The following is a 61,483-nucleotide window of genomic DNA, read 5'->3' on the forward strand; positions in this document are numbered from 1 at the left end:
CTGAAAACCGACAAAGGAGCATAACGCCCAAGGTAAACCAATCTTACTAGTTTATCTAGACCTTTGTTTGACTCAAAGGTGATTTTTAGAAATCAGTTTCTTCAAGGCTCAAGGTTCAAAAGGACACCTTCAGGGCAATGACTTGGGTGGGTCACCCCAACTCCATGGACCCTAGAAATCTGGATTCCAGGAGAATTAAAAACTATTCCTCAGGCTTCAGATAAAGAATTGCAGACCTGTAAGATTAAACTGCAGTTATCAATAAGTTATTCAGCCTGTCAAACTGCAGGTATAGCACCCCTATAAACTGGAGGGAGCCCTGGCAGCACAGTGGTTAAGAGCTCAGCTGCTAACCAAAAGGTCTGCAGTTCGAATCTACCAGCTGCTCCTTGGAAACCCTATGGGACAGCTCCACTCTGTCCTGTATGGTCACTATGAGTCAGAATTGACTCGATGGCAATGGTAAGTAGCAGTATAAACTGGAGAGTCTCTGCTTTCCCTGCTCAAACATACTTCTAACCCTATTGCATACTATATCAGCCTTGTAGAAATTTTTGCAAAACCATTATAAATCCACTGCCGTTGAGTCGATTCCGACTCATAGCGACCCTATATGACAGGGAGCACATGGCAGATTTGAACTGCTGACCTCTTGGTTGGCAGCTGTAGCACTAAACCACTATGCCACCAGGGTTTCCATCACACCCTAAAATTCTTACACCAAGAAATTTTACAGGCTCTGTCTATATTTACAGGGAGCCTTGGTAGCACAGTGGTTAAAGCACTCAAACCCACCAGCCACTCTGTGGGAGAAAGATGTGGCAGTCTGCTTCAGTAAAGATTTACAGCTTTGGAAACCCTATGGGGGAGTTCTACTCTGTCTTTTAAGATTCAAACTGCCGACCTTTTGATTAGCAGCCCAGCTCTTAACCACTATGTCACTATGAGTGGGAATCGGCTCCTAGGCAGTGGGTTGGGTTTATATTTACAAGGGCCGCCCTTCCTTACATGCAAAACAACTCCATTCCCTCTTACTGCTTTTTGTATCAATGAGAAAACAAGCATTTACCTAGGGCAAATATACTCAAGTTTCTCTGCTTGTTTCCAGGAAAGGAAATTAGAAGAGTAACTTAAAGAACACCTTCAATTTCTTTTGTGTATCACCTGATTTCCTTTAGGTGACCGCGGGGTGAGGCTTCGTTGCAGTATGGTATTAGAACAGTAAATTAATCTTTCAAATATACAGATAAGTCAGAAATTACGATTTGGATCTTTCACTGAACAGGCAGGACAAAGAATGCAGGACAGGTGTGAAGTTCTCATGGATGACAAAATTATTAGATTGGATAAACAGATTAATACATGAAGGTATTTCTGTTGACTGGATAGAGGAGATACAGGCATTTTCTGTTGCCCTGCGTACCCAGAAAAATGGAACGCACTCAGTAGCATCTGACTAATTATTCCCCTCACAGGCAAAACATACTTGCCCCGATAGGCTAAAGGGCATTCCAAAGGAAACTCATGACTCCTTGCTTATATCTGACGGGAGAAAGCTCTGGAACTCTCAAAAGAAACTCAGTAGGTTCACAGCATCATACGTTCGTGTTCACTACCACCACGTGCTCTTGATACAGAAGGATCCCAGGACAAATAGGAAAATATCCTTGTTAAAAATCATATGAAGCCAGTAATAGAAATTGATTGAAGTTTATTTAATATACAATTTGCAAATCGTGGTCACATTTCGATGAGGGTGTTAAGAATGTTCCAAAGAGGAAAGCCAGACAGAACCCCCACAGTGCTGTATCCTTTACCTGGCTTCCTCCCCTACAGGGTTATACTGCAAAATCATTTCCTTTGCTTCCCCCGCCCCCAGTTTTGCATGTGAATCCTGCTTTTGCTTGGAGGTTATATGTAAACCCTATTGCGCCTGGGTAGTATGATTAAGAATGTTGCTGCTGTAACTGGTATGAACTGCTTACATATAAACCCCTTTAAAATTAACCTGCCTGCCCGCCCTTGGCGAGCAGTCTTGGCAGCAATAAGTCCAACTGCTCCATTTCATTGGACAATGAAATAAAGGTGCCTTCTTGTTCTCCCACCTTGGCCTCTTGTTTTTTTGGCCAATACGCAAGTCATGCTGAGTAAGAGCCTGGGGTTTCTACCTGGTAACAAAAGAACTTCCAAAGATTCTTATACCCCATCTTATCGACATTGCCCTAGAAAGGGGCCAGAACATTGTTTAACAACAATTTACCCTACAACACAGCTTCTAGGCAGACCCTGTCCTGGTGGCACAGTGGTTAAGAGCTTGGCTGTTAACCAAAACGTTGGGAGTTCGAATTCACCAGGCGCTCTGTGGAAACACTATGGGGCAGTTCTACTGCGTCCTATGGGGTTGCTATGAATCTGAATCGACTCAAGGCAACCGGTTTGGTTTTGTGTTTGGTTAGACCTTGGAGTTTCCATTTCCTGAAACTGACTGAATTCTTCAAAAGAGCACAATACCCAAGCAAAACAGTCTTTAGTAATTAGCAAGACCATTGTTTGACTTACAGGAGACCAGTCGGCTCCAGGCTCTAGGTTTAAAAGATCACCTTTAGGGCAAAGGCCTGGGTGGGTCACCCCAACTCCATGGGCCCCAGAAACCTGGATTCCAGGAGAATTGAAGCTGTTTCTTGCCCTCCCTGTTCTTGTGCCTGGCACTTAATCATTCATCTCTTCATGGATCTGGGCCAGCCTCTCCTGCTAAATGAATTCCTTCTTGTAGGAAAGTGAATTCCCCAGTCTGTTCTCCCTTGTGCTCTGGGGTAGGGTTTCAGATACCTCACCTTATTGTACCACCCTTCACCCAAGTGTTAGAAATAGTCTTATCTGTGTCCAGGGCCTGGAACTCTCTTCCCTAAGCTATGCTTTCTTTCACTTCATTCAGGCTTCTGCTCAAGTGCCACCTATTATGGGCTGAATTGTGCATCCCAAAAAGATGTTTTGAAGTCCTAACCCCCAGTAGATGTGAATGTGACCTCATTTAGAAATAGGATCTTGGCAGATGTGATGAAGTTAAGATGAGGCCACACTAGAGTAGGGTGGCCCCTAATCCAATATGACTGGCGTCTTTATAAAAAGAGGAAAAGAGACACAGAGCACACAGGGAGAATGCCATGTGAAGACAGAGGCAGAGATTGAAGTGATAACGTCTACAAGTCAAGGAATGCCAACCATCAGAAGCTAGGAGGAGACAAGGAAAGAGCCTCCCTAGAGCCTTCAGAGAGAGCATGGCCCTGCTAACACCTTGATTTCAGAGCTCTAGACTCCAGAACCGTGAGATAGTAAATTTCTGGTGTTTTTAGCCACCCGGTTTATGGTACTTTATTACGGCAGCCCTAGGAAACTAATACTCTCCCATGTCAGAGAGGCCTTCTTCAACCGTTGTCATTGTTAGTTGTTGTTGGTCACCTTCAACTCATGGCAACCCCATGTGTTATAGAGTAGAACTGCTCTATAGGGTTTGTTGGTTTGTTTGTTTTTTAAAATATTTTATTGTGTTTTCGGTGAAGGTTTGCACAGTAGTTTAGGCTCCCGTTCAACAATTTCTACACAAGTTGTTCAGTGACATTGGTTACATCCTTCACAATGAGTGAAGATTCTCATTATTTCTGTTCTGATTGTCCCATTTCTATTCAGTTTTCTTGGGTATAATCTTTACAGAAACAGATTGACAGGGCTTTCTTCCATAGAGACACTGCGTGGATTTGAACAGCCGACCTTTAGCTTAGCAGCTGATCACAAACAGCTTGCACCACCCAGGCTCCATCTTCAACTACCATATCCAAAAGAGCTCAACCCAGCAGGGTCCATCCCTCTCACTTGCTTCATTTTTGTTTTTTTAGTAGCTCTTATCAAAAAAAAAAAAAAAATTTTTTTTTTTTAATCAACACCTGACACTGTAGATTTATATTTCTATTGTCTACATTTCTCCCAGTGGAAACTGAGCTCTGTGAGAACAGGAGTTTTGTTTTGTTCTCTCCTATATTTGTGATGTCTTGAACAGTCCCTGACACATTGTGTTGTTGTTGTTGTTAGGTGCCGTCGAATCAGTTCCAACTCATAGCAACCCCAGGTACTACAGAACGAAATGCTGCCCGGTTCTGTGTCATGCTCACAATCTTTGTTATGCGTGAGCTCACTGTTGCAGCCACTGTGTCAATCCATCTCGTTGAGGGTCTTCCTTCTTTTCGCTGACCCTCTACTTACCAAGCATGCCGTCTTTCTCCAGGAACTGATCCCTCCTGATAACGTGTCCAAAGTATGTAAGACGCAGTCTCACCATCCTTGCTTCTAAAGGAGTGTTCTGGTTGTACTTCTTCCAAGACAGATTTGCTCATTCTTTTGGCAGTTCACGGTATATTGAATATTCTCTGCCAACACCCCAATTCAAAGGTGTCAATTCTTCTTCAGTCTTCCTTATCCATTGTCTAGCTTTTGATTGCATACGATGAGATTGAATATACCATGGCTTGGGTCAGACACACCTTAGTCTTCAAGGTGACATCTTTGCTTTTCAGTACTTTAAAGAGGTCTTTCACAGCAGATTTGCCCATCCCAGTGCGTCTTTTGCTTTCTCGACTGCTGCTTCCATGGGTATTGATTGTGGATCCAAGTAAAATGAAATGTTTGGCAACTTCAATCTTTTCTCCGTTCATCATGATGTTGCTTACTGGTCCAGTTGTGAGGATTTTTGTTTTCTTTATGTTGAGGTGCAATCCATACTGAAGGCTGTGGTCTTTGATCTTTATTAGTAAGTTCTTCAAGTCCTCTTCACTTTCAGCAAGCAATGTTGTGTCATCTACATAACGCAGGTTGTTAAGAGTCTTTCTCCAATCCTGATGCCCCAGCTTCTTGGAATAGTTTCTCAGCATACAGATTGGATAGGTGTGGTAAAACGATACAACCCTGATGTACACCTTTCTTGACTTTAATCCGTGCAGTATCCCCTTATTCTTTTCAAACAACTGCCTCTTGATGTGTGTACAGGTTTCTCATGAGCACAATTAATTATTCTGGAATTCCCATTCTTTGAAATGTTATCCATAATTTGTTATGATCCACATAGTCGAATGCCTTTGCATAGTCAATAAAACACAAGTAAACATCGTTCTGATATCTTCTGCTTTCAGCCAGAATCTATCTGACATCAGCAATTATATCTCTGGTTCCTTTTCCTCTTCTGAATCTGGCCTGAATTTCTGGCAGTACCCTGTAGACATATTGTTGCAGCCACTTTTGAATGATCTTCAGCAAAACTTTAGTTGTGTTCGATATTAATGATATTGTTTGATAATTTCCACATTCGTTTGGATCACCTTTCTTAGGAATAGGCATAAACATGGATCTCTTCCTGTCAGTTGGCCAGTTAACTGTTTTCCAAATTTCTTGACATAGACGAGTGAACACTTTCAGCACTACATCCGTTTGTTGAAACATCTAAATTGATATTCTGTCAATTCCTGGAGCCTTGTTTTTTGGCAATGCCTTCAGTGCAGCTTGGACTTCTTCCTTCAGTACCATTGGTTCTTGATCATATGCTATCTCTTGAAATGGTTGAACGTTGACAAATTCTTTTTGGTATAATGACTCTGTGTATTTGTTCCATCTTCTTTTGATGCTTCCTGCATCATTTAATATGTTCCCCATGGGATCCTTCATTATTGCAACTTGAGGCTTGAATTTTTTCTTCAGCTCTTTCAGCTTGAGAAATGCTGAGTGTGTTCTTCTGTTTTGGTTTTCTATCTCTAGCTCTTTGCACATGTCATAATACTTTGTCTTCTAGCGTCGCCCTTTGAAATCTTTTGGTCAGTTGTTTTACTTCATCATTTCTTCCTTTTGCTTTAGCTACTTGATGTTCAAGAGCAAGTTTCAGAGTCTCTTCTGACAATCATTTTGGTCTTTTCTTTCTTGTCTTTTTAATGATCTCTTGCTTTCTTCATGTATGATGTCCTTGATGCCATTCCACAATTGTTCTGGTCGTTGGTCATCGCTGTTCAACGTGTCAAATCTATTCTTGAGATGGTCTCTAAATTCAGGTGGGATACACTCAAGGTTGTACTTTGGCTCTCATCAACTTGTTCTAATTTTCTTCAGTTTCAGTATGAACTTGCATATGAGCAATTGATGGTCTGTTCCACTGTCGGCACCTGGCCTTGTTCTGATGATTTTGAGCTTTTCCATTGTCTCTTTCCACAGATACAGTCAATTTGATTCCTATGTAATCCATCTGGTGAGGTCTACGTGCATAGTTGCCGTTTATGTCAGTAAAAAAAGGTATTTGCAATGAAGAAGTTGTTGGTCTTGCAAAATTCTATCATGCAATCTCCGCTATCATTTCTATCACCAAGGCCATATTTTCCAACTACTGATCCTTCTACTTGGTTTCCTACTTTCACATTCCAAACACCAGTAATTATCAATGCATCCTGATTACATGTTCGATCAATTTCAGACTTCAGAAGTTGGTAAAAATCTTCAATTTCTTCATCTTTGGCCTTAGTTGTTGGTATGTAAATTTGAATAATAGTTGTATTAGCTGGTCTTCCTTGTAGGCATATGAATATTATCCTATCACTAATGGTGTTGTACTTCAGGATAGATCTTGAAATGTTCTTTTTGATGATGAATGCAACACCATTCCTCTTCAAGGTGTCACTCTTGGCATAGTAGATCATATGATTGTCCTATTCAAAATGGACAACACAAGTCCATTTCAGCTCACTAACGCCTAGGATATCAATGTTTATGCATTCCACTTCATTTTTGATGATTTCCAATTTTCCTAGATTCATACTTCGTACATTCAATGTTCTGATTACTAATGGACGTTTGCAGCTGTTTCTTTTCATTTTGAGTTGTGCCACACCAGCAAATGAAGGTCCCGAAAGCTTTACTCCATCTACGTCATTAAGGTCAACTCTACTATGAGGAGGCAGCTCTTCCCCAGTTGTCTTTTGAGTGCCTTCCAACCTGGGGGACTCATTTTCAGGACTATGTCAGGCAATGTTCCACTGCTATTCATAAGGTTTTCACTAGCTAATTCTTTTCAGAAGTAGACTGCCGGGTCCTTCTTCCTAGTCTGTCTTAGTCTGGAAGCTCAGCTGAAACCTGTCTGCCATGGGTGACCGTGATGGTATCTGAATACCTGTGGCATAGCTTCCAGCATCATAGCAATATGCAGGCCCCCACAATTTGACAAAATGACAGACACGTGGGGGTGACACAAAGTTTCAGACTTAGCTGGCCTGCTTGCTTTCATTTATTCTTTCAGAAAATCTTGTAGATACCCCTAAAGATTTTCTGAATGAATAAATGAAAGCAAGCAAGCCAGCTAGGTCTGAAACTAGCATTCTCACTTCTAGTTTCCTTCCCTGGAATCCAATCCAAGGAGCCCTGAAGGCACAGCGGTTAAGCACTTGGCTGTTAACTAAAAGGTTGGCAGTTGGAACCCACCCAGCAGCTCCGCCGGAAAAATACTTGGAAATCTGCTCCCATAGAGATTACAGCCTAGAAAACCCTATGGGGCATTTGTATTCTGTCAATAGGGTTGCTGTGAGTCAGAATTGACTCGACAACACACAACAACGATCCAATTCATTTTCCATGTTGACCCAGATTTAGCTGGGTTATCTTTTAAAAACATAGATCTGATCTTATTATTCCTCAACTCAAAAATTCTCCATGGTCAGAAGAAAAACAAACATTGTTTTTAAAAAGAGAAGAAGAAATAATAAACACTAGCAATAGAATGTTACACACAGTCAACTCCGAGAAACAGCATCCTAATTTCTCTGCATGCCAAAGTCTTGCATAATATTTAGTAAAGATATTAACCAAATCAATATCATGAATAATAACAATGATGAAACTCCCCTAAACCAACAGTGACTTCTTACTAACTGTGGTAAAAAAAAAAAAAAAAAAAAACTGTGGTAGAAGGTCCAAATTCAATAGATGGCACAATATCTTCATTTCTTTGAATGTAAGAGTTTCATACAATAGTTAACAAATAAAGCTTTGTACTTTATAAGCATTTCTCCTCCCCTCTCCAGATCACTTCATGAAGCTTCAAGGATATAGGAGCTTAATCCAACTCCTTATCTTCCAAATCATGGCCTCTACAATCTAGCCCCTACCTATCTTCCCCATCCCATCTTCTACCCATTCTCTCTACAACCCAGCAACAGAGGCCTATTCTATTTACTCTGTTCAAATCCACCTTCTGCCTCCTCACCTCTGCTCAAATCTTCCCCCTACCAAGAACACCCTCTTCCTCCTCCAGCTGGCCCCTTTGCATAGACTGCCTTTTCCCTCTCCCCCTCTCCACCTGCCATGCTCATCCTTCCAGGCTCAGTTCTAACATTCTCTTCCAATCTTCCCCTAAGTCAAAAACAATTGCTAATTTCCTCAAGCTCACTTGGTATTTTATTATAAGCCTCTCTCCTGGCAGTATTTTGGGTCTTGAATTGAAGTCATTTCAGCCTCTGCTTCTCTTCCCTACCAGATGGTAAACTTGGAGAGGAGGGGCTCCAAAATGTGTGCAACAGGTGCACAAAACAAGTTTGCTGGGATTGAATTCTTCTCATTGTGCCTCCAGGACACACACACTATCCACACTTAGACAATCTATGGAGGCTATCGTCTCTCAGTTTTAGCGTGGGTGCTCCTGGCAGTAGAGATCATTGTGCCAAGTGTGGCTGCATAGCAGCTGCCCATCAGCAGTCACCTGGCTGAGCCTGAGACCTCAGGCCTGGTGGAATTTCCAAGGGAGGAGGCAGGACAGATGTTTGCTGTGTGTCATCATAGGAAAAAGAGGGCTTCTGATAAGCGTTCCTGAAACTGAGGAAGGCAGGGCTTTGTCATCATTTGATTTTGAGTCAGTGTGGAGAGAAGTCAACACTGACCCCCAGGAAATCACATTATCTGGTCCAAGCCACCCCACTGGTATCGCTCTCTCATCTGAGAGTTCAACCAGAGGCCAAAGGTTAGATGGACATAAAGAAGTAACTCAGATAAAGAAGCAGAACAAAAATTGGCTTATTTCCGGATTTTGAAGGGGCAATCGAGACCATAAACATTGTTATCCTTATGAGGGTTTCCTACCTGTCTTTGTGCGTATGTGTGTGTGTGTGTTTAATAGGCTATTTTTTTCTTAGAGCAGTTTTTGGTTTACAGAAAAATTGCAGAGAAAGTACACAGAGTTCCCATATACCCTCTCTTTCCCCATCACAGTTTGCCCTATTGTTAACATCTTGCATTAATGTGGTACATTTATTGCAATTGATGAACCATTATTGAGATAGCATTATTAACTAAAGTCTATAGTTTATGTCTACATTTACAACAACAGGTTTATAGTTTACATTAGGGTTCACTCTTTGTGTTGTACAGTTCTATGGGTTTTGCCAAATGCAAACTGTCACGTATCCACTGTTACAGTGTCATGCTGCAGAATAGATTCACTGCCCTAAAAATAGCCTGTGTTCCAGCTACTCATTCCTTTCCTTCCTCTCCTGAACCCTTGGCAACCACTGATCTTTTTACCATCTCCGTAGTTCTGCCTTTTCCAGAATGTCACGTAGTCGGAATCATACAGTATGTAGCCTTATTCAGATTGGCTTCTTTCACTTAGCATATGCATTTAAGGTTCCTCCATGCCTGTGATGATTAAGGTTGTATGTCAAGTTGACTGGGCCTTGATTCTCAGTGGTTTGGCAGTTATGCTGTAGTTTGTCAGTTGTATAATAATGTAATCACCTCCATGATAAGATCTGATATCATGTAATCACCTCCATGATGGAATCTGCTGTGAGTAGCCAATCAATGGAAAAGGAGTTTTCTTGGTGGTGTGGCCTGCATCCAATATAGGTGGACTTTCTGGCAAGGCTCACCGGCTTTTGCTTGCTCTGGTTCTGTAGCTGGCTCTTGTTCATCTGACCTCCTGTTCCTGGGACTTGAGTTAGCAGCTTGCCTGCTGATCTCGGGTTCCCCAGCCCCTGCAGCTGCATGAGTTGGGAGAAGCCTCCAGCCTTACCCACGGATTCAGGACTTTCCAGCCTCTACAACTGTGTGAGCCATTTCCTTGATATGTATCTTTCTCTCTCTATATATATATGTATACAGACACTTCCCTGGTTTTGCTGCTCTAGAGAACCCAGCTTAAGACAATGGCTTTTCGAGGTTTGATAGCTCATTTCTATTTATCACCAAATAATATTCCATTGTATGGATAAACCATACTTTATTCACTCACCTATTGAAGGACATCTTGGTTGCTTCCAGTTTTTGGCAATTATGATGAATAAAGCTGCTGTAAACATTTCTGTGCAGGCTTTGTGTTGTCATAAGTTTTCAGGTCACTTGGGTAAATACCTAGGAGTGCGATTGCTAGATCCCATGGTAAGCCTAGGTTTAGCTTTGTACCTACACGTCTTTTTTTCCCCCAATACTCCTGACAGAGCCAGGGTGACCAGGAGCAGGAAGGAAAACAGGAAGGAGCAGGTGTAGTGATAAATCAATGACCTGGAGGTCAGGAGGCCTGGGTTTAGTCTCCCCAGTTTTGCCTTTGACTAGTTGTGTGACCTTGGGTCACCATTCATCTATAAAATGAGAGATGTTAATACCAGTACCAGTTGCCGCCGTCAAGTTGATTCCAACTCCTGGCAACCTCACGTGTGTCAGAGTAGACCTGTGCTCTTAGGTGTGATCGTTAAGGATGTGTGTTGTCTTAGTCATCTAGTGCTGCTATAACAGAAATAACACAAATGGGTGGCTTTAACAAAGAGAAATTTATTTCCTCACAGTCTAGTAGGATAGACGTCCAAATTCAGGGCGTCAGCTCCAGGGGAAGGCTTCTTTCTCTGCCAGCTCTGGAAGAAGGTCCTTCTCATCAGTCAGGTTGAGGAACTTCTGAGCACAAGGGCCCCAGGTCCAAAGGATGTGCTCTGCTCCCAGCACTGCTCTCTTGGTGATATGAGGTCCCCTCCTCTCTGCTTTCTTTCCTTTCATCTCTTGTAAGATAAAAGATGGTGCAGGCCACACCCCAGGGAAACCCCCTTTACACTGGATCAGGGATGTGGCCTTAGTAAGGGTGTAACAATCCCTTTAACATAAAATTACAATCACAAAATGGGGGACAACCACAGAATGCTGGAAATCATGGCCTAACCAAGTTGACATATATTTGGGGTGGGGGGTGGGGGACACAATTCAATCCACAACAGGTGTCAACTTGGCTGGGCCATGATTCTCAGTGGTTTGGTAGTTACGATGTAGTTTGGCAAGTGTATGGTGATGTGATCACTTTAATGATGAGATTTGATATAATATGGTCACCTCCATGATCTGCTGTGAGTAGCCAATCAGTTGAAAAGTATTATCCTTGGGGGTGTGGCCTGCATCTGACATAGGTAGACTTTCTGGCAAGGATCGGGGTCTTCTGCTTGCTCTGGATTCTGCAGCTGGCTCCTGTTCATCTGACCTCCAGTTCTTGAAACTTGAGCTAGCATCTTACCTGGCATCTTGCCTGCTGATCTTGGGATTCATCCTTCTTTACGGCCTGTGAACAACAGCTCTGCTGTGTGACATGCCGATTTGGGGATTGCCAGCCCCTGTGGCTACATAAATCAGGAGGAGCCTCCAGTCTGACCCATGGACTTGGGATGTTCCACCTTCTACAACCGCATGAGCCATTTCCTTGATATAAATCTCTCTGTATATATGTTTATACACTTTACTGGTTTCAGATATCTTAGTGGTGGTTAAGAGCTACAGCTACTAACCAAACAGTCAGAAGTTTGAATCCACCAGGTGCTCCTTGGAAACTCTATGGGACAGTCCTACTCTGCCCTGGAGGGTCGCTATCAATCGGAATCAATTCCATGGCAGTGGGTTGGGTTAGTTTGATTGGTTTGGCTTCTCTAGAGAACACAGCCTAAGACAATATGGTTTTCAGTGGCTGATTTTTTGGAAGTAGATCACCAGGCCTTTCTTCTGAGGCACCCCTGGGTGAACTTGAACCACCAAGCTTTCGGTTAATAGCTGTTACGGATTGAATTGTGTCCCAAAAAAGACGTTTTGTAAATCCTAATCTCTATGTCCGTGGTTATAATCCCATTTGGGAATGGGTTGTCTTTGTTATGTTAACAGGCAGGGTTACTGTAGGGTGTGTTTTGAGTCAATCTCTTGAGACATAAAAGAAATTAAAACAGGTAAGCAGGCGAGCAGAGACGAGGGACGAGAGATGCCAAACCACATGAAGACAGCCCAGGAGCGGAAGTTTAAAGAGACAAGGACCTTCCTCCAGCCAACAGAGAGAAAACCTTCCCCCAGAACCAGCACCCTGAATTCACACTTCTAGCCTCCTAAACTGTGAGAAAATTAATTTGTTAAAGCGACGCATTTGCGGTATTTCTGTGATATGAGCACTAGATAGCTAAGACAGTAGTCAATTGCTTAATGGATCGCACCACCCAGAGACTCCCAGTGATATTAATTGCTGCTACCAAAAAGTATTCTGAATCCCCGTAAATCTGGGAAATTGCGGGCTAGAAAGGTATCTGTGATGCAAGATTTCTCACAGGTGTGCACTGTAACTGTCCACAAGGGAGAGAGAGAGTGCTGTGTGTCCCATAGTTACCTGACCACAGAATTCTTTCATTCCCACAGAACCAGTGGGATGTGCTGGGGAGATTCTAGAGTCTAAGATCCCTTTCAGAACTTACTTGTCCCTTCCTGTCCCTGGCCTCATCCTGACTTCTTTGGTGCGGCTCTGGGTTGCACAACAGATTAAGTGCTCAACTACTAACCAAAGGGTTGATGGTTAGAACCCACCCAGAGGCACCCCAGAAGAAAGGCCTCACTATCTGCTTCCATAAGGTCACAGCCTTGAAAACCCTATAGAGCAGTTTTCCTCTGCACACCTGGGGTTACCGTGAGTCTGAATCACTGAACGGCATCTGGTTTGGTTTTGGTTTGCCTTGTTTTGCACGTGTCCTATTGTATCCATCCTGCCCTCAGCTCCCAGGGATCATCACCCTGACACAAATGGGGTAACCTCTCCCTTTCTCTGAGAATCTGGATCTGTTATTAGATGTCAAAATGAAAAGACCTTTTAAAGAATTAAGCAATACAGGAAAGTACTAGTAAAGAAATGAAAATTTACCCCAAATCACACCACTCAGAAATAATTCTAACAAAACCAAAACCAATCCAAACCTGCTGCTGTCGAGTTGATTCCGACTCATGGTGACCCTATAGGACAGAGCAGAAGTGCCCCGTGGAGTTTCCAAGGAGTGCCTGGTGGATTCATACTACCAGACTTTTTGGTTAGCAGCTATAGCTCTTAACCACTATGCCACCAGGGTTTCCAATTCTAACAAAGCACCTTTAAATTGAATCAGAAGAGCCTACGACTGGCAAAAATCCGTGCAACTATTTATTAACTATTTAGTGGCTCAGTTACAAAATATGATAAAATATTTAAAACAGGTTGAAGTTTCAGAATTTCTGTGATATTTCTTAAACATGAAGAGTCAAGACCCGGTCATTGGAGTTGTTGTGGTATTGGTGGAGGGGGTAGTGGTAAAACTGACAAATGATTTAAGAAAGCACCCAGCCGTGTGAACACTCCTTTAGTGGGCTAAGAACCTCCCAGGCGGTGTGTGCTGGAGCCTGCTCACAGAGCCTTGCATGATTATGCACATTTTCCGCAAACTCCATGTTCAGTGATGTCATGTTCAAAGATTGAAACCAGCTGTTAGGGTACCATCCATCCCATTTTCCAGGGAAGAGCAGGTTTCTGACACATAGGATTTTAAATGTTGCTAAAACTGGGAGAGTCCCAGGCAAACTGGAACAAGTTGGTTACTCTTCCAGCCGTGGGAGTATTTACACCATGGAAATTGGCAACCGCTACAAATCAGGACTTTCCCTTTTGGAGAACAGGTTGTTAAATATTCACCTTGCCCTAATTCCTCACCATTGCTACATTTTGTTTGCACAGTGAACTCAGCTTGTTGTTAGCTGCTGTCAAGTTGGCCCTAACTCATGGCGACCTCGTGCATTATGGAACAATACGTTACCCAGTCCTGAGCCAACCTCATGCAGACTGCTGTGGTCCATAGGTTTTCACTGGTTAATTTTCAAAAGTAGATTGGCAGATCTTAGTCTAGGAGCTCCTCTGAAACCTGTTCAGCATCACAGCAATTAGTAAGCCTCACTCTCAGATGGGTGGTGGCTGGCTGCTCATGAGGTACATTGGCTGGGAATCAAACCCGAGTCTTCTGCATGGAAGGTGAGAATTCTCCTACGGATCCACCAACATCCCCACTGGCAACTTAAGTTAACTAAAACCATTCCTACAGTTCTTCACCAAACTATAAGATTGCACAGCAAACACTGGCAGGGACACAGCACCTGGGAAGTTATTCTTTCAATCAGAAAAGACAAGCCTTTGCTAGATAAGTAGCATCCCAGAATGGTCCTAGCATTTTGAATTGTATTTACAAAGAACTTTAAATTTTAAAGTACAGTTGAGAGGTGCTCTCTCCCAAAACTTCACACCCTTCCAAATCAACAGTTTTATTTTATTTATTCACTTTTGAACTACCAAATTCAAAGCTGTTTTCAAATGGATACATAAAATTATAGACTCTTAGAGTTGAATATAAGTTGGGAGGTGCTGAAAATGACTATTTTTAAAGTCTTAATTTTTTTTTCTGAGAGCTACGTATTAGAAGTACACACGCTTAACACTCTCCTATGGATATACACACATTAGATTAAAAGCATTACGATAAATTGCATTTGTCACAATAATTAATAGAAAAGCAGCAATGATTTATTGAATGCTAGGCTGGATTCAGAAGAGGATGTGGAACTGGGGATATCATTGCTGAAGTCACATAGATCTTGGCTGAAAGCAGAGAATACCAGAAAGATGTTTACCTGTGTCTTATTGACTATGCAAAGACATTCGACTGTGTGGACCATAACAAGTTATGGATAACATTATGAAGAATGGGAATTCCAGAACAGTTAATTGTGCTCATGAGGAACCTTTACATAGATCAAGAGGCAGTTATTCGGACAGAACAAGGGGATACTGGGTGGTTTAAAGTCAGGAAAATTGTGCACTAGGGTTGTATCCTTTCACCACACCTATTCAATCTGTATGCTGAGTAAATAATCTGAGAAGCTGGACTAAATGAAGAAGAATGGGGCATCAGGATTGGAGGAGGACTCATTAATAACCTGAGATATGCAGATGACACAACCTTGCTTGCTGAATGTGAAGAGGACTTGAAGAACTTACTGATGAAGATCAAAGACCACCGCCTTCAGTATGGATTACACCTCAACATAAAGAAAACAAAAATCCTCACAACTGGACAAATGAGCAACATCATAATACACAAAGAAAAGATTGAGGTTGTCAAGGATTTTGTTTTACTTGGATCCACAATCAACAGCCATGGAAGCAGCAGTCAAGAAATCAAAAGACGCATTTGCAATGGGTAAATCTGCTGCAAAGGACTTCTTTAAAGTGTTGAAAAGCAAAGATGTCGCCTTGAAAACTAAGGTGCGCCTGACCCAAGCCATGGTATTTTCAATCACATCATATGCATGTGAAAGCTGGACAATGAATAAGGAAGACAGAAGAATTGACGCCTTTGAGTTGTGGTGTCGACAAAGAATGTTGAATATACCATGGACTGCCAAAAGAACAAACAAACCTGTCTTGGAATAAGTACAACCAGAATGTTCCTTAGAAGCGAGGATGGCAAGACTACGTCTTACATACCTTGGACATGTTGTCAGGAAGGATCAGCCCCTGGATAAGGACATCATGCTTGGTAGAGTACAGGGTCAGTGAAAAAGAGGAAGACCCTCAATGAGATGGATTGACACAGTGGCAGGAACAATGGGCTCAAGCGTAACAATGATCGTAAGGATGGCGCAGGGCCGGGCTGTGTCTTGTTCTGTTGTATGTGGGGTCGCTATGAGTCGGAACAGACTCGACGGCACCTAACAACAACAATAGCACAGTGCTTAGTCCTCCATATCTGTGGAATAAATAAAAGAGTGTCTAGGTTTTAGTTATGCCTATGGCCAGCAGTAATACTACCTTTCTATTCCACTAAAAAGGAGCCCCAGTGGAGCAATGGTTAAGAGCTCAACTGTTAACCAAAAGGCTGGCGGTTCGAACCCACTAATGGCTCCATGGGAGGAAAAACCTGGCAATCTGTTCTTATAAAAATTCGCAGCCTAGGAAACCCTATGAGGCAGTTCTACTCTTGTCGTTCAGGGTTGCTATGAGTTGAAAAAGAGCCCTGGTAGTTCAGTCGTTAAGAGCTCAGCTGCTAACCAAAAGGTTGGTGATTCAAAACCAGCAGCAGCTCCATGGGAGAAAGACGTGGCATCTGCTTCCATAAATGTTACAGCCTTGGAAACCCTATGGGGCAGTTCCACTCTGTCCTATAGGGCCACCATGGGTCAGAATCAACTTGACGGAAACAGGGTTACGAGTTGGAATTGAATCGATGGCACCCGACAACATTCCACTGAAGAAACTGTAGAGAAATTCAAGGTGAGTGCAATCTGCACTAGATCCAACACCAGCCTGAATGCCTCTTCCTCTCAACCAGGCGCCGTCCCATGAAAATGCCACACCTTGTCTCCCTAGGTCACTCTTCACCATCCCAATCATCCTACCCGCTGCTTGCTTGTCGCCAGAGGATCTCTTTATTTTTATTTCTTTTAAATATTTTACTGTGTTTTCAGTGAAAGTTTATACAGCAAATTATGATCCCATAGATCTCTTTAAAATGCACAGCTGCTAGGTGGAATGGTCTCCAGGATATATTATACAGTGGAAAAAACAAATAAACAAAACTGAAGAGTTTGTACAGGATACTCCCTTTTATGGAGCCTCTGGGTAGCACAAATGACTAAGCACTTTGCTACTAACAGAAAGCCTGGAGAGTGAAGTTCACCCAGAAGCACCTTGGAAGAGAGTCCTGGCAATCTACTTCCAAAAAGTCAACTCTTGAAAACCCTGTGGAGCGGAAATCTCCTCTGACACTATGGGGTTGCCTGGAGTTGGAGCTGACTCAACGGCAACTACTTGGTTACTACTATAAAAAAAAAAACAACCCAGTCAATAATAAAATTAATCTATTAGATGAGGTTATTTGGACAAAAGAGTCACAAATGGGTAGCACCAAACCACACGTGGAATTTGCAATGATTGGTTTGTATTGACAAAAACTTGGAAGCAAAATAAGCTTATTTCTAATTGGCTTATACAATATACTATTGAAACGCTGTCAGGATTTCATTTGGTCAACAAGGGTGGAAGTTCTGTGAGAACTGGTCAACAGGGGTGGCCTGCTTTACAGGAAAGCTAGGCTTAAGTTTCAGTAAAGACAAGTCTTTGGGGCGTTGACCACTGACACCATTTTGTCAACCACATGACTCCATTCTGATTTCACTTAACACCAACCTTTACATTTTAAAAAGGAGTCCTAGTGATGCAGTGGTTAAGTACTCAGCTGCTAACTGAAAGACTGGCAGTTTAGAACTCACCAGTTGCTCCAAAGAAGATGTGTTGTCTGCTTCCGTGAGCATTGCAACCTTGGAAGCCCTGTGGGGCATTTCTACTCTGTCCAATTGAAAACCTCAATCAACATCCCTCCCGTCACCCCTTTCTGAGTCTTGCTAACCACAAGCTTGTTTTGAGCAACACTTTTCAGGAAGTCGCAGCAGGTAGTGTGGCTCCATCCACTGAACTAGCCCAAGCTACACCTTGAAGTATGCACAGATTGAAGAGATCAGGTCCTTCAACCCACCCTGGACCCGAATGTCACCAGAAAGAACGATATTTCCCAGCCTGTGATCTCACCCGATTCCATTTTAGAAGCGAGGGTTCCCACTACACGCACATCCGAGGGAGGATGATTTAATATCTGGACCTCCAAGTATGGACATGGGAGGGCTAAGGGCAGTGAGTTCTGGGTACCAAACCCAACCCCCAACGCCATTGGAAACAAAAAGCTCCCCAGCCCCCTTAGAGGGTGAGCACGTGGCCTTATGGTCACTAGATCCCACCTTGCTCCTTGTCTGCGCAGACAATAAATTTCCACTTTCTGTTTCCCTTGCAACTAGTGGTATGGCGTCCGTCTTTTTTCGTTTGGCTAATAAGATAGGACAAGAACCCTCATTCGATTATACCATAGGGTCTCTATGAGTCAAGGCAACAGGTTTACTTTTAAAAAAGTGGCTGTACCTGGGGTTGTGTACATACAAGGCCATCTCTGTAGGCCTGTAGAACATGCTGTGATCATAGCTCTTTTCACAATGCAATTTACTGATTTACTTGTCTATTTCTTCCATTAGACCATGGATTCCTTGAGGGGAGGGAACATATTTGTTTACTTTTGTATCCTAACATGTGGCTTGGATCAAACTAGGCCATCGATAAAAGCATGTTGAATAAATGAATCATTAATCAAGACTGTAACACAGCCCTCAACATTTTCCTTGTCTCAGTTAAATTTACAAGCCAATTCTTTCACATAAACACAGATTCATTAAGGGTATCACTTCTTACCTTTTTAAAGCACCTTTGTTTTAATCAGTAAGAGCTAGAAGCAAAAAAGTTATGAAATTTACTACACACACACACGTACGCACGCAGCCACAAACATCTAATTAGGAAGACCAAAACAAAACCAATTTACAAGCCCTGGCTCATCATCTCGATAGCTACTTGCTCTAACCCTATAATTTATGTCTACTAAACACTGTTATTTTCCTTCTCTGGGCATTAGCCAATTCAGAAAAGGTTTCCAAAAAAATTTCAACACTACCGACAGTCATGGTCATTAATATTATTGATACTGTTTATTTTTTTAATGACCCGTCTTCCAAACCCTTGTATCAACCTTCCAGAAGAGTGTATTTATTGGAGTGGAGCCAAATGTGGCCCTGAACACCTTCTGTAGGGAGTTTCCGGCCATTCCAGTCAGTGTTAACTAGGCTTCAGGACTAGGGGACCTCCCTCCTGTTCAAGCCGTCCTTGGGATCCCTTCCCCTTCATGCCCCCTTGTCACTGACACACTCCTAGAGAAGGGGCAGGGGAAGCGGCAGACTAGTTTCTCTTCGTTTCAAAGCCAGTCTCTGCAGGAAGCAGGGATGGGGCAGGAGAGGCATGGGTTGGGGGAGACAGGGGCTATCGATAATGCCCACCTCTGCTTTCCTTCCTCCCAGACCTGTCCGCTTTCTTTCATCGGAGGTGGCTCCTGGCTCCAGGAAATAACTGCCTTTCTCTGCCCCCTTTCTGAGCAGGGAGAAAGGAAGGTCTTGATTTTCCCCTGAAATGGAGCCTAATCCTACTCTCCTCTCTGGTTTTCCAAATAACCCCTCTCAGCATCTCTAAAGCCTGTGATTTCTCTCCAGTGGAGGTTCACAGTGAAGATTTTAGTTTACATAAGAATCCACGCCCCCACATCTGTCAGTTTGTTGTACTGTGGGGGCTTGTGTGCTGCTGTGATGCTGGAAGCTATGCCACCGGTATTCAGATACAGGCAGGGTCACCCATGGAGGACAGGTTTCAGCTGAGTGTCTAGACTAAAAGAGAGTAGGAAGAAGGACCTGGCAGTCTACTTCTGAAAAGAGTTAGCCAGTGAAACCCTTATGAAAAGCAGCAGAACATTGTCTGATATAGTGCCGGCAGATCAGCCCCCCCCGCCCCCCCCACCCCCCCGAGATTAGGCCAAAATGCGAATGTGTCTCATGCCCCTAGAGTTTGTCCAGGGATTTGCAGGGTTAACTGACACTCCTGGGAGCCTGATGCTTTCATACCTTTCTGTACTGCTTGCACTTTTTATCTTGGGCATGGAGGAGCCCAGGACAAAACTTCCTTAAACATTGGTGAAAAATTCTAAGGGAGAGGAGAGCAGCGAGACCAGAAGCTGGAGTTTTTCTGCATCACACAGGGGTAGCAAACCATACCGATGCAGACTGGGTCCTGGGAAGGATTGGAGGCAGGGCCCCATTTATATAGTCCAATGAGTATCTGAAAGGGTGTTTTCTGTGATGCTTTTATGGCTTCCTGCAGTCTTTTAGGAAACCCTGGTGCTGTAGTGAAGTGCTATGGCTGCTAATCAAAAGGTCAGCAGTTCACATCTGCCAGGTGCTCCTTGGAAACTGTGGGACAGTTCTACTCTGTCCTGTAGGGTCGCTATAAGTCAGAATTGACTCAATGGCAATGTTTTTTGTTTTTTTGTTTTTGCAGTATTTTAATTTCCCCTCAGTAGTTCTTTCCTAAAACCCCTGGAGATGCCATGGGGCTGTTCCTGTTTTTAGGACTGTGAGGAGTCCAGTGTATAGGAAGGCAGGGGAGGCAACCCTCTGTGGAAGCAATGTTGAGACAGAGAGCAGTGTAGAATGCGGCCCCCAGTCCTGCCCCCAGCCCAGCCCTGCTAACACAGAGAACCCAAGGCAGGGTTGATTTTCCTTGTCCCTACTTCTTCGCTGGGTTGGGTGCTCACCTGGTTAGAATAAAGGAGGCAGAGCCTTAGAAAGATTCAATTACCTTGAGGATAGCGCCCCCTAAAGGCAGATAGATGAGAAGGCTCCTCTTCCTCTCTCCCCTCAATGCCCTGTGCAATACAGAAGGGCCCCTTTGGGGTGGAAGCCCTGGCTACCAGGTCTGGAAAAAGCAGGACCCCGTGAACAGGGCACAAAATTGGATGAGAAAACCAAGGAGTCCATAAAATGATAGAGCCTGGAGCCAAGTTATACAAATTGTAACAAAGGTTTTTACTGTGAGAACAAAAAGACAGGTGCTGTGAGAACATGAAGGATCAAGGGCATCCAGGTATAGAGGCCAAGCGGAGGAGGGGCCAGCAAGGTCACACTAAGGACATTTCTCAGGGTGAAATGAACACGCAGGTAAAAAAGTAGAGAATAAAGACAAAAATGGCCAAGTCTGAGCCACCCGAAACAACACAGCATATTTAGGGAGCTGAGGGCTTGGAGTCGTTGGAGCCAGAACCTGGCATGAAGGGGAAGAACATCATAACCACGCTGGGGTGTCGGTGCAGAGTTAGGTAGGAAACGTCCTGTCTGACCTGGCCCTGCTAAGGTTTTACAGGGAGGCGGGGTCTTTCAAAAGCTCACTCTAGAGGCCATGTGGATGATGGACTGAGACAAAGGGAGGGGAGGTGGACAAAAGAAAGTTTTTGCAATAACCGTTGTTCCTGTTTGGTGTCATAGAGCCGGTTCCAACCAAAGCGAGTCTGTACAACAGAACCGAAACACAACCCGGTCCTTCCTCCAGTCCTTTTCCCTTTCAGCAAGCAAGGTTGTGTCATCTGCATATCACAGGTTATTAATGAGTCTTCCTCTAATCCTGATGGCTTCTTCTTCTTCGTACAGTCCAACTTCTCAGATTATGTGCTCAGCATACAGGTTGAGTAAGTATGGTGAAAGGATACAACCCTGACACACACCCTTCCTGATTTTAAACCACGAAGTAGCCCCTTGTTCTCTTTCGAAAGACTGCCTCTTGGTCTAGGTACAGGTTCCCATGAGCACAATTAAGTGTTCTGGAATTCCTGTTCTTCCAAATGTTATCTATAATTTGTTATGATTCACACAGGCTTGGGACTCCCCATGATACCCACACTTCTGACCTGCTGGCTACAAATTCAGGGGTCCCTCTACCCCCTCAGGATACCAGCTGCTGGCTCCCATAATTACATTCAGTTCGATAATTCACTAGAATAACTCACAGAACTCATGGAAGGTGCTATATTTACGATTATACTTTTATTACTGTCAAAAGGATACAAATAAAGAGACTCAAAGGGTGAGGCCTGGGAGGGCTCCCAAAGGGGTGCTTCTATGTTCCAAAAAGGGACATGCTACCCTCCTACGTGCATGGATGTCTTTCACCAAACAGGAAGCCTGTGGAGATTATGTACAGAGCTTTTTTGGGGTCTCATTACGTTGTACAAACCCCAGCCCCTCTTCCCCAAGGTGGGCTGGTATCACGAGGTAATCATGAGGTATCATATGGTGGGTTTTTCTGGCCGGGCCAGCCTCCACACCAGAGTCACCTCATCACCTTACCTAAACAGTTAGTTACATGTGTTCTGAAGTCCTTATTGAAGGCACTTAAATTCCAGCTTTTTTTTTTTTTAAAGATTACGTCTCAGGAACTGAGGACAAGGACTAAATTCTTTGGGTAAAGTTAATGCAAACCCCACAGCCCAGAATTCATCTGGACATGACCTAAACTGACTTTAACTTTAGTGTGTGCCCTGCACACGTGCTGCTAGTTTTCCTTGGCAACCTCGGGTAGCCAATCCATGCAAACTCTGTATTTATGAATATGGATCTTTCTCCAGAGGTGGCAATGCAATTTACCAGAACTTGGGGGCAGGTATAACTTGAGAAAGCATACCGTAAACCTTTTATTTAATACGAACTATCAAACTTTTATCAAACTTAAAGTTGGAAAAAAATTTTAGCTGGTATGTAGAAGAAAACCGTTGCCATCCAGTTGATTCCAATTCATAGCAACCCTGTGGGACAGAGTTAAACTGCCCCACAGAGTTTTCAAGGCTATAATTCTTTACGGAAGCAGACTGCCACATCTTTCCCCTGCGAAGCCGCTGGTGGGTTTGAACCACTGACCTTTTCATTCACAGCCGAGCACTTAACCACTGTGCCACCACGGCTTCTTATTATGTAGAAGATGGTGTAAAAATAAGCATTTTAAGTGGGAACAACCCAAATGTCTATTAAGTGATGAATGGATAAACAGGATGCAGTACGTCCATACAACGAGATATTATTCAGCCATAAAAAGGAATAAAGTACTGATACATGCTACAACATGAAAGAACCTAGAAAACATGCTAAGTGAAAGAAGCCAGATAGAAAAAGGCCACATATTGTATGATTTCATTCATATGCAATATCCAGAACAGGCAAATGCACAGCGATAAAAAGGAAATCAGTGGTTCCTAGGGGCTAGTGGTGTAGTGGTTAAGTGCTATGGCTGCTAACCAAAAGGTCAGCAGTTCGAATCCACCAGGTGCTCCTTGGAAACTCTATGGGGCAGTTCTACTCTGTTCTATAGGGTCACTATGAGTTGGAATGGACTGGATGGCAATGGGTTTATTTAGCGGCTGGGGAGAAGGAGAAATGTACCAAAGGCCACTAAATTGTACACTTTAAAATGGTAAATTTTATATAATGTGAATGTTACCACGCACACACAAAACCTAAAAAAAAAAAAAAAAAAAAACTTGTAGGAGGCGAAAGAAATTGTTCTAAAGAATTAGAATTCATAGCCAAAGTAACCAAAATGACCATTTTGACTACATTTGAGGTTGAGTAGAGGATGTCATAAAAAAAGTTTCTGGAGACAAAAACAAATTTGAATATTTAATTATGCTTGTGTGATATAACAATAACCACAAAAAACCAAACCCAGTGCCGTCGAGTTGATTCCGACTCATAGCAACCCTATGGGACAGAGCAGAACTGCCCCATAGAGTTTCCAAGGAGTGCCGGGCAGATTCAAACTGCCGACCCTTTGGTTAGCAGCCATAGCACTTAACCACTACGCCACCAGGGTTTCCATAGCTGTCATGTATTCAGTGCCTCTCACATCAGGATTGTGCTCCACATGTGGACCAAGGCTCCACACATTTGATATCTCCATTTTACAGATATTTCATAGATAAGAAAACCGAAGCCAGTTTATCAACAAGCAAGTGGCAGAGTTTAGATCAAACTTGGAAACATTCGATTAAAAACCCCAGGTACTTTTTTACACATTCCACTGCTTCTTTGTAACTTCCGAAACAATAACAACAGTTGCTGGTGATTCTGACTCATAGCGACCCCATGTGTGTCAGAGTAGAACTGTGCTCCATACAGTTTTCAATGGCTGATTTTTCAGAAGTAGATTGCCAGACCTTTCCTCCAAGGCACCTCTGGGTGGACTTGAACCTCCAACCTTTTGGTTAGTAGCTGATCGTGTTAGCCATTGGCACCACCCAGGGACTCTTCTGTAACTTCCAAACCCATTCCCATCAATTCCGACTCATAGTGACCCTACAGAACAGACCAGAACCGCCCCATAGGGTTTCCGAGGCTGTGATCTCTATGGAAGCAGACTACCACCTCTTTCTCCTGCAGAGTGGCTGGTGGATTCCAACCGCTGAACTTTGAGTTAGCAGCCGAGCTCTTAACCACTGCCCTATGAAGGCCAGAGTGAGGTACATCAGTCATTCTGGATGGTTTTATTTTCTTCAAGGCTAAGGGTTTACCCAGTTAAGAAGCCAAACATAGAAAAAGCTTTCTAAAACTGTATTATACATTTGCTTGTCTCCTTCGACACGTTATACTGAATATCTTACACCCTTTTCCTGGAAACTCATCTTTAACATGGGTGGTTGGACTATACCATAAATGTGGTGACTTTCCCAGGGTCCGAGGTGTAGGGAGCTGTTGGCTCCACATGGTGGAGTTTTTCCAGTTTGCTTGTCAGAGTCTGATTTTGTTTCCTCCCCTGGCTGCTGTGCATGTAACTGCAGTCCTTGTCCTTCCTTAAATGCTACTTCTCTCCCTGGGCCATGGAAACTAGATCATTAAACTAGTTAGTATTGTATGTAAAGTAAAAGTAAATAGGCCAACAGCTTGCCCCATCAGGAAAGTGAAAAAGCACATATTTTACAACTTCTATTTTCCTGGTAGTGCTACGGCTGCTAACCAAAAGATCAGCAGTTCGAATCCACCAGGCACTCCTTGGAAACCCTATGTGGCAGTTCTACTCTGTCCTATAGAGTCGCTATGAGTCTGTATCGACTTGACGGCAATGGGTCTGGTTTTTCTTTCATTTTCCTGGTTTTTGTGTTTTCCTGTTACAGCAGCCTTGCGGCACACTTCTTAAGTCTTATATTTGCCCCATACGTGAGTGGGTCATTTAACTGAGTTCCAAGTAACTGAGGTGCGACAAAGCTTTCATTGGAAACAAGACATAAACACACACATGCACAATTTTATTTATTTTCTCACTGGCACTGGCCTACCACACTTAAAAATTTCCACCAGACTCAAAAAAAATTTTATTTGTGAAGAAAGGGAATATTTTAAAAACCCATGTAACATTTGCTTATATTGCTCTATTAAGATTTTTTTTCTTCTATAGTGGATCCCGTTTTGGGTTCACTCACTGTAAAAGCCTTTGCTACACATTCATACAGACTTGTTACTAATAAAACTTTCTTTAGTAAGAAAGTAACAGAAGATGGACATAACTTTAGGTGAGTTGTTTTAATGTTCCTGAGCCTTGGTTTCTTCACGTGCAAATGCAAGTCAGTAAAGATTAAAACAAAGTTGCTTGGGGGGACACGATAAAGGTGTTTATTATATTAACATGAATTCAACCGAAATTCCAACAGAATAATACCAATGACAATACAAGCAGTCCCTGGGTTACGAACGTCTGACTTGTGTACAACTATAGTTATGAACCAAGCCCTGTAAAGCCTACTATGTTAAAAATTTGAGGTACATCCAATGGTTTATAATAATAAACAGGCTCTACTTTATTATTATTATGACTGTATTATGTTAAAGAAGTTTTAGTATATCTGGAAGTTTTTTTTTATGCACAGAAAGGGACACTATATACTACATACTGAGACAAACATCTTCACTCACGTTAGACCCTAACTGTTCTGATTTACGTACAAATTTGACTTAAAGACAGATTTAAGAACGGAACTCGTTTGTAATCCGGGGACTGCCTGTATATTTACTACATAGCTTTAAAAAATCATTCATTGCTGTCCCCTTATCTAACCAGAGGGAATGAAAGCTAGCCACTGATGTGTGAATTGGGAGCCAACTCTTCTATCCAGTTCAACCCTCCTACCTAACATGGGGAAATGGGTGCAGGGGGTTTGTGAAAGTTGCCCACAGATAGACAACTACTTTGGGCTAAGCCGAGTCTAGGATCAGGGTTATTTTCACCAATACTTTCTGTATGTGGCTCTTCACAATTTCCAAAGCAGCTCTTCAGCTCTGTGGCCTGACACCATCTATTACACAGTAACACTCTGCTTCTAGAGATGGCTTTTTTTATTCTTCTTGTCTTTGGGAAAGAGTCTGGGATTTTTTTTTTTTTTTTCCATTTTCAGACCCCAGTGTTTCATCAGCTGATTATACACTAAATCTTTACATATATATATACACACACACATATATATATTTTTTATATATATATACACACACACCCATACATATATATGCATATATGGAAGAAACCAAACCAAGTCTCCCTGAGCCACCCAGTGCAGGCCACACCCCTTCAGAGTAACAAAGCATGAATGGAGGATGGTTTTGAGTTTGAGAACTCCCAAGTTGCCTTTGACACTTACTTCTAAATGCCTCAGAAGTGTTCACCCTTTCAAACAGGCGTGGGAACATTTATAGGCTACCCTTTAACACGTCTGAGAAAGAATGGTGAGGGTGGCCAGCCGCTCTTCATGTCATTTCTGCAGTTAAGTCCTTCAAAGAATAGAGTGAAGCCAATTCATTTCTCTTTCCAGAACTTTCCTTATTATTTTTCTTTGTTGTAAGGTACTTATGTTAAAATATGGGTATGCAGACATTAAAAAGATGATAAGGCAGGTCATGTGAGGGCAGAAATCAGACAATAAATAAAGCAAAAAAAAAAAAAACTCTATAGAAATAAAAAATCAGCACTTGGGGGTGGGGTGGGAGGCGACAAAGCTTTTCAAGCTGTTACACACAATGCAACTGCCCTCAGTCAGGAATGGAAAAGAACAGACACACTCAGCTGCAGAATGACGCTGTGGTCTTGGATTTATAGCTTTTAATGTCTTCGAAATTGGGCTGGACATCAAGTGCCTTTTCCTGAATAGGCCAAGGAAGATAAGTCCAATTTGGTTTTTAAAGCTTTAGAAAGCTCTGTGGACAGCAGCTGGTGCAGTGATATGCCGTCGTGGGAGTACACCCAGCTTTTCCCAGTCCAGTCATAACGCTTGGGCCCACTGCAAGACAAACACACACACAGTGAGGCCACAAGGACAGCTCTTCAGAAGAGGCACTTACTGATTCCACAAAAGCTGCCGCCAAGAAACTGACTGGAATGAAGTTCTAGAAAGTGATGTTTAATGAGGCATAAATCTGATGTCTTGTCTTAGAATTCTTCTATTTGAGAATATTTACACATTTTATCCTCTGGAACAATTCCCAGAACGATTCTGAAGACCTTAAAACATCTGAACCTCACTGTTGGATCTACATTTATCACATTCTCACCCTCTTTTGCTTTCTCCTTATTCACGCAATACTTGTTACTGTACGGGATAAAATCAAAACAAAGGCATCTGACCTTATTTGTAAAATAAGTGAGCTAACTCAAGGAGCTCCAGGTAATCTTTCCCCCAGATTCTTTCTACTTTCGTTGCCTAGGAACCAACCCCCATTATTGTTAAAAAAAAAAAAAAAAGTTTCTTTGTGGTCAGGCTAAAGAATGTGAACACTTAATGGAAACTTTTGATCTCAGTCTCCTCCAGTTTCTGAGAGACTGGGCAAGGCAATAAGGAGGCCTGGTGCACAGTGGTTAAGGCCATCAGCTGCTATTGGCAGTTCAAAACCACCAGCGGCTCCGAGGGAGAAGGACGTGGCAGTTGGCATCCATAGAGATTTACAGCCTTGGAAACCCTGTGAGGTCACTATGAGTCAGAATCAACTCGACAGCAGCGGGTTTGGGTTCGGGCAAAGTGACAGGTCAGGGAAACTCTTTGTTCCCCATGTCCTCTGGAGACTGATGCTCTGAGCAAAGTACTTTTAACAGATTACTCCTGAAAATTTCCATCATGTCACTGCTTTGTAACCATGAAAACTCCCTTTGACCCCATGTCTTCCAATTATTTCTTTCAGACAATCAATGTCCTCACATAACCAATAATGTTAAAGATTATGCTTTATTTGTCCTGCCTTTGACTGACCTTAATTACTGTAAACCAAAGAGAAAGACTGTAATTTGATTCTCCCCCTTCAGCATTATAGTTAACTTGTGACTTGCCAGGAGCTTCAGTCCCTCCCTGCAATGTTACTTTGGCTTCAATAAATCTCTTGATTTTACGTCAACGGAGCTGGAGAGTCTTTCTCTACCACACTACGTTAGAGCAGTGTTTTTTAAATTACAGCCATTTGTGCGCACTGACATGATTTGTGCCTCATCTCTACTATTTATTATTGTTATTATGTTTTTATCAGGTGAAATTCCTATAACATAAAATCAGCCATTTTAAAGTGAACAATTCAGTGGCATCTAGTACCTTCGCAATGTTGTAAAACCACCACCTTCAACTAGTTCCAAAAAGTTTTGTTTTTGTTGTTGATGCGTGACTAAGGAGACCCCATGTGTTACAGGGTAGGACTGTTGAAACATCTTTTTTTTTTTTAGTAGTATTTTATTGTGTTTTGGGTGAAGGTTTACACAGCAGTTTAGGTTCCCATTCAACAATTTCTACACAAATTATTTAGTGACATTGGTTCCATACTTTATAACGGGTGAACATTCTTAACGTTTCTGTTTTGGTTGTTTCATTTCCATTAATCTAGTTTCCCTACCCCCTTAATTATTGACTGTTTGGTCTCATATAGATGATTTTCTTGGCTGTAATCTTTACAGAAGCAGATAGCCAGGTCTGTTTCTTCCGCAGTAAGGCTGGATGGTTTTGAACTGCTAATCTCTTGGTTACCAGCTGAACACAAACCATTTGTGCCACCCAGGGACCTTCAGCTCCAAAACATTTTCGTCTTACCAAAAGGAAAATCCGTATCCATTAAGCAGTTACTTCCCACTCTCCCCACTCCCTCTGCCAGCCACTTATACTATTATTTTTTTTTAATATTTTTCTTAATTAAACTTTAAGTCCATGAAATGGAGAGTTTGACAGGCTGGTCCATCCACGTCAAGTTCATTTAGTGAACAATGCTGGTACATGCCTTTGGGAAATGCTGATAGGGACCCAGGTGTGGCTGGTTCTTGCCATTCTTGTTATCCAGATGTATACACTTGTGCCTTTGATTGCACTTCCTCGCAGCCTAATGGAGGGAAGTGGCCCTGCCAGCAGGTAATCAGGGTCCAAGAGGACGTCTTGATGGAGGTGTGAGCAGAGTATGCTGGGAGCACACAAGGAGGGACACCTGAGTCTACCCGGAGCACTGGGGAGAGCTTCTCCAAAGACTGAGGCTGGGAAGAGTTTTCCAGGGCAGGAAGCTTAGAAGTGAAATGTCTTTTAGGGCTTTGAACACTAGCAATTTGAGTCCACCCAGAGGCACCTTGGAAGAAAGGCCTGGGGATCCGCTTCAGAAAAATCAGCCATTGAAAATCCTATGGAGCACAGTTCTATCCTGACACACATGGGGTTGCCATGCGTTGGAATTTGGTTTGGTTTTTTGGTTTGTTTCTTAGGGCTGTTGTAACAAAGGACCACAAACTGGGCAGCTTAACACAATAGAAATTTATTCTCTCACAGTTCTGGAAGCCAGAGGTATGCAATTAAGGTGTTGGCAGGCCTATGCTCCCTCTGAAGGCTCTAAGTGAAAATTAATTCTTCCTTGCCTCTTCCTAGCTTCTAGCGGCTCCGACAATCCTTGGTGGTCCTTAGCTCGTAGCTGCATCACTCCAGTTTCTGCCTCTGTCGTCACACAGCATTCTCCCTGTGTCTCTCTGTCCAAGTCTCCCTCTCCTTTCTTTTATAAAGACACCAGTCATTGCATTTAGGGCCTTCTCTAAATCCAGGGGAGCTCTGGTGGCACAGTGATTAAGAGCTTGGCTGCTAACTAAAAGGTCGGTAGCTGGAAAACACCAGCTGCTCCTCGAAATCTCTATGGGGCAGTTCTACTCCGTCCTGTAGGGTCACTGTGAGTCGGAATGGACTTGACAGCAGTGGGTTTGGATTTTGGTTCTAAATCCAGGATGATTTCCTCTTGGGATCCTTAACTAACCCTATTTCCAAATAAGGTCACATTCTGAGGTTCCAGGTGGACATCAATTTTGGGGTATTCAACTTACTACAAACACTTTCCCAAAAATGGAGATAAAAGGGACAAACCAAACATATTGGGGCCTTTGTTAAATGTGCACAAACAACCAAAGGCAAACTGCTGGAGACATATAAAAAGGAATCATAATCTAAACTTGATCCAGGGGATGTTCCCTTGGCCTTCCTGTACTGACTCCACCACTGGAATGTGAGACAGAGCCCAGGTATTCTCCAAGCCCTTCCACACTGCTACAGGGGCTCTGCACACAGGCACTGACAGTCCAGGTATCTGCCCAGACATGGCCTTTATTCCATTCTAGAATCTTATCAGAGTGGGCAAGGTAACTGAGAAAGGGAACTCTTTCCACAGAACCAGAAAAACTGTCAACTGAAAACAACACAAAAGCAAAAACCCAGAAATGTACTCCTGTGAAAGTTATTTTGGATCAAAATGAAAAACTGAGGAAGAAAAAAAATTATTTTTTGAGGAACACAGTATCTGTGACAAGAAATGGCTGCTTAGATGATTTTATGTCCAAATTCCCATCATGCCTTATGAATTAAAAGTCCAACTTGAATCTTCCAGGAAGTGACCCTATAGGACAGAGTAGAACTGCCCCATAGGGTTTCCAAAGAGCAGGTGATGGATTCCAACTGCCAACTTTTTGGTTTGCAGTTATAGCTCTTAAGCACTACACCACAAGGAATTTATTATTGCCTGGTAATTGTTGCTGTTAGCTGCTGCCAGACCGCCCCGACTCATGGTGACCCTATGCACAATGGTATGAAATGCTGCCCGGTCTTGCACCCCCCTATGACTCGTTATGGATTGAACCATTGTCATCTATAGGTTTTCACTGGCTAATTTTTGGAAGCATATTGCCAGGCCTTTCTTCCTAGTCTGCGTTGGTCTGAAAGCTCTGCTGAAACCTGTTCAGTGTCATAGCAACAAGCAAGCCTCCAATGACAGATGGGTGCTGGCTGGGCATGAGGCTCATCGACCAAGAATCGAACTGGGTATAAAAAGCAATGCAATCTGTGAACAAGGCCCTTGCTAGAAAGACCCGAGTGATTTCTAGGGTTCTTTGGGGTGAACTCTTAACAGACTACCTAGACGAAGTTGGGGTGGAGGAGACATAATGCTTTATTTATTCTGAACAAACTATTACACATCACAGCTTGGAAAACTGTATAATAGCAACTGCCTAAAATGACATTAACATTAGAGCAGGGGAAAGGTTATTTATATACATTATGTATATATATTTTAAATGCTAATACCATCATTAGGTTTTCAAAGAATTCCTGGCTGGTTAGATTTGAGCCTTTCCCAGTTCAGTCAGTAAATTCCTTGGAAGTGCTACTGAGTGCTCTGGAAGGTCTGAGAGGCATCTCTCTAGTTTCTTACAGGCACTTCAAAAGTAGCCAGATGGACCAGGGCCCTCCCTACATGTTCTCAGGCCTTGAGGCAAGGCACAGGCCAGTCTCCAGCACGAATTTTACTCGTCTGGATCAACAGAAAAGCCAAGGAAGGATTAAACGCCCTGGGGTAGCAGCTTAAAATGCTCGCCCACCTCCACAAGGCAGCCAGCCCAATTCTGCAAATGGGAATTCAACCAACCCTTAGCTGAGATGCTCAAAACAAACCAGAGGTCAAATTTTAACTTGCTTTGAAGACAAAGTACAACTTGCTTACACGGTGAAGTTACGTAACATCAAAAAGTTTTATTAAACACAGGGCAATGATTTAATAGAGAAAAGCTGTCTAGGCCGGACTCTGAAAAGTTATAAGCTTTTCACCTCAGAACCTGTTAACAACCCGATGTTGCTTATTAAAAAAAAAAAAGCCCATTGCCACTGAGCTGGTTCTGACTCAAAGCAACCTTACAGGACAGAGAAGAGCTGCCTGATAGAGTTTCCAAAGAGCACGTGATGGATTCGAACTGCCAAACTGCTGACCTTTCAGTTAGCAGCCATAGCACTTAACAACTATGCCACCAGGGTTTCCATGTCGCTTATAGTAGCCAAAATCTCAGCAGGGAGACGCTACATAACCATAGTGAACTTTCCTACTGAGAATGAGACATGCCTTAAAACACCAGGAAAGGTTCATTCGTGCAGTTACCAACACACCAGGGTGACAACTTTCTAAATGTCCACATTGTCATGTTTCAAGCAAGTCTAATGATGACAGATTTTGGCTTTTGAACATACATACCTGGAAGGAGAAGACAACCAGATTTGCTTGTTTGGGGTCTGCTTGTTGATCACGTAGGTTCCGAGATCTCCACCCAGTTTAATTGTTAAAACACCACTCTAGTTAATTAAGTGGAAAAAGCAATGAATAAAATAAAAACAAGACAAAGTTGCCACTTAGTCATAATTGCCTTACATTTTATCTCAACACTTTCCATACATACAAGTACAACGCATACCATAAATGTCCTTAGTGTTTAGATACAGAAATAAGACCATGTAGAAAGAAGGCTGCTCTCAGAATCAGAATATGATTAATTACAGTAATATTTATATCTAATAGTTCTTTCCTTCATTCCCAAAGAGGCTGCCAAGGGAGAACAATCATTTTTCCCCTCTGAGATGAGGGCATGGAAGCCCAGGGTGTAAGTGACTAGCGTAAGGTCTTACAGTTGGCAAAACGGAGTAAGTGTATCCTAACTGTTGGCTTGGTGCCCTTAACTACCCACCAGAACATACTGGAGAACATTAAAAAATGCAGACACCAATTCTATTCAACTACCACATCAGCCCATTTGAGACCGAAACATTGGCTCTGACAAGAGAAATAGGAAAAAACAAAAGAAGGAAGGAGAGAGAGAAAAGAAAGAAAGTGGGGGGAGGGAGGGAGAGGAAGAGGGGGAAGGAAGGGAGGAAGGAAAGAGGGAGAGAAGGAGAAAAAGGAGGAGGGAGAGAGGGAGGAAGGAATCAAACCACCACTTTGCTTGTCTTACAAGAACAATAGCTGGAGCTCTGTTGGTAGAAGGCAGAAACTCCAGACTAGAAGTTTTTTTTATTTCCAAGTCCTTCCTACGCATCTCACAAGCTTCTCAAATACTGCTCTCCAGCTTTACTTTTCATTACCAAAAAAACCAAAACCAAACCCATCACCTTCTAGTCGATTCCGACTGATAGCGACCCTATAGGACAGAGTAGAGCTACCCCATAGGGTTTCCAACGAGTGGTTGGTGGATTTGAACTGCCAGTCTTTTCGTTAGCAGCCATATGCTTAACCCCTGCATCTCCAGGGCTCCATTTCTACTACCAAAAAAACTCATTGCTGAGGAAGAGTGGATTCATAGCGACCTTACAGAAATCACGAATTCCTCCAAAGGGTAGGTTCATCTCATTTAAATTTGAAAACACACTTTCAACAAAGGAACCCTTCATTCTCAAGGCCTTATACTCTCTTTAGAATGCGCAGAATATTAAAGAAACAGCTACACAGCTAAGCTGCCTTTACACAAACTGCCAAGGAAGCTGTCTCTGGCTTTTCCCCACCCCGTATGTAACTCTCAGTGATACACAGCGGCCTTTCTCTGTGCCGTCTAGAGCCCCTGTCCAGCCAAGGTTCTCTGAATGAGTTCTATCACACTTTCACAAATGTTGTTAGGTGCTGTGGATTTTGACTCACAGGGACCCCTTGTGGCAGAGCAGAACTGCCCATTGGGTTTTCTAAGCTGTAATCTTTATGAAGGAGCCCTGGTGGTACAATGGTTAAGCACTTGGCTGCTAACTGAAAGGCTGGTAGTTCAAACTCACAAGTGGTTCCATGGGAGAAAAGACTGGCAATCTGCTCCATAAAGATTACAGCCCAGGAAGCCCTATAGGGCAGTTCTACTCTGTCATACAGGGTCACTATGAGTCAGAAGGAGCCCTAGTGGTGCAGTGGTTAAGGGCTCAGCTTAAGCCGTTTCTTCCACCTGGCCTCTTCTTCACAGTCCATTCCCACATGCCAGCAACTCCTCAGTCTCCTCCATGCTCCAGGTCCCCGCTGAGGCGCACTTCTGGGGAGATTGCCCTGATACCCTTCAACTGGCTTCTGCCTCTCTCCTGTCGGCTACCTTAGCACTTTCCTCACTGTGCTTCAGTGCTTGACAACTTGGTGCCTTCCCCTTCCCTCCACTACTTCAAGCATATTGAGAGCAGGAGATCTGTCTTTTCATTCTAGCTCAGTTCCTTGGGTGGTACAAACAGTTAACATGCTCGATCTGCTGGCCAAAAGGTTAGAGGTTCACATCCACCCAAAGGCACCTCGAAAGAAAGGCCTGGCAATCTACTTGTGGAAAATCAGCACTGAAAACCCTATGGAGCACAGTTCTACTCTGACACATGTGGGGTCGCCATGAGCTGGAAGCAACTCAACAGCAACTGGCTAACTGGTTATCTTCAGTGTCTGGCACATCCACACTTTCAAAATACTGGAGAGATACAAAAATACCTTTGTGCATGAATGAATGAGTGGTCAAATGAAGGACGAAAGATTCCCAAGCACTGGAATAACAATGCTCCAAGTTAAGGGCAAGGTTACATGATAGGCCAACTCATTGTGAGTAATTAGACTTTTTCCCCATGGAGCCTGAGGCTGTTTCCAAAGGAAAGAGGCAAGAGGAAGGAAACTAGCTGCCTTCCTGGTTCACCTGGAGTTCTTAGTGCTTTTGGAACTATCTGCAGTTAGACCAGATAAAGAGGGCTTTTTATTCATTACTGTTGTTCCTTAAGGGACAATCTGAGTCTATTTTGGGCGTGTGGGCAGACATCAGTGAAGAGGGGAAGACAGAAAAAATATCGCAGCTGCTGAGACACAGGCACTAACCAGTCAGAACAGGCCCTGGCCACAGCTGGTGAGGCTTAGAGACCCCTCCCAAAACCTGGAACACGAAACAATTATTGTTGTCACTGGCTCATTTGTAGAAATACAGATGAGATGGCCTGTTAACGGACGATACTGCTAAGAAAAATCCTATTACCCCAAATAAAGTCCCACTCATCAGGTCAGGGGTTAGGACTTCAACATGTCTTTCTGGGGGACACAATTCGATCCGTCACAGGCCTGGACCCAGTCACTGGCATCACCTGTCTCCTGCCCCACTGGCCTGGACAACATAACACGCAGGAAGCTGCTCAAGTCTCCCATTCCATGGGGAGGAAACAGAAGGACAAACACGTTCTGGGGTGTATGTGGATTACTGCTTTCAGTTTTCTAGTTGGCCAACAGCAAGATGGTAAAATACCCGCAAGTGCAGAATGGCATCAAGGAAAGCATGTTTTGGAAAAGTATGTGGGCCCTGTTTCAATTACATAGTGAATCAACTTTTATTAAGCCCTACTACGTACTTGGCGTAGTGGTTAAGTGCTACAGCTGCTAACCAAAGGGTCGGCAGTTCAAATCCGCCAGGCACTCCTTGGAAACTCTATGGGGCAGTTCTACTTTGTCCTATAGAGTCGCTATGAGTCGGAATCGACTCGACAGCACTGGGTTTTTTTTGGTTTACTATGTACTCAGAAACCCTAGTGGTGTAGTGGTTAAGAGCTATGGCTGCTAACTGAAAGGTCAGTAGTTCGAATCTACCAGGCGCTCCTCGGGGGAGTTCTACTGTGTCCTATAGGGTCACTATGAGTCGGAATCAACTCAATGGCAATGGGTCTGGTTTGGTTTACTACATATTCAGCAAGGAGCCCAGGTGGTACAGTGGTTAGGTGCTTGACTGCTAGGAAAGGTCAAGTTTCAATCCTTCCAGCAGCTCCATGAGAGAAAGATGTGGCAGTCTGCTTTCATAAAGATTTACAGCCTTGGGAACCCTATGGGGCAGTTCTACTTTGTCCTACAGGGTCACTATGAGTTGGAATCAACTTGATGGCAATGGTTTTACGTACCCAGCAAGGGCAGTGGTGGTTTGGTGGTAGAATTCTTACCTTCCAAGCAGGAGACCCAGGTTCGATTGCAGTCAACGTACCTCATGCGCAGCCACCACCCATCTGTCAGTAGAGCCTTGCCATGTTGCTATGATGCTGAACGAGTTTCAGTGAGCTTCCAGACTAAGGCAGGCTAGGAAGAAAGACCTGGCCATCTACTTCCAAAAACCTGCCTATGAAAATGTCGTGGATCACAATGACCTAATCGCACTGTGCGTGGGGTTGCCATGAGTCAGGAGTCAAATCAACAGCAGCTAACAACCACCTGTACTCAAGGCACTGGAGATACCAAGAGTGGACAGTGTCCCGACCACAAAGGACCTCTATCTGGGGAAGCCGATGTGTAAATAAACAACTACAACACAGGGGATCAGCTCTCCACAGTCATCCTCTGAGTGCTGGTTGAGGAGGGAAGGGTGGTCTCTACTTGGAGCATCCACGTGAGCTTCACATAGGAGGTACTTCCAGCAGGGACCCCGAGGGCAAGGAAAGACTGCACTCTGACAAAGCTCAGGTAACACGCCTGTTCTAGTGCCTATAAAGTCCTTTCAGTTGATTCATCCTAGATGTGAAATTGTTCGTAAGTCAGCATCTGAAGGTGCCTAATCGGAATTTCAAAGCATTTCCAAATACTTAATCAGAAGCCCAAACGACAGTGGCAGCTACAATAAGCCCTTAGTTTTCTAAAGCTACACTAGACGGTTTCTGTAGGGTAATGCTATTTGGCTATATGCATCCCCTCCTAATGGAATCAGCCTTGCTCTTCCCCGAAGCATGTTGGGGATGAATTCAGGAGGGACTCAGGCTAAGGTACAAGGCCAGGAGTGGCATGACTGGGCCAGGGGCCAAGGCTGGGGAGTGGCTTAGCAACAAGATGGAAAACATCTGGGCCTGGATGTGAAGTCCCGGGGAATGCTGACTGCCCAAGGATGTGGGAGAAAAACAATGAGCCTTGGTCCCAGCTGCAACGGTATATAAGCTTGTGTCCCTTGCTGGGTGGTTGTGGAGCGCTAAACTAGTCCAGCCGCCGCCCTGGGCCACGGTCCCGTAAGCTTCCTGAAGAAACCATATGTCATGATCACTGGTTCTGGAATCTCTCTTTGCTCTCTTGGAGATATGGCTGACCTTGGGTTCCGGTGCTGCTGGGTTGTTACCCAACAGTTTCCTAATTAGCAAATGATTTGTAAGAGAGAATTTTTCCCTGGTGAGTAGAGTGGCATCCAAGGCATGTGGCTAGGAAAGCACAGGCACCTCAGCCCTTGCAGGAACGGGCTGACGCCTGTGGAAAGCCCACAACTGTTGTTAGCTGTCGTCGAGTCAATTCCAACTCATGGTGACTTTATGAACAACAGAATAAAATGTTGGCTGGTCCTGCATCATCCTCACAATCGCCAGCATGTTCAAGTCCATCGTTGTGGCTACTGTGCCAATCCATCTTACCACTGAGGGTCTCCCTCCCCCTCCACAGCCTTCTGCTTCACCAAACACGATGTCCTCCTCCAGCACTTGATCCTTCCGGATGACGTGTCCAAAGCCAGCAAGTCGGACAATGTTCTGTCGTGATCCGTAAGATTTTCATTGGCTAATTTTTGGAAGTAGATCACCAGGCCTCTCTTCCTAGTCTTCAGGCTCCACTAAAACCTCTCCACCATTTGAAATATCGGTGGCATAGCTTCTAGCATCACAGCAACATGTAGCCACCACAGTACGACAAACTCACCGACAGGTGGTGGAGCCCAGCATTAGGGAAAGCTAATACTCTTCAGGAGACACTCTGGGGTAGGATCCAGGTGAGGTCCTGTGGCCTACCCCTGAGCAGGTTTGTCACTTGATTCGACAAGGTAAACCGAATCCTGCTGCTAGAAAACTGGCACATTTGCTTCTAATGAAACATTCATGAAAAGCACTTGGGTAAAGCTGGGCTTTACTAATCCTACAAGAACAGGCTGTGTGACGTTTTTGTGGTTTGCTAGTAAATGTTTGCACACATGGCAGACAGAGTTCAGCCTAAAAAACATGCTTTCCCTGTAACTTAACCCCTGGTAGGGAGGCTGTGGGGGGGTCCAGGGCGGTACAAACGGTTAAGTGCTTGACTACTAACCAAAAGGTTGGCGGTTCCACCCACAGGAGTCTCAGAAGAAAGGCCTGGCAATCTACTTCCAAAAGGTCACAGCCTTGAAAACTCTATAGAGCGCAGTTCTCCTCTGACACACATAGGGTTGCCAAAAGTCGGAATCAACATGGCAACTGGTTTGGTTTTTGTTTTTTTTAGGGAGGCTGCAGGGAGAGGGGGCCCGTAACTTCCCTATCTCTTCATCATCAAAGGATGGTCAAGTTGGGCGATCAGTTTGTAACAGTTCTCAAGAAGCTCTGCCTCCGGGGTGTCTGCATAAGCACTTTGAAAGCTCCATCCCAGAATTTAATAATTGGTATAGCTGACTGATGGATACATGGCATTTATTATAGAAAAAAGTGGTATTAGCATACTGAGTTAACAGAAGAACTAAAACCCAAGGTGCTGGAAAGTGGGTGCCTATGGGAAATGGGACTATGGGGCAGCCATTCTTTACTGATTAAATTTTTACCTGGTTTATGTATTCCTTTGTTAAAAACGGAAACCCTGGTGGCGTAGCACTTAAGAGCTACGGCTGCTAACCAAAAGGTTGGCAGTTCAAATTCACCAGGCGCTTCTTGGAAACTCTATGGGGCAGTTCTACTCTGTCCTATAGGGTTGTTATGAATTGGAATCGACTCGATGGCAATGGGTTTGGTTTGGTTTTGGTTGTTAAAAATAAAAGCAATTTTGCAGAAAGAGAATTAATAGGTCAAAATCAGATGTACGTTAAAATCACGTTCTTCTTCCCCTATGTGAAGTCACCGAGTCGTATAAGTCAGTTAAAAAAAAATGATACATGCAGTAAAAAAGCTCTGCCCCAACATTGCTACATTTTCTGCAGTGGACACTAATAATTTTATCCACCTGGAAGGCATTCACTCCTTTCCTCATCCTCTTCCCCTATTTTTACCACCGAGTCTCTCACTGTCCCTAAAAGCAGGCTTGGCACCTTCTCCAAGGCTTTGCTGCCTGCCTCATCTGATGGAGACCCTTCTGTGTCTATCCAAAACCAAAAACCAAACCCAGTGCCATCGAGTCGATTCCAACTTATGGTGACCCTATAGCGACCCTATAGGACAGAGTAGAACTGCCCCACAGAGTTTCCAAGGAGCACCTGGTGGATTTGAACTGCCAGCCCTTTGGTTAGCAGCCATAGCACTTACCCACTACGCCATCACGGTTTCCTGTATCTATTCAGGGCTCCCAAAACAATATCCAACACCATTTACATCACTTTGGCCTGACAGCTGATTGTCATACATACATCCATGATTTAATCCAAAATGCACACTTGATGCCATTTCCTGATATTAATTAACTGCTGTCAAAAGGATTAACCTCTGCAGGGGATTTTCTCCCACTGGCAAAAAAGAGCTGCTCTAAGACCAAAGTCCAAAGGTGGACATTTGCTTGCTCAAGTCTGCCACCTGGTGGTAGGTCGATAAAGACCAGCATTCCCTTGCTTCCAGAGCTGGAGCTGGTTTCATCCAACAAGTTAAAATCCCAATGCCCAGGCCACATCCCAGACCAATTAAATAAAAATCTCTGCAGGTGTAACCCAGGAACGCACACTAGAATCTCAGGTGAGCCTTTCAAAAATGTGCTTCCTGGGGGCCTCCCGCTCAGGGATGGAACCCATGTCTGCAATCTGAACAACCCCTGGGCCTTAACCTACTCTTGCTCAAGAACTAGCCGTCTAGTTCGGTATCCCCTATACCCGCCTGATGGGAGGCATTTTATTAAGCAAGCAGATGCCCAGGTCCCTCCCCGGTTCACATTCATAGATACGGAGGAAGCTTGAGAATCTGTATTTTTAACCAGAAATGAGGCTCAAAGAGGCTGAGGGAGTTGCCCACGGTCAAAGCCTGGTAGAGCCAGGTTGGAACTTGAACCCTAGTCTTTCAGTCTCACTCATAACCCCATACTTCTTAACTCTGCTGGAGGGGAATTCTTTATTTTAGTGAGCTAATATTCTTACGGAGGAAAAATAAAGATTAAAATAAGCCAAGAGATACCCCAAACGAGACATCATAGTCCTCAAATGTATAAGGTTTGTCAGCAAGGTCTTCAAAAAACTCTGCTAGGGAGTCCAGCGTCTCCTCTGCCAGTCTTTCATAGGTGGTCTCATTTAGAGAGCTGCAGGGGATGGGGAAAGGACAAAAAATAGATGATTACCAAGCCACCCCATTTTATTAATATCAAATGTATACATTTATTATTTAAATTTTTTAAAAAAGGAAACTAACACATTGTGGTTGTTAGGTGCCGACAAGTCAATTTCGACTCATAGGACCCAATGTGACAGAGGAGAGCTGCCCCATAAGGTTTTCTAGGCTGTGATCTTTATGGGAGCAGATTGCCAGGTCTTTTTATTGGGGAGTTGCTGGGTGGGTTCAAACTGCCAACCTTTCAGTTTGCAACCAAGCGCTTAACCATTGCACCACCAGGGCTCCTTATCTAACATGCACAGAGTCAAAACTTAAGTAACATGAAAGGGTTTACAGAAAGAAGTAAGCTTATCTTCCCAGACAGGCAGCCTCCACCTACAAAGGCAATTATGAGTAATAGTTTGTTACGTATTCTTTCAGAATTTTATATTTTAAAATTATACACAAATGAAGCACCTTTGCATTTTTCATTTAACATGTCTTAGGAATTGTTCCATATGCACACATATGCATTTTTTAATTGCTGTATTATATATATATATATATATATATATATATATAAAACACAGCATTGGCAATTCAACATTTAAGCACATATGCATTTTCATACTATTTTATTTAACCAGTCCTCTTTGGCCGGACATGGAGGTTGTTTCCACTGTTACTAAACTTTATGTTGAGCAAACCACAAAGTGGGAGAAAACATTTGTATTACATATATCTAACAAAGGACTCATATCCAGATTTTATAAAGAACTCCTACGAATCAATAAGAAAAAGAAAACGCAATAGAAAAATGGGCATAAAGAAATATCCAAATGGCCAATAAATATATGAAAAGGTGCTCAACTTTGTCGATCCTCAGGAAAATTCAAACTTTAAAAATGATAATGAGGTATCACCAGAATGGTTAAAATGAAAGAGACACACAGTATTTAGAGTTGGCCAGGGAGTGAAGCAACGAGAGCTTTCAGACACTGCTGATGAGCAAGTAAACTGGATAATCACTTTGGAAAACCATTGGGTAATATCTACCAAAGCTGAACACATTCATACACTATGACCCATTACTTCCACTCTTGGGTATACACCCAGGGTATATACATACACATGTTCACCAAAGATATGTACTAGAATATTCATAGCAGAACTCTCCAATAGGCCCAAACCGGAAACTACCCAAACGCCCATAGGTAATGCAACAGATAAATACACCTACTTCTCACTTATTGACTATCTCATTATCTGACATTTAGCATTTATGACAACAGTGAAAAATCTACCATCTGATTATTTTGTGCATTAATAACACACATCTGGCAGTAACGAATGCCAAGGTGTGAGGCAAGAATAACACTGGCTGTGACGGTCATGTGTCACCTTGGCTGGGCCATGATTCTCAGTAGTTTGACAGTTACGTAATAATGTAATTTGGCAGTTGTGTAATGATGTTGTCATCCTCCATTTTGTGATCTGATATCATCCTCCTCCATTTTTTGTGTAACACCAACTTTCACACACCAACCTGGTCTTTGGAACTTAACTATGTCGATGAGTGAGAAGTGGGTGTAAATTGTGGTATATTCATACAGTGGAATACTATGCAGCAAAGCAGAACTCTGTAGCTACAAGAGCGATATGGGCAAATCTTACAAACATAATGGTGATTGAAGGAAGCCACACGTGAACATATGTGTACTTAATGATACAGTTTATAAAAAAAAAAAAAATTTTTTTTTTTTTTTTTTTATAAACTATAAAACAGGCAAAACTAATATATATTGTTGGAAATCAGGATGGAAGTTTCCCTGGGGCAGGGAAGGTTAGTGTCTGGAAGTGAGCATGTCAGGGGGCTTACAGGAGCCTGGTAACATTCTATTTCTTGAGCTGGGTGCTTGTTGCATGGGTATGTTCAGTTTTTGAAAATCTGTCAAGCTATATACTTATGACTTAGAGACATTTCTGTATGTATACTATTTATCAATTTTAAAAATTGCTATAAATCCACAGAGGCAGAAAGTAGACTAGTGGTTAACAGGGATTGGGAGGAGGCAGAAATGAGGAGTGACTGCTAATAGGTACGGAGTTTTTTTTGGGGAGGGCAATGAAAATGTTTTGGAATTAGATAGTGACAATGGTGTACCCACCACCCATCTGTCAGTTTGTTGTACTGCTGGTGGTTCGCATGTTGCTATGCCATAGGTGTTTCAAATACCCAGCAAGGCCATCCATAGTAGACAGGTTTCAGTAGAGCTTCCAGATGAAGGCAGACTAGGAAAAAAGGCTTGGCAATCTACTTCCGAAAATTAGCCAGTGAAAAAAAACCTGTGGACTACAAAAATACTGTTCAATATAGTGCTAAAAGATGAGCACCCTAGGTTGGATGGCACAAAAAATACACAGTGGCTGCAAAAATGAACTTGAGCATACCAACGATTGTGAAGATGGTGTAGAAGCGGGCAGTGTTTCAGTCTGTTGGGCATGGGGTCACCATGAGTTGGAGCCAACTCAAAAGCAACTAATGACAAAGATCTCAGGGGATGTAGAGCCACAAGTCAAAGGATCCTGGGTCCCTACGACATCTCAGCTTGGGGCGGACCTGCCTAGACTGTTACAGCGTGAGAAATAAATTTCTATTTTCCTTCAGCTATTACCTGTTGGGTCTATCTGTTGCAGTGCTTAGCCTAACTTCACTAATACAGAAATTACTGGAAGGGGGGGCACCAAAGCAAACACCTAAAATATGCAGCACGCAGCACTGGCTTACAGACAATAGGGGTCAGTGAACAGACAGAGCAGGTTGGGAAGCCTGTGGGGCTCACGGGCCTTGTTAGTCACAGCAGAGCACCAGAAATCTGTTTGCAATGATAACTTGGAAGGCAGACAGTGTGCCTACCGAGCCAGCAGCTCTGGGTGCCTTAGTGTTCCTGTATTTGGTCAACTCCTTGCTCCTTTCTGCAGGCACTACAAGAAAATGGTGAACCAGAAGGGAACTGGCGTGTTTGCAAGTAGATGCAATGAAATGCACAGTTTTGGGATTAAAGTCCTTACAAAGATGTAAGAGTCAAAGGGAAGATATAAGGCTTTGAACAACAAAAAAAAACAGCTGCCCTCAAGTCGATTCTGACTCATAGTGGCCCCATGTGTGTCAGAGAAAAACTGTGCTCCATGGAGTTCTCAGTGGCTCCTTTTTTGAAGCAGATCACCATACCTTTCTTCCAAGGTACCTCTGGGTGGACTCAAATCTCTAACCTTTCAGTTAGTAGGTGAGTGCTTAACCGTTTGCTTAACCATCTGCACCACCCAGAAGGCCTCCCACTAAGCTTGACTCCCTTGGGGCTGGGGGTGAGTGTTTGTGAGTGGACAGAGGCACACACAGAGAGCAGCCGGCAGAGGGGGAGACCGCACCAGAAGCTGACAACTTCCCACTGGAATCCCCTGCCCCCTCCTCCAGGGTACAAACTTAGACTACATTTCCAGCCTCCCTGCAGTCAGCCAGGACCATGTGACGTCTTCCTACTGGAATGTGAGTGAGGGGACAAGTGGCACAGAAAGGCACTGACAGATGATGCTGAGCTAGAAGGTGAAGAAGCCTGGTTCCCTGAGTCGTCTCATGGAGGGACACCCACCCGGGTCTGTTTGGAAAAGGGGAAATAAACCACCATTGGTTTGAACCATTACATTTTTGGGTCTGTTTGTTATAGAAGTTTAGCCTACCCCAACTCCACAGAGGAAGCACTGGTGGTTCAGTGGTATTCCACCTTCTACGGGGGAGACCCAGGTTCGATTCCCAGCCAGTGCATCTCAGGTGCAGCCACGACCTGTCTGTCAGTGGAGGCTCGCATGTTGCTATGATGCTGGATGGGTTTCAGCAGAGCTTCCAGACTAAGACAGACTAGGAAGAAAAGCCTGTGATCTACTTCCAAAACTCAGCCAATGAAAGCCCTAGGGATCATGAACATCTGATACACAAGTGACTATGAGGATGGAGCACAGTCAGGCAGTGTTTCATCACTCCATTATGTACCGGGTCACCACGAGTGGGGACCACCTCACTGGCAGCTAACAACAACAACTACTACTACTAGGAAATCTAATAACAACAAAACTCTGGAAACAACACAAATGTCCAACTATCTGGGATGGGTTAAATAAACGATGGTAGATAAATATAATTTAATAGTATTTCATTAAAAACAATGTGTTTCAAAAAGACCATACTTAATGGTCTGAGACTAGAGGAATCCCAGTGGTCATAGTCCCCAAACCTTCTGTCGGCCCAGGACAGGAACCATTCCCGAAGACAACTCATCAGACATGAAAGGGACTGGACAGTGGGTAGGAGAGAGATGCTGATGAAGAGTGAGCTAATTATATCAGGTGGACACTTGAGACTGTGTTGGCATCTCTTGTCTGGAGGGGGGATGGGAGGATAGAGAGAGTTGGAAGCTGGCAAAATTGTCACGAAAGGAGAGACAGGAAGGGCTGACTCATTAGGGGGAGAGCAAGTGGGAGAACGGAGTAAGTGTATATAAACTTATATGTGACAGTCTGACTTGATTTGTAAACGTTCACTTGAAGCTCAATAAAAGTTAATAAAAAAAAAAACAAAAACAATGTGCTTCATGAGACTATGTGGGCAGCTCCTGTCTGGAGGGGAGATGAGAAGGCAGAGGGGGACAGAAGCTGGCTGAATGGACACAGGAATACACGGTGGGGAGAAGGAGTGCACTGTTTGCTTAGGGGGAGAGCAACGAGGAGTATATAGCAAGATGTATATAAATTTTTGTATGAGACTGACTTGATTTGTAAACTTTGTATGAGACTGACTTGATTTGTAAACTTTCACCTAAAGCACAATAAAAATTAAAAAAAAAAAAACAATGTGCTATATAGTTAGGGACAGGTAAAAATGCTTGAGTAATTTTGCCAAGCGAGAAAATAGGTTCTGGAAAGGAGGGTCTTTTTTGTTTCTTTTTAAAAAAGGAAGAGGAAAAAATTAAAACTATATATATAGAGAGAGAGAGAGAAGTGTGTATACATGTGTATACTACTGCTACATGGGATAAGCAGGAGGGAGGAAGAGATTGCTGACATGGGAAGAGTGTTTTTATCTTACCTTGGATCACCCAAAGTTCCCGTTTTCCTCAAATTCATCAAATGGACGCTCTGCTTTTTGGCATTCAGAATCTGGTTGAGGCAGTAGGGGTTAGAACTCTAAAAGCAAAAAATTAAAAAGAACATTACTACTTCCCACTATATTGTAATCCGTCGTTGTTGTTGTTAGGTGCCATTGAGTCGGTTCCGACTCACAGCGACCCTACGTACACTACAAAACCCTTCCTGGTCCTGTGCCAACCTCACAATTGTTGCTATGTTTAAGTCCATTGTTGCAGCATTATTTAGTGCACGGTTAAATGTAAGAATAGTCACGTTAAAGTTTTTCAGGAATATTTCTTAGGAATAATTTTTTCCCTCTTTTAATGGGTTACATTGAATTCTCCTGGTCTCTAAGCCCATGCTGTCCAATATGGCAGCCATAAGCCATGTATAGCTATTTAAATTTATTAAAATTAAATAAAAGGAAAAATTCGGGTTCTCAGTTACACTAGCCACATTTCCAGTGCTCTGTGACCACATGTGGCTAGCAGCACAGACACAGAACACTTCCATCTTTGGGCAGTTCTCTTGGGCAGCACTGCTCCACACTATTCAGGCTATGGGAAGGTTAGCCAAGGCCAAAATTCAGCTCCAGCTCAGGGGCATTACAATTGCTGCCCCTGAAGCCACTGATGGCCACCCTTCCGATTCCTGGTCACCAAGGAGCCCTTGGACTCTGTCATGGGAGGTGTTCCAAGCTTGAGTCTTCGGGGTTCAATCACTCCGTGTGCTCAGCACAGGGCCAGGCTCATGGGATGCATCTGAGTCAGGAAAGCATCAGCGATGCTCCTCTAAAAAGCAACAAAAAAAGAGCAAGAGGCAGAAGTCGCTGAAGTCAGAAAAGGAGGATTGGACTGCTATCTGATGAATTTTATTAATGTGTTCTGCAGGAGGCAATGTGACCCGCTGGGTTTTTCAGTTCATAACTGCTAAGAGCACAGCGCCTGGCCCCGAGGAGATGGGTCTGAGCTAAGAACCACCAGCTCTGATGTGTAGACCCTGCTGACCACCTGGAGAGACAGACGAAATAACTGGATGAGTATGAGTTGAAACGAGAAGTGCGAGCCCCAGCAGAAGGACCTGGCCCAGTGCAGAGAACAGAGTCCATAGAGAGAGAGAACAGTAGTAGAGCTGGGGTGGGTAAGGGGGGGGTGGTGATGGTTGGAAATGACACAGGGGGTTAGAGAAATATGGGAATAGCCACAAGGCCTTGTGAAAGAATACAGTAGACTTCATCCTAGGAAGACACCAAAGGGTTTTAAGAGGTCACTCTGGTTGCCATGAAGGGAAGGGGTCAGGGGCCGTTAGTTACTGCTCTTAAGCCATTAGGACTCTTGGCAAGCTCAGAAAAGGGGAGGCAAAGGGCCCTATAATGAGGAGTGAACGGACAAAGGGAAATGGAGGGTGGGGAGTGGCAGACCAAGCAAACAAACAAAAAAACCCAGTGGTGTTGAGTCGGTTCCAACTCATAGCGACCCTACAGGACAGAGAAGAACTGCCCCATAGAGTTTCCAAGGATCACCTGGTGGATTTGAACTGTAGCACTTAACCACTAAGCCACCAGGGTTTCTGCAGTGGCAGACAGCATATTAAAAAAGGCTGGCTCTTTCTGTAGAAGAATCCTGATCAAAAGGGGGGAGATGCAGAACAGACTTTCAAATTCTCATGGAATCCAGACTTTCTGGAACCATTGAAGTTGAATGAACCGCCAAAACTATTGCTCTGAGAAAATATTTAAGCCTTAAACCAAAAATATTCCCTGAAGTCTTCTTAAAACCAAAGTTTAGCTTAATTAGTAAAGAATATCTGCCCTGAGCATGGCGCTCTTTTTAAGATTTTAAGATCTATATGGGATCAAATAGACAACGGCAACTTGAAAGGTTTGATAGGAAACTTAGGGGGCAGTGAGTTTATGTTAATAGGGTGTCATGGATTGAATTGTGTCCTTGAAAAATGTCTGTCAACTTGGCTAGCTCATGACTCTCAGTATTGTGTGATTTGTCTACCATTTTGTCATCTGATATGATTTTTCTACAGGTTGTAAATCCTATCTCTATGATGTTAATGAGATGGGATTAGCAGCAATTATGTAGACTCAATCTACAAGATTAATCTACAATTTAAGCCAATCTCCTTTGAGATATAAAAGAGAGAAGCAAGCAGAGAGATACAGGACCACATACCACCAAGAAACAAGAGCCAGGAGAACAGTGCGTCCTTTGGACCCAGGGTCCCTGCACTGAGAAGCTCCTAGTCCAGGGCAAGAGAGATGAGAAAGACCTCCCTCCAGAGTCAACAGAGAGAGAAAGCCTTCCCCTGGAGCTGATGCCCTGAATGTGGACTTCCAGGCTACTAGACTGTGAGAGAATAAACTTCTGTTTGTTGAAGCCATTCACTTGTGGTATTTCTGTTACAGCAGCACTAGATGACTTAAAAAAAAAAAAAAAAGACATAGGGAAGAACAATTCAGAAAACGAGGGCACAACTTGAAGAATGTAATCAATGTCACTGAACTGTGCATGCAGAAATTACGGAATTGGTGTATGTTTCGCTGTGTATATTTTCAACAACAATTTTTTTAAAAAAGGCTGTTTTGAAGGAGACTTGAGTAGCCATAATAACCACAATCCTAGCTATGGCCCATTATAGAGCGTTTGCTACGCTTGGTGGTGCTCCCAGTCTTCAAGCAAATGGACTCATTAAGTACTAACAACACTGTGAGGGAAGTACTATTATTATCTGCATCTTACAGATGATGAAGCTGACACACAGAGAGGCTAAATAACTTGCCCAAAGTCACACAGACACCAAGTGGGAGAACTGCAGATTTGAACCCAAGCTGTCTGGTTCCAGAGTCCCTGCCACAAAGAAAACAATCTTATACCTGGGAATCAGAACAAGGTCCAAAACATTGAGGGGAAAAGCATCTGGGGATGTTGGGCTCACCCCAAGGAGTTTCCCTTCTCAATCCTAGCTGTCTTAGTCTCTCTGATGCCTTCTCATAACTGTTTTTCTGTGTTTTGTTTTTTTTTCCGAATTTTATATAACTCTGATGGTTGTTCTTGGTGGGAGGTTTGGTCTAATGCAAGCTACTCATTCACAGCCAGAAGTGGAAGTCTTTATTCAGTCGGTTTTGATCAGAAAAAGGTTGGTTCTGAAGGAGAAGTGAAAGCCGCTGCAAAACACTCCATGTTTCTTGTCTGCTCCTGCCATCCTTACACTCCCTGGGCAAACTGTTTAACCTTCCGTAGCCTCAGTTTCCTCATCTGAAGCAGGGATCATAATCCTCTCCTTGTAGACTGGTTATGAGGATTAAACAAAAGAACATGAACACCCCCAGGACAGGGCTTGAGGGTGGTCAGCAAATTTCTGCTCTGAAACATGTCAGCAAAAGCCTGGAGCCACAGGTGGTCACAGAGGCACCATTCAGCCCCAGTCCAGGAGAGAGGCTGCTCTGTTTCCCTAAAGCGAGGCACACGGAGCTCACTGTGGTGAGGGTCACATTTCCACTGCTGCGCCTGAAGCCACCAATGGCCACCCCTCCTTCCGACTCCTGGTCACTGAGGAGCCCTTGGACTACAAGGTGGGTTTGCCCAGTTCGAGCCTCTGGGGTTCAATCATTCTGCGTGCTCAGCACAGGGGCAGGCTCATTTAAGGAAGTGCATTAGGAATGAATTTAATGAAATATTAGTTTATAGGCCTAAAGTCTCAGGCTGAGTCCTTGGGACCAAATGACCCAAATAACGCCCACCCCCTGGTGAGGCCTGGGCTGGGAGGCCAGCAGGGAGGCCAGCCTTCATCCCGAGGTGTCCCCTCATCACCCTGAGCCTTGTCAACACTGGAAGAGCCAATCAGTTCTCACCAACTGCTGAGGGAGGATGAACTGGTACAACCACTCTTGGCATCAGGTGAGTTGAATATTTGCTGACCCTTTGACCAGCAATCCCAATCTGAGGAATTCACCCAAGAGGAACTTCTGTTCGTGAACAAGCAGACTCAAGGCGGCGCTCTGGTTGAGCAGAACACTGGAGTCAACCCGCATGTCCTCAGAAGGGGACTGCATAAAATGTGATACTTTAAATGACTTTAAAGTGAATTAGGGCATAACCAGCTTGCCAGGCCTATGGTCAAAATGCCATAGGGTCTCAGGGATGGTCATAGCCTTCTAGGAAAATCAACCAATGTCTAAAAACCTTCCAAATTCCAGAGCTCCACACATAATGTGGTTTGGACCTCATCTGTCTCCTTCATCACCCGCAATACACCCTGGAACTGATCCTCTTCTGCTTTCCCAGCCTTTGCCGTCCCGGCCCCCAGAATGCCTTCCACCGCACTCCTAGTGAAACGTCTCCTGTAAAGTCTTCCTCATCCCTACAGCCGTTCTTTGGGATTCCTCCTCTCAAGGCGTGAAGAAACTTGAGTCAGCTATTTCTTTGCACCTTCAAAGGAAAAACGGGGAGCTATAAATGAAGACTTTATATATATTAACACAATTTAATCTTCACACCAGCTCCAGAAAATGGGTGTTAACCATTATCACTTCTCTACAGAAAAGGAAACCCTGCCTCGGAGAGGTTCAGGGGGATCCCCTGAGGTCACACAGTTCTGCTGAGTCATGGACGAAGAAATAGTGTAAATGCATTTCATTCATAAAAGTCCAGGCTTGAAAACAGCACTAATACACCAAAAAAACAAACCAGTTGCCACTGAATTGATTCTGACTCATGGCAACCCCATGTGTGTCAGAGTAGAACTGCTCCACCAGGTTTTCAATGGCTAGCATCTTTTGGAAGTAGATGGCCAGGCCTTTCTTCCGAGGCACCTCTGAATGGATCCAAGCCACCAACATTTTGTTTAGCAGTTGACCATTTAGCCATCGGTGCCACCCAGGACTCAGATCAGCCCAACTCATGGCAATCTCCTGTGTTGCAGATTCTCCTTAGGGTTTTCTTGGCTATAATCTTTACCAAGCAGTCCACCAGGGCTTTCTTTCACGGAGCTGACTGGGTGGGTTCAAACCGCCAACCTTGGGGTTAGCAGCCTATCCCAAATGCTTGTGCCACCAGGCTCCATACATACTGTATGTGGTTGTATGCCCTCAAGTAGATTTCAACTCCTAACAACCCCATGTGACAGAGCAGAACAGCCCCACAGCGTTTCCTAGGCTGTAATCATTACAGAAGCAGACGGCCAGGGTTTTCTCCTGTGGAGCTGCCGGGTAGGTTAGAACTGCCAATCTCCCGGTTCGCAGCCAAGTGGTTAACCGTTGCGCCATCAGGGCTCTTTATACGCTATATATTATTACTTGAATTTCAGCTCTAGCATCAGGATAGGAATGACAAGCTTAGAGATGGCAACGTGGGATACAATATCTATCTTTTCATCAGAAAGCAGAAGCAGATTCACCTTTCAGCCAAATATTAGGCCCATAAAACAAAACAAGACTAACTGGCCACACCAGCCCAGGGGCAAGGACCAGAAGAGAGGAGAGGTCAGGAAAGCCGGTAATGGGGAACCCAATTTGGAGGAGGGGAAAATGTTGTCACGTCGTGGGGCTGGCAACCAATGCCACAAAACGATATGTGTATTGTTTAATGAGAAACTAATTTGCTCTGTAAACCTTCATTAAAGCACAATAAAGAAAGGGTGGGGGGAGAATGCAGAACACAATTTCAAATTCTCATGGAATCCAGACTTTCTGGAGCTATGGAGGCTGGATGAACCCCTGAAACCATTGCCCTGAGATAATCTTTACACCTTAAACCAAAAAATATCCCCTGTTATCTTAAAACCAACCACAGTCTAAATTAACTAGCAAAAAATGTCTGCCTTGTATGCCCTTTTAAGAACTACCTATATGAGTTCAAATTGACAACAGCAACTCAAAATATTAGATAGGAAGCTTAGGGGGCAGAGTTTATGTTTATGGGCAGGAAAACCTCAAAAGTGGGGGAATGGTTGTACAACTGAACGAATGTAATCAATGTTACTGACTTGTACACGTCGAAATTATTGCATGTATTTTGCTGTGTACATTTCTGACAACAATAAAATAAATTAAAACAAAAAGCAAGCAGAAGCCCAGTGAAACTGTAACCCGGAGCAAAAGAGAAGGGTTGCAAGGTAGCTCGCCCAGCCCGGGGCCCCCGCGCTCAGCTGGGGAGCCCGTTCCCTGCCCGCGCAGCGCCCCTCCACCCCCATCCCGCGGCGCGCTCCCCCGCCCCCCGCCGGGACCCGCCCCCGGCCCAGCGCGTCCGGCGTCCGCGTCCTTGGCCGGCGGGAGGCGAGCGTGCCCGGCGCGCGTCCCCGGGGCCGGCGGGCGCGGCGCCTTCCCCCGCCGTCGTGCGGCCCGCGGCGGCCGGGGTGGTGCCGATACTCACAGCTTGGCCGGGCGCATGCAGGCCCCGGCGGCCGCAGAGCAAGGCGCCTTCCGGCGGCCCGGGGGCCCCGGCGCGGGCCTGGGTCAGGCCCGGGGGCGCCGCCCGGGGCAGGAAGCCGGCGGCCGCGCGGCGCCCGAGCGTCCACATGCCGCTCCTGATCTGCGGCCTGCTCCGCCCTCCCGCGCGGGGACGCGCGACGACACCTGGTGGCCACGGGCCGCAGGCGCACCAGCTCTGCTCCCGCGCTCAGGTCCCCCTCTTCTGTAGGCTGTGTGGAAAAGGCCAGAGGTTAGAGGTCAGGAAGAACTTCCGAGCGTTGCATCCGTGCGTTTAACAAAAATGGGAGCGCCTGCATTGTGCGAAGCACGGAACTTACCCTTTGGGCAACATGGTGACCGCGAAACCAAGGTCCCTGCCCTTACGGAGAGTTCAGTGATTCCCCGCCCCCCCGCCAGCAGAAATTCTGTACAGGAGGGATTTGGGATCAGCAAAATGGCTGACCGTGTGGGGTACCAGCCTTGAAGCTGCTTGTATAGGTTGCAGCCAGAAGCCAGGTTCTTAAATCCAGACTATGTCCAGTTCCTAGCTGCGTGACCAGTGGGCAAGTTAATTAACCTCTCTGCCTCATCTGTAAAATGGGATTAATAAAATTTAACTACTTCATACGGTTGTTGTAAGGATAAAATGAGTTAATCCCATGTAACGTTTTTAGGATGAGGCCTAGGTCTTGTTAAGTGAACAATAAGTGTTATTGTTAATACAAGGTCCCCAGGTGGTACAAAGTGTTTGCTCTCACCTGCTGACCAAAAGGTTGATGGTTGGAATCCACCCAGCGTTGCCACAGAAGAAAGGCCTGGCGATCTGCTTACATAAATTACAGACAAGAAGACCCTATGGAACAGTTCCAGTCTGAAGCACATGGGGTCACCATGACTTGGAATTCACTCACGGCAATGGGTTTGGTTTTTTTTGGTTTTATTTATTAACAAACATTTTTAAAAAGAAAAATTCATGTAGGTTGTATATTATAAAGGAGTGCAAATTGTGAGTGTTTTCTTTACATTTTATATAAACAGCAAACCCACTGCCACTGAGTCAATTCTGACTCATAGCGGCTCTATAGGACAGTAGAACTGCCCCATAGGGTTTCCAAGGCTGTAAGTCTTTACAGAAGTAGGCTGCCACATCTTTCTCCCACAGAGCAGCTGTTGGGTGTGAACCACTGACTTGTTGGTTAGCAGCCAAGCCCTTTAATCACTGCACCACCAAGGATCCTATACATTTAATATATGCTTCAGAAAATGTGAACCGTTCATACCAGAACCTGTTGCCATCAAATTGATTCTGACTCATAGAGACCTCATAGGACAGAGTAGAACTGCCCCCATAGGGTTTCCGAGGAGCAGCTGGTGGATTTGAACTGCCGACCTTTTGGTGAGCAGCCAAGCTCTTAATTTTTATGGGGAGGTAGTGGGCAGAGAAGACGGGAAGCTGCCAAAGTTCTTCCAAAACCAAACTTGGTTAATAGTAGAGATAAGACATGCTTAAACGTGACAAGTGTCATATGCTAAATAACAAGTGTTAAAAGAGGGACTCAAACTGTGGATGTCAGCATTGCATGAGAAGGAGCCCAGGTGGTGCAATGTTTAAGCACTTGGCTGCTCACCAAAAGGTCGGCTGTTCTCTGAACCCACCAACAGCTCTGAGGGAGAAAAGACCTGAGGTTCTGCTCCTGTAAAGATTTACAACCTAGGAAACCCTATGGGGCAGTTCTACTCTGTCCTACTGGGTCACTTTGAGTCGGAATCAACTCGACTGCACACAACAATAACATTGGGTGGGAGATTATATGCAACTAGGAGTGGGGGCCATCAAGGAGGTCTTATGGAAGAAGTGGCATTTGAACACGGCCTTGAAAAATAGTCTAAAGGAGGTGGGTTTTGACTGGCCATCAGAGAAGTGGTCCAGGACATTCCTTCCAGATGAGAGACATTCTGTATTTAATTTCCAAGCAGCCATTTATTGAGTACCTACTATGTATATGCCAGGTGTGGAGAAGCCCTCACACTAAGCCCAACAATTTTCAGTCAGGGATGATTTTGCTTTCCAGAGGACATTTGAAAATGTCTGGAGACATTTTTGATTGTCACACTGGAGGGGTGCTACTGGCATCTAGTGGGTAGAGGACAGGGATGCTGCTAAATATTCTACAAAGCACGAGGCAGCCCCACAACAAAGAATTGCCTTGTCCAAAATATCAGTGGTGCTGAGGCTGAGAAGCCTTCACGGGAGTCACCCAAGAAGAACCTACTGAAGGGAAAGGGGAGTGTTTTTGTTGTCAGCCATGGTCCCAGGTGCTGCCACAGTGACTAATGAAGTGAGGGGGCCCCTCTTCCTCTCACCCTCAGAGCTTCATTAGACACTTTGAGAGTTGTGTTATTATTAACCAGCATGCTTAGAAGTCCAGCATAGAAAGAGCACCCTGCACATGTCCCAACTCCCTGCAAACGTAATATCACTGCCTCATCTTTTCAGCTGAGGAAACAGGCTCAGAGCAGCAGACCAGAGAATATCAATGCCTCACAAAAGCCACGCCTTCCCCAGTGGTCAAGGGATCATGCGCACTTGGTCTGAAGCTAGAGTGCTGGGGCTTGTGCAAACACAGATGTTGAAGCCCCTGTGGTACTAAACCAGTGCCAACGGAGGGCATTTGGTGGGGGCCTGCAGCCAAACCTTAATGCCTGTCAGGCTGGAGTGGGGTGAATTTCTCACGTTCCTTGCCCACAGGGTACTTTGATAGGACTTAGTCTAAGGCAGGGATTCTGAAAGTATGGTCCCTGGACCAGCAGTACCAGCATCACCCGGGAACTTTTGTTAGAGAGGCTGAAGTCTCGAGATCTACTGAATCAGAAACACTGGGGGGGGGCCCAGCGATCTGTAGAGTCACAAGCCCTACTGGAGACTGTGATGCTCACTAAGATTTGAGAACCACTGGTCTAGGGTAAGTCGTGGGCAAATTGTGAATTAAGCCAGTGTCACCAGGGTGATCTTCCTAATTCTAAAAATCTACATCTAAAACGTGAATCTAACCATTGTACTCTCCTTCAGCTCCCTTATGCCACCATCAAGATAAAGCCCAGTTTTTTTAGTACAACAAACTAAGCTTTCTTGCCCAGTCTAGCTTTCCAGCCACCCTCCTTCCTCTTCCTGTTCTGTACCCTACTCTCCAGCTAATCAAGCTGTATCAGTTAGGATTACATGCTGAAAATAATGTTTTAAACAAATTCAAATTTTATTTTTCTTTTACATAAAAAGATGTTGAGAAATTGGCAATCCAGGGTTCTTGGGGCAGCTCAACAAAGTTATGAGACCCAGGCTCCTTACAGCTTACTGCTCTAATAATTGGAGTATGACCCTGCTCCTCATGGTCCAAAATAGTTGCTAGAATTCCAGCTATTACATCTGTATTCTAGGCAGCAGGGTAGAAGGAAGGATGCCCTTTCCCTTCAAAAGACACTTTCTGGAATTTCCACCGGATACTTTCACTTATATCTCATCGGCTAGAATTAATTATATAACGTTACCTCATTAAAATGGAAGCCAGAAAAAAATATCTTTTTGCTGAGCAGCCAATGTCTCCAACTAAAATGTGGAATTCTGTTATTAAAGAGGGTAAGAATGGATACTGGAGACTTCCAGGCATCTTTGCCTCTCAGAACTAAACTACTTGTAATTCCCACAACCAACGATACTTTCTTTCCCATCTGGGTTATCCCTCATGTTGTCCTTTCTTCTCTTTGCCTGGCGTGGCCAATACTGGTGATCCTTTTGTTTTGTTTGTTGTTCATATTTAAGAGTTAGGCCGTAGATAAGCTAACTGGGAGCGCTGAATAATTGGGTAGCACTTGTCAACTGAGAGGCTTTGCTCAGGGTGAGCAGGCAGGAGGCTGGACATTTCATGGGAAGACTCCTGGTGACAGGGTGTAGATGTTGTTGTGTGGTGAAATGAGTTCCTTCATGTGGCCTTTTGCCTTGGTTCTCTGGAAAAACAGCTTGAGAGATTTTCCTCCCAAGTCCTGAGGAGTAACCTTTGCCCTAGTTTTCTACCCCAGAGGGTTTATTACCTTTGTCCAGGCTGATTGGCATTTCCTATGTAAGCTGTAAACAACTTGGTTTGATACTTTTTGTCTGGCCCTGGCTGGCAGCCTACCTTGTGATTGGTATATACCTTGCAGGGATAGGTCAATGGACTATGCAAATGAGGTAACTATAACCTACTATGCAAGTGACGTCTGCGGCCTACTGTGAGGGGATTAGTCAGTTTGTGCCCCCCCCCCAAAATGACAAAAATTATATATAAGCAGTCAACCCCACAGAGGTTTTTCAGACAGAAAGGAGGAAGACAAGTATCAGGAAGAAGCTGAGAGAGAGGAATCAAGGAACCTCCCAAAAGAGCTGTAATACAGGTCAAGGCTATAATACTGAAGATAGCAAGAGGCCCAGAAGGGGCCCAGCAGCAGAGCCAGCAGCAACAGACAGCAGGGCCAAAAGGAACCTGTCCTCAGGGGCCCCAAGAAGGCCTCTCCTCAAGGGGCTGAGAGGAGGCCTGCACAGCCGAGAGGAGCTGAGAGAGCTGTCCTGCACTGAAGAAGGGAGACTTTGCCTACATGCGTCCTGATCCTGCCCCAGAGTTGGAGCCTGTTCCTTAATAAACCACTCCACTTTAAGTATGGTCTGTGAGTTCTGTGTGGCCATTGCAATGGATTATTGAACCCAGCAAAAAAGTAGAAAGTGCTGTGGGAGGGACGGCTGGTGTCAGAATTGGTAAAAAGGTTGGAGAGTGGAGGTATGTCTGAGCTCCATCTCATGGGGATTGGCCTTGGGCTGATCTTGGTTCACATTATCCACCCTGAAGTTAGTCAGGTTCTGATATTACTACTATTGCTCCTCCCACCATAAATGTCGTTAGCTGACATCGAGTTGATCCTAACGCGTGGTGACCCCGTGTGTGCAGAGTAGAACTGCTCCATAGGGTTTTCAAGAGTATGACCTTTTTGGAGCAGATCACCAGTCCTGTCTTCTGATGAGCCTCTGGGTGGGTTTGAGGCACCAACTTTTTGGCTTCAGTTGAGCACTTAACTGCTTGAGCCACCCAGGGACCCCATATAGAGTGTGGATGTCTTGGCACTAGAGCACCAGGGGCCTGCAGGAGCTACTCTAGTTCTGGCTTCCCAGACTGTTCTATTTTCTTAGAATAACCCTTCCTTCCTTCATTCCTTTTTTGGCATGGAGGCTGATCAACTATGATCATACTGATTCTCCATTATTCATTTTTTTTTTTTTGCCATTTTGCAGAAAATGGAAATCTTTCATTCACTGATGATATGGGTTTGTAGCATTTTATATTACTTTCATGTCATTTTAATGGGGCCTCAAGAAGGAAAACAGATAGGAACATGAGGTGTCATTCTTTTTGACTGGTCTCCTTTTTGTGAGACCACAGAAGCTGTGAGGTACAGCTTCTAAGAATGGAAATTTATCTGCGAGATACAAGAAGTATTTGCTGCCCAGAGATGTATTTTCTTCTCAGCCTGCATTATTCCTGAGCGATAACTCAGCATTACTCTTGAAGCTGAAATGGACTGGTATTGTCTGTTTTGAATCGGACAATCACATGATCTACTGTACCAGGAATAACTCATAGCAACCCTATAGGACAGAGCAGAACTGCCCCATACGGTTTCCAAGGAGCCCCTGGTGGTTTTGAACTGCTAAACTTTTGGTTAGCAGCTGTAGCTCTTAACCACTACATCAGTAGATGGAAAAAATGGCCTCGGAGGTAGAAACAACATGGGAGATCGCATGATAGAGTTTTGCAAGACCAATGACTTATTCATTTGAAATGCTGTTTTTCAACAACATAAACAGCAACTACACACATGCACCTCGCCAGATGATACACACAGGAATCAAATCTACTACACCTATGGAAGGAGATGATGGAGAAGCTTAATATCATCAGTCAGAACAAGGCCAGGGGCCGACTATGGAACAGACCATCAGTTGCTCATATGCAAGTTCAAACTGAACCTGAAGAAAATTAAAACAAGTCCATGAGAGCCAAAGTACAACCTGAATTGAGAGGCCATTTCGTAAATAGATTTGACACATTCAACACCAGTAACAGAAGACCAGACAAGTTGTGGGATGACACAAAGATTTCATACATGAAAGAAGCAAAAGGTCATTAAAAAGACAGGGGAAAAAAAAAAGACAACAGTGGATGTCAGAAGAGACTCTGAAGCTTGCTCTTGAATATAAAGTAGCTGAAACAAACAGAAGAAATGATCACGTAGAAGAACTGAACAGAAGATTTCAATGACAGCTCGAGAAGACGAAGTACTGTAATGAAATGTGCAAAGACCTGGAGTTAGAAAACCAAAAGCGAAGAACACACTGGGCATTTCTCAAACTGAAAGAACTGAAGAAAAGATTCAAGCTTCAAATTGCAATATTAAAGGAGTGTATGGGAAAATTTTTCTTTTTCATTGAACCTCTAATTTACCAAGCATGATGTCCTTCACCAGGGACTGGTCCCTTCTGATAATATGTCCAAAATACATGAGATGAAGCCTCGCCATCCTTGCTTCTAAGGAGCATTCTGGCTGTACTTCTTCCAAGACAGATTTATTTGTTCTTCTGGCAGTCCGTAGTATATTCAGCATTCTTTGCCAACATCATAATTCAAAGATATCGATTCTTCTTCAGTCTTCCTTATTCATTGTCCAGCTTTCGCATACATATGAGGCATTGAGCGAAGGTTGTTGTTGTTAGATGCCATCAAGTCGGTTCCGACCCATAGCGACCCTGTGCACAATAGAAGGAAATGCTGCCTGGTCCTGAGCCATCCTTAAATTGTTGTCATGCTTGAGCTCATTGTTGCAGCCAGTGTGTCAATCCACCTTGTTGAGGATCTTCCTCTTTTCCACTGATGCTGTACTCTGCCAAGCATGATGTCTTTCTCCAGGGACTGATCCCTCCTGACAACATGTCCAAAGTATGTAAGACACAGTCTCGCCATCCTTGCTTCTAAGGAGCACTCTGGTTGTACTTCTTCCAAGACAGATTTGTTTGTTCTTTTGGCAGTCCATGGTATAGTCAATATTCTTCGCCAATACCACAATTCAAAGGCATCAATTCTTCTTCGGTCTTCCTTATTCATTGTCCAGCTTTCACATGCATATGATGTGATTGAAAATACCATGGCTTGGGTCAGGCGCACCTTAGTCTTCAAGGTGACACCTTTGCTCTTCAACACTTTAAGGAGGCCCTTTGCAGCAGATTTACCCATTGCAAATGCGTCTTTTGATTTCTTGACTGCTGCTTCCATGGCTGTTGATTGTGGATCCAAGTAAAATGAAATCCTTGACAACTTCAATCTTTTCTCTGTTTATCATAATGTTGCTCATTGGTCCAGTAGTGAGGATTTGTTTTCTTTATGTTGAGGTGCAATCCATTCTGAAGGCTGTGGTCTTTGATCTTCATTAGTAAGTGCTTCAAGTCCTCTTCACTTTCAGCAAGCAAGGTTGTGTCATCGGCATAACGCAAGTTGTTAATGAGTCTTGCTCCCATCCTGATGCCCCGTTCTTCTTCATATAGTCCAGCTTCTCGAATTATTTGCTCAGCATACAGATTGAAAAGGTATGGTGAAAGAATACAACCCTGACGCACACTTTTCCTGACTTTAAACCAATCACTATCCCCTTGTTCTGTCCAAACAACTGCCTCTTGATCTATGTAAAGGTTCCTCATGAGCACAATTACGCGTTCTGGAATTCCCATTCTTCACAGTGTTATCCATAATTTGTTTTGATCCACACAGTCCAGTGCCTTTGCATAGTCAATAAAACACAGGTAAACATCCTTCCGGTATTCTCTGCTTTCAGCCAGGATCCATCTGACATCAGCAATGATATCCCTGGTTCCACGTCCTCTTCTGAAACCAGCCTGAATTTCTGGCGGTTCCCTGTCGATATACTGCTGCAACTGTTTTTGAATGATCTTCAGCAAAATTTTGCTTGTGTGTGATATTAATGATATTGTTCTATAATTTCCACATTCAGTTGGATCACCTTTCTTAGGAATAGGCATAAATATGGATCTCTTCCTGTCAGTTGGCCAGAAAGCTGTCTTCCATATTTCTTGGCATAGACAAGTGAGCACCTCCAGTGGTGCATCTGTTTGTTGAAACATCTCAACTGATATTCCATCAATTCCTGGAGACTTGTTTTTTGCCAATGCCTTCAGAGCAGCTTGAACTTCTTCCTTCAGTACCATTGGTTCCTGATCATATGCCACCTCTTGAAATAGTTGAACATCGACTAATTCTTTTTGGTATAATGACTGTGTATTTCTTCCATCTTCTTTTGATGCTTCCTGCATCGTTTAATATTTTCCCCATAGAATCCTTCACTGTTGCATCCCGAGGCTGAAGGTTAGTCCAAGAAAATGACAGAGACTCTGCTCTCACATTTCTGAGCCTCCGTTGGGGCCCTGGTGGCACAATGGTTAAAAGCTTGGCTGTTAATCAAAAGGTCAGCAGATCGAATCCACCAGCCACTCCTTGGAAACCCTATGGGGCAATTCTACTCTGTCCTATAGGGTCTCTATGAGTTGGAATCAACTCAACTGCAATGGGTATTTTTTTGATGGGGGGAAACTAATGTTTATGAGAGAAAAAGCTCTGATTATTCATGTTGTGGTCACTCTGCAGAGGTGGGATGGAACCCCCAGCCACCAGCCTAAAATTTCGTTTGGATGTCAAGACTGATGATGTCACATATGCACCACGGGGGTATGAAAAGTTTTATTACTAACACAATGAGGCTTTTTGAGGAGAGCAGGGCCATTTCCCGAGCATATCCAAGAACGGCTTGAGAGAGTAGGGAAAGGAGACTAGGTATGGGGTTTTATGGTGGTTAGAGGGTGAGACTGGGCTGAGGGTTCCCGTGTGTGGTCAGGGCTTACATGATTTGAACGTCCCACCAGCACCAAAGGAAAGAGCACCCAGACTTTCTTATCAGCTTGCCCAGATGTGGGGCAGAAGGAGAAGAGGGAAGTGTGGGACTTGAAAGCTGTCGGTGGTCAAGCACCAAAAATGGAATCAGACTCTTTATTACAGTTCAGTAGCTGGATTTTCTGTCACTGGCAAAAGAAGTCCTAAATGATTTATACTCTATAATCTATATACATCAGCCAAAGTAGGTTTTAAAAAACAGATCATATTACTCCACTTCTATGAGACCCTTCAGTAACATATCTTTGAAGTAATAATTTCAAATAAAATTTTGAAGTTCATATCACAGCCTACATGGCCTTGAATGATCTGACCCCTATTTACCTCTCAGACTCATCCTGTTCCCTCTCCTCATTGCTCAATCTACTCCTGCTGTACTTCCTAGCCCTCAACTCACATGCCCTTCTCTTCCTTAGGCCCTTCATTACTGTTTCTCTGCCTAGAACGCTCTTCCTCCAGCTTATCACATACGTGCTCCTTGTCATCAT

At 44.0% G+C, this 61,483-nt stretch overlaps 1 protein-coding gene across 1 annotated transcript; it reads right to left on the reverse strand.

Moving 5' to 3' along the window:
- Positions 1-25,112: 25,112 nt before the first annotated feature.
- On the reverse strand, positions 25,113-52,066 carry FXN (frataxin). Its single transcript, XM_064291247.1, has 5 exons — positions 51,920-52,066; positions 45,499-45,596; positions 40,227-40,347; positions 32,383-32,480; positions 25,113-27,152 (listed from the first exon to the last, which is right to left on the reverse strand). Exons 1-5 carry the CDS (start codon positions 52,064-52,066, stop codon positions 27,002-27,004), a joined length of 615 nt encoding a protein of 204 aa, XP_064147317.1. The 3' UTR covers positions 25,113-27,001.
- Positions 52,067-61,483: the final 9,417 nt, after the last annotated feature.

The sequence above is a fragment of the Loxodonta africana genome, chromosome 9, assembly GCF_030014295.1.
Source record: "Loxodonta africana isolate mLoxAfr1 chromosome 9, mLoxAfr1.hap2, whole genome shotgun sequence".
Lineage (NCBI taxonomy): Eukaryota > Metazoa > Chordata > Mammalia > Proboscidea > Elephantidae > Loxodonta > Loxodonta africana.

Bases quoted from the DNA above. Each gene is read 5' to 3' on its own strand.
- FXN (XM_064291247.1), bottom strand. From the start codon at position 52,066: ATGTGGACGCTCGGGCGCCGCGCGGCCGCCGGCTTCCTGCCCCGGGCG. The intron at 32,481-40,226 runs GTATCTCTTGGC...TTAATTAACTAG, and splicing joins ACTATGATGTCTCGTTTGGG to AGTGGTGTTTTAACAATTAA. The intron at 27,153-32,382 runs GTATGTATGTTC...TTTGTCTTGCAG, and splicing joins TGGTTGTCTTCTCCTTCCAG to TGGGCCCAAGCGTTATGACT.